This window comes from Labrus mixtus, chromosome 23 (assembly GCF_963584025.1).
Source record: "Labrus mixtus chromosome 23, fLabMix1.1, whole genome shotgun sequence".
NCBI classification, from domain to species: domain Eukaryota; kingdom Metazoa; phylum Chordata; class Actinopteri; order Labriformes; family Labridae; genus Labrus; species Labrus mixtus.
Genome location: NC_083634.1, coordinates 9,976,958 through 10,049,046, shown reverse-complemented (window position 1 = coordinate 10,049,046; position 72,089 = coordinate 9,976,958). Strand labels below are relative to the sequence as shown.

At 46.0% G+C, this 72,089-nt stretch overlaps 1 protein-coding gene across 1 annotated transcript; it reads left to right on the top strand.

The window, feature by feature from the left end:
* Nucleotides 1-33,130: 33,130 nt before the first annotated feature.
* LOC132958919 (GATA zinc finger domain-containing protein 14-like) lies at nucleotides 33,131-50,916 on the top strand. Its single transcript, XM_061032000.1, has 3 exons — nucleotides 33,131-33,189; nucleotides 47,581-50,669; nucleotides 50,852-50,916. The coding sequence occupies exons 1-2, from the start codon at nucleotides 33,131-33,133 to the stop codon at nucleotides 50,570-50,572; spliced, it is 3,051 nt and encodes a 1,016-aa protein (XP_060887983.1). The 3' UTR covers nucleotides 50,573-50,669; nucleotides 50,852-50,916.
* Nucleotides 50,917-72,089: the final 21,173 nt, after the last annotated feature.

The following is a 72,089-nucleotide window of genomic DNA, read 5'->3' as shown; positions in this document are numbered from 1 at the left end:
CTTTCTGATCCATTATTTTCATTGCCTGTTTATATGATGACCTGATAGTTGTAATTGTTGTTTGGTTGGCCTGGCCCCAAACAGTTGCACAGTAAGATACATGAGAAAAAATCATAGCATGCATGAACTGCTGTGTTGCTTTTAGTGGTATATGTTTTCTTAATAAACGAAAACAACTAACTTTTCTTTTTGACATTTTTGTATAACTTTTTGACATGTTTGTCAAACTTCAACTGAGATTGTAAAATGACACCTACAAATTTGAATTCATGGACCTCCTTTATCTATTTCTAATCAATCTCTGTTCTAAAATGAACATTTATTTTTTTATTATTAAGAAACGCATTGAAACGGTTATATCATCACCATACTGACATTGACAGTCCCCCCCAACCCAAAGCAACATCTGGATGTCACCACATTCATAAAGAGACAAAAAATAAAAATTAAATTACACACACACACACACACACACACACACACACACACACACACACACACACACACACACACACACACACACACACACACACACACACACACACACACACACACACACACACACACACACACACACACACACACACACACACACACACACACACACACACACACACACACACACACACACACACACACACACACACACACACACACACACACACACACACACACACACACACACACACACACACACACACACACACACACACACACACACACACCAAAAAAAGACATAACAGTAAAAATGAAATCACGTAATTAAATTAGGGTTCTCCTTCAACCTCTAATATAGGGATATAATCTATAACCTGACCCCAAACTTTTTGAAAATGCAGTTGTCCTTTCACATAATACTTGATTTTCTCAGGTGTACAATACGGTAACAATTCTAACCACCACTGCTTGATTGGGGGAGGGGTTATTTAATATTGCATATAATTTAGATATGAGGCCCTTCTGGGTGCTTGTAGTGCTAAAAAATCCCTACAGCCAGGGATTTTCTTTTTGATCCAGTTACTTATTTTCAAGTATTTATAAAAAATTTAGTGTGGTATGTCAAATGTCAAATGTCCCTGAGGTAGTTCAAATCTGCAAAAATATTTTGATTGCACAGATCTCCGATTTCTTCAATTAACCTTAAGTTTCCAGTCATCGATGATTTTGTCTCTGATGTCTTTAGGGACAAGTGGATTGTTCCACAGGGGTGTGCTCTTTAACAAGGTGTTCTGATAACCTATAACTTTAAATGTTTCTTTCCAGCACTTAAATGTGTGATTTATGACCCAGTTTGTAGGAACAAATTTGAGGTTTTTGACAGTTTCAATAAAAGGTATTAAATATGGTGGAGAAGGATGCGTTATATGATTTTCCAATTTGGTCCATCCAGGGGAGGAAGCTTCCTCACTATTAAGCCAGCACCAGATATTACGAGATTGGCTGGCCAGGTATAGCCTGAAATTGGGTAGGTTCAAACCTCCTTTGTTTGAGGTAGCTTGCAATGTTGATAACTTAATCCTGGCACGTATTTGAGACCACAGAAAGCTAGTAATAATTTTGTTCAATGACAAAAAAAAGTAGGCAAGTAGTTTTTTTTGGTATATTTGATTCATGTTGTGGGTATTTGAATGCCCAAGTATTTAAGGCTGTTTGGTGTCAACTTAAAGTGAGATGCAAGTGGTCCTGGATTACAGGTAGCACCTTGGCCCAGGGGCATTACTTCACTCTTCTCATAGTTAAGCTTGTAGCCTGATATTGTACTGTACTTCTCTAATATTGTGAGCAAATGAGGCACAGACTTTTCTGCATTGTTTTGGATATTAGGAACAGATCTATTCGAGAGTAGCTGTTGTGTTCTGCTAAGAAGAATTAAAATTCTCTCTCTAGTGGATTAAGTGTTCTCCAAGTATCCACCAAACCCAGGTCATGCATACGTTCCCTGACAGCCTAAACTGCAGTGCTTAGTTAGGGGGGATTCTTATTTGTTTTATCCAGTGAGGGGTTAAGTATCAAATTACAATCCCAAGCCATAAGACATTTTACATAAATCTGTGCAGCAGATAAATGTCTTTAAAAAACAAGTCATGGGTCTTTATGTAGTTTAAATAGTTGTCCTTTTTATGGGGTTGTTGATGCCTTTGACATGAAATGTCATAAATGTACATAAATGAAATAAATAAAAGTACTAGTCATTATAAAGCCAGTTTGAATGTTTTAGTACAGCCAGTATGTCCACATATAAAAACATCAGAAAAAATAAATAAATACACAATTAAAAAAGTATAAAGACAAAAAAGGAGGAGAATACAAAAATAGAAAATAAAACAGAAAAAAGTAAAGGGCATTGGCTCTAGATATATCTTGTGCTCATAGCATTTGTGAAATCAAATCTATTAATTTGTATGTAAATCATGTATTTCTGCACTGGGCTCCACCCCTCCCTTCCCAATCCCCGGTACACACCAACTGAGAATAAGATTGGTCTCATTTAGTAATTCCAATACTGTCTTTAAAGGAGAAAAAGAGAGAAAGAAGAAAGCCAAAGAAAAGAAGGAAAATTTAAGAAAGAGAGAAAAACAGTTTTGTAATCCCAGTTGACAACCCCTTAACATTTCCAGGTCCCACACCACTATTTCAATCAGAAGAGACTTAATTGAGAATGAACAATTATTTATTTAACAATAAATGTGCAACAATTTAAATTTGAATGTGCAAAGTCTTTGGGGGATTAGAGTCCATCGTGACGACTTCATGTACTCGGAAGGGTAATGAGGCCGACAGCAGGATAGGATACCCCCCTATGGAGTCTAGACACTGGTGGTGTTGAAGAGGAATGGAGGCTATGATGAACCTGGGGGTGCATTCGAATTGTCCCTCCTATCACTATCTACTTTACCTTAACCCCGCGAAAACGTCATGAGGTCAAGGAAAGATGTTAGGAGAATTCATAAAGGACTTAGGGAAAGGCGATCTCGTTGCTCTGACAATCCGACCGCATTTTCCACTAGGCCACGTCATTAACTGCGACGGTCCGGCGGAGGTTAATGACGTGAGTCCGCCGTGTTGAAACTACAATGTTCCGAAAATGGACTACAAAAAACGCATCTAAAAAAACTTTCCCCTGTGCCTTCTTACCAGTGAAATAATCCTAATCACCACAAGGTTGGGATTGAAATAAAAGCAATATAGAATACCAGGCTACAAGTAAGAAAAGTGAAACCATCAGCTTCCTGTCCACTCAGAAATCAACATAAATATGATTATATGACATGAATTGTTACATTTATGTAAGGTATAACCTACACATAATGTTTTAAACATACAAATGTACAACTGCACAAAACATTCTTAAGTGAATTAAATATGTTGAATAAAACATCATCTGATAAAAATGTCTCTTATCTTTTTATCCCTTGATCTGTGTCAGTTTACGATCATCGTTCATTTCCGTGAACAGTCGGATGCGCGACTTGCTTTAAATGTTGCGGCCGCAAGGAATTGTGGGGCGGCATAGCTCATCTCCTTTGGTAAAGGATGGTCCAGTGTATCCTATGCTAAAGGAGGTTATATAGGAAGCATTGACCCACCTTTCCGCCACTTTGGCCGCCACTTAAATGCTTCCGGGGTTAAGGTAAAGTGGTTAGTGAAAGGAGATAGAAGGGACAATTCGAACGCACCCTAGATCTGGACTCTGCTGAGCTGGAATGGAGGTGACTGGGGCGGTGGTGGGTTGCAGCAGTTTCTCTGAAATGACAGAATGACTGTGGAAGAGAGAGAACTGTTTTAGCATTTTGCCGCAGCAGGATGATTGGTTGAGAGAGGTTGTGCCCGAATCTGGTTGGTTAATTACTTAAAGAATAAACGCCCATTATGAGTTGATCACCAGAGCAGGTAGACAGAGGAAGTAGTTTAGGTTGAAGTGAAAGGATGAATGAATTTGTTAAAGAATATAACCAGTCTTCCTGTCTGAACTTACGCTGAGCTCCATTTGTCACAAATGTGGGAAAACAAAGGAGGTGGACCCAATTTATTTTAACAAAAAAGGCAAACAAAACTTACTACATAGAAATCCAAAAATGTCCAACTGAAAAATTATGCAAAGATCAAAAGACAAAGGGAGCACGGGGAATCACGAGGACAACCGACATGAGGAAACTAACATTCACCATTCACCATTCACCATTCACCATTCACCATTCACCATACAACAACTAACATTTGACAAATAACAATCTGACATGGAAGGGAAGAAACACTGAGACTAAATAGATGGGGTAATCAAACACAGGTGAGACCAACAAGACACAGGTGAGGACAATCAGGGCAATCAAGACTGGAGGGAAACACGCAGAGACAGGGAGAAAATTACTACAAAACTACAAAATAAATACATGAAACACTGAAGACACAGAGAAACTCAAGAATGTAACATCAAGACACACTAGAACATAGAGGGACACAAGGATACAAAATTACAAAATAACACGGGAAACACTGAAGACCAAACTAGGAAACAATCAAACACTAGGATAGATAATTAACTAAGTAACAAAACAATGAATAAACTAACTAGATCAGATCACCTCCTGAGCACTGCCGAGGTGCCCTTGAGCAAGGCACCAAACCCCCTCCCCACCATCAGCTCAGGAGCGCCCGCTGTGGGACGCTCCGTCACTCTGGCTTCTCTCCATCAGTGCATGTCCATAGGATCCTGTTTCTGCATGTGTGTGTATATTTCAGCCTATGTGTGTGTTCATGACTTACAGAGTGTAAAAACTGAAATTTCCCCTTGCGGGAATCAATAAGAGTAAATCTTAATCTTAATCTTAATCTTAAACAAAAATAAAGCATGACACTATTAGTAGCCTAATACTATTAGTAGCCTAATATGTAAAGCTCTACCCCAATATGTAGACTAGCTCCAGTGAGATACAGGAGATTTTAGTATGAAGAACTGGGGACAGTCTAGATATATATAGTATACCCACAAACGCAAGCACACACACTATTAAAATAGTTTTTGAGCATCTAAACTATTATTAATGTTTTTCCAGAGTTAATAAAGAGTCAGAAATCATGTCTAATGATTCAATGCCTTGCTCAAGGGTACCTCAGCAGTACTCGGGAAGTGCTCTTGCACCTCTCCAGCTAAAAGACCAACTTCCATATTTCCAAACCCAAGTCTCTACGGACTCTTTATGCCGTCATGGCATAAAGAGATAAAAATATCAAACAAAAACTCTTAATTCATTAAGAAGGGTGCCTTCCTCCAATGGGGCCCTGGGAATTCAGTCCCACTTTGTGTTCCACTACGACGCTAATGCTCTCTAATTCCTTCCTCTCCTCTCTCGTTTCACTTGCTTTTGCTTAATCTTTCCAAGTCATCACTTTTTGTGGATAGTGTGGGTAAACTTTACTGGCAAAATATGCTGTTATGAAAGTGTCAGACCAACTTCCGCAAACATAGCTTACAGAGGAGTAAGGGGAAAGGAAATCTGAAGCTTCAGCTTTGAAAACGCTGAAAGTTCTTAGTCCAATGTAAACAATTTGTAATCTATGCCTATGGGCCTGTCAGATTCTCAAACCCATGGCACAGTATCCTTTAGCTCACCTGGACAAAAAGAGCTCTAAGTTTTGAGATTCACCAATCCTGACATAAAGTAAGCCCTACATTACTCCAAACACAACGAAGAACCACTCTCTGGATGGGCGCTGTCCATAGACTGTATATAACATGGGCGTAGTCCAGTGATGTCTCACATTGGTTTCGGATTGGTTTGAAGGCCAATGATGGCGGTTGCCATGTTGGAAATGCTGCCTCAAACTAACTTTCAGTCATTGGGACTTAAGACATAGATGTGGAGTTAAAGCGAGTCTTAAGTCTAATGTGGCAAACAGCTACAATTTGCATTGATAATTATTGTTTACTCTTAACATAGCCTATTGTTTAAAATAAAAACATCTTAATAATGTAATGTTTATTTAAGACATGTGTTGCTGCCCTCTTGGCCCGGTCACTTGTAAACGAGATCTCAATGGGTTAATTTCCTGGTTAAATAAATGGAACCAGTCTCATGTTGAACAGCCTGCTGCAACTGTGTTGGGTTTGTTGAGGGGACAGAGATGAGACAGACAGTGAGATAGAAAGAGACAAACAAACACAGGAACAAACATAACATATAAAACTGATTTATGGCACTCCTTGAAAGGTAAAAGCATGGTGTTTGGCATACCTACAAAAGCTAACTACTAACGTTCCCTTAAAAAATTTACTATTATTAAATGTGGTAAAAATCACATGTTTGTTTACACATTTTAGGGTGTGCCAATATACATATCAAATAAATGTGTCATGTATAGATAATGGAGGGATGGATTGATGGACATGCTTTTTTATTTAAGTAGCTTATTTGAAATATATTTAATTATAATTTTAATTTATTTGAACAAAAGCAACAATAACTCATTTATATGTTTCCTGAAAATGTCCTAACTTCAAATTAAATTATAAAATAAGTAATCACAATAGATTCACCAGCAGCAATAGCAATCTTTATCAGTTCACCTGCACAAGGACAGCTAATGTAACAATTTATTGATAATTCCCTGTAGTATGTAACATTTTTCTATTTCCCATGTTTGATTTTATTTTCTGAAGATAAATAAGTATTTTCACCTTACTGATAAATAAAGAAGATGTCATAGAATACAACTGTTGCGATGAAAGAAGTGTTTTTTAATAATTCTTTCTATAGAATAATCCTGTGACTGCTTTAAAAAAGTATTTCAAATCTTTTGCATGCTCCCCTTAACGGCAGAATATGCGATTTTTCACACTTAAATGTAACAGAAATCGAATATATACTCTGAAAATAACTCTGTAAGTCATAACTGTCTACAGTGGGTGTAATACCTGAGTCACGCTGTCTGTGATGCTTTCCGAGCTTTCCGAGCTTTCCGAGCCGTAGCTACACTTTGTTTACATCGTCGGGACAGCTGGCCGACTCATCACCTTGCGTATGAAAGTTGTTTAATTGAGGGACTAGAGAAAAGAAGAATAACATACTGTACTCTCTGCTTATTTGAATGTCACCTAAGCATTTTTAGATCACGGTCATTTTGTGTAGATTTACATGCAGTGTGAAGATACGAGCATAAGAAAGATCACTAGCATTAGCATGCTAACACAACAATGCATCTGCAGTTGTTTTTATGTCTATAGGCTACTACAATTATATGCTGAAATGGTCAACAGCTAAATTTGGGACCATACATATTAAGGAAGTGTGAGGTAATTTTATTTTGGTTTGGCTAAATTGTAATTTAATTGTGTTGTATTTAAAAAGTTACCCAAACGACAAAAAATGTGATGATCCATACAATTATGTGCTGAAATGGTCAACAGCTAAATTTGGGACCAGCTAAATACATATTAAGGAAAGTGAGGTAATTTTATGTTGTATTTAAAAATTTACCTAAACGACTAAATATTTGATGAACCATACCAATACGATAGAACTTGATAACAGTTATTGCTCTTTTTAGCATTTTGTTTTAATAACCCATTCAAAAGATATCTTTCTTAATTTGTTTTTCATAACTTTCTGTCATACCAGTGGAACGTCTTTCTACATTCACATAAGTGGAATGCACCGGCAGCTTTTGTCACAGGACAAAAAAGGGAGTGTGCCACAATACTGTGCCAAGATAATGACAGATGAAACAAAAGAAATTCTGTTTATAATGATTTGCCTTTGTTCACTGGAAAGGCGTCACAACATTTCAGAAATATTCAATACGTAAGAGTCACGTAGTCATCTATTATTCCTTTCCGATATATAAAGCCCTTAAAACAGGATGGTTGTCACCTAGCTGAAAGGTTTACAAATCGCAGCCGAGAACTGGACTAATTGAAGAAAAAAGTTTTCTTTCATCAGTTTAGAGAAAATTTTAATCTGATACAGAGACGGAATAAATAACTCTTCATTGATCTTTTGTTTTGAGGTGAGTAAATGTTTCGTTCTGTATTTAAGCTTTTGTACATTTTTACAAAATTATTGTTTAGAAAATTTTCAAAAGTAATGATTTGTTTTTGTTTTAAAATACAACACTGTTGTAGCTCAAGTTACACCAGAATACTTGTATTAAATTAAATATAACAATTTAACATAACAGTGAGTACTTGACAATTTGAGAACTATAATTATCTTCACTTCCACTCTTTGTTGCTACAAGGACTCTGTCTGTTCACATACAGATCATTAGCTGGGAGTCCCGGGGGAAGAACTTTTTACAGAAAATGAGACCCCCATTATCTTCCTGTGTCACAGCTTAGAGAGGCTCCAAACAAACTTCGTGAATTTGCTCCTCAGTTTATATTAATTTTCAAATAGTGTGTATTTATGTGGAAAATGCATCTTACCTCTTATTGAGAAACTGGTAGTTAAGATTGAAAAAAAAAATGATACAAGACAGATTGAGAGATGCGGAGGAGTTGAAGAAACATGTTTTGGGAAAAAGGTTTACATGATCTTCTAAACTCTTACAACCTGAAAGTGTATTTTGAATCTGAGTTCCCATGGCTTCAATAAACTGAAATTAGGATATGTGAGCAAAACTTTACTTTTGGTCATAAGGGTTATATTGAGTTCAATTAAGCCATTTCATTGTAAATGTTTTCATACATTTTAAGAAGTATGTAACAGTTTAATCAACAAGCAAAGGGAGAAATATATATATATGAAGATTCGTCATGCCTTATAGTGTTTTAATCCTTTAACATATTCAGTCATTAGCAAGCTATCTGACTATCTGTTTGATTTCAAACAAATTTCCAAAAAGTTCAAGAAAAAGAGAGTTCATTCAAGTTAGATTTTATCGAGGTTAGTATATTGTATTACATATCTAACCTTCCTTTGTAATGATTTTGATTATGATTGTTATTTCATTTAAAAAAAAGTAAAATAATGATTCTCCTGAGAGAGAACAGATTATTTCTTTGATAATTCCCTTTTAATTAAGTTTCTGCATTGTTTGCACTGATTTCTTTTTGACAGACTCACAAGGACACAAGATGGCTGTTGGAAAGACCATATTTATTCTGATTCAAACAGGTAGGATGAGTGTGATTTGCTACCTGCAAAGTACATTAAATAAAAATAATAATTTAAGAGTTGGAAGTTATATCCATGATTAATAATCTAGAGGGGAAACAAAAAGTAATACTGTTGCTATAGAGAATTCAAGAGAAAATAATATGATTGCGAATTATGTTATTAGAGCCCTGACATTGAAGTAAAAAAGCAAAAATACAATTTGTCTGTTTTAAAATTAAAACTAATTCAATATTTTCCAAAATCAATAGCTCTATTAATATCTCAAGCAAAGACAACTACAGCTCAAACAACTACAACAGCAGTTCCAACAACAACCACAGCCGCTCCAACTACCACCACTGCAGCTCCAACAACAACCACAGCTGCACCAACAACAACCACAGCTGCACCAACAACAACCACAGCTGCTCCAACAACCACCACTGCAGCTCCAACAACAACCACAGCTGCTCCAACAACAACCACTGCAGCTCCAACAACCACGACTGCAGCTCCAACGACAACTACAGCCGCTCCAACCACAGCTGCACCAACAACAACCACTGCAGCTCCAACAACAACCACTGCAGCTCCAACAACCACCACAGCCGCTCCAACAACCACCACAGCTGCTCCAACAACAACTACAGCCGCTCCGACAACAACCACAGACTCTCCAACAACAACCACAGCTGCACCAACAACAACCACAGCCGCCCCAACAACCACCACTGCAGCTCCGACAACCACCACTGCAGCTCCGACAACCACCACTGCAGCTCCAACAACAACCACAGCCGCTCCAACAACAACAACAGCTGCACCGACAACCACCACAGCCGCCCCAACAACAACCACTGCAGCACCAACAACCACCACAGCTGCTCCAACAACAACCACAGCTGCACCAACAACAACCACAGCTGCACCAACAACCACACCTGCTCCAACAACCACCACTGCAGCTCCAACAACAACCACTGCAGCTCCAACAACAACCACAGCTGCTCCAACAACAACCACAGCCGCTCCAACCACAGCCGCACCAACAACAACCACTGCAGCTCCAACAACCACCACTGCAGCTCCAACAACCACCACTGCAGCTCCAACAACAACTACAGCAGCTCCAACAACAACCAAAGCCGCTCCAACAACCACCACTGCAGCTCCAACAACAACCACAGCCGCTCCTACAACCACCACTGCAGCACCAACAACAACCACAGCAGCTCCAACAACAACCACAGCTGCTCCAACAACAACCTCTACAGCTCCAACAACCACCACTGCAGCTCCAACAACAACCACAGCAGCTCCAACAACCACCACTGCAGAACCAACAACAACCACAGCCGCCCCAACAACCACCACTGCAGCTCCAACAACAACCACAGCTGCTCCAACAACAACCACAGCAGCTCCAACAACAACCACAGCCGCTCCAACAACAACCACAGCTGCACCAACAACCACCACTGCAGCTCCAACAACCACCACTGCAGCTCCAACAACAACTACAGCCGTTACAACAACAACCACAGCCGCTCCGACAACAACCACTGCAGCTCCAACAACAACTACTGCCGCTCCAACAACAACCACAGCTGCACCAACAACAACCACAGCCGCCCCAACAACCACCACTGTAGCTCCAACAACAACCACTGCTGCGCCAACAACAACCACAGCAGCTCCAACAACAACCACAGCCGCTCCAACAACAACCACAGCTGCACCAACAACCACCACTGCAGCTCCAACAACGACCACTGCAGCTCCAACAACCACCACTGCCGCCCCAACAACAACCACAGCCGCTCCAACAACAACCACAGCTGCACCAACAACCACCACTGCAGCTCCAACAACCACCACTGCAGCTCCAACAACAACCACAGCCGCCCCAACAACAACCACTGCAGCTCCAACAACAACCACAGCCGCCCCAACAACAACCACTGCAGCTCCAACAACAACCACAGCAGCTCCAACAACAACCACTGCAGCTCCAACAACAACCACAGCCGCCCCAACAACCACCACTGCAGCTCCAACAACAACCACAGCCGCCCCAACAACAACCACAGCTGCACCAACAACGACCACAGCCGCTCCAACAACAACCACTGCAGCTCCAACAACAACCACAGCTGCTCCAACAACAACTACTGCAGCTCCAACAACCACCACTGCTGCTCCAACAACCACCACTGCAGCTCCAACAACCACCACTGCTGCTCCAACAACAACCACAGCCGCCCCAACAACAACCACAGCTGCACCAACAACAACCACTGCAGCTCCAACAACAACCACAGCCGCACCAACAACAACCACAGCTGCACCAACAACAACCACTGCAGCTCCAACAATAACCACTGCTGCTCCAACAACAACCACAGCCGCTCCAACAACAACCACAGCTGCACCAACAACCACCACTGCAGCTCCAACAACCACCACTGCAGCTCCAACAACAACCACAGCCGCCCCAACAACAACCACTGCAGCTCCAACAACAACCACAGCCGCCCCAACAACAACCACTGCAGCTCCAACAACAACCACAGCAGCTCCAACAACAACCACTGCAGCTCCAACAACAACCACAGCCGCCCCAACAACCACCACTGCAGCTCCAACAACAACCACAGCCGCCCCAACAACAACCACAGCTGCACCAACAACGACCACAGCCGCTCCAACAACAACCACTGCAGCTCCAACAACAACCACAGCTGCTCCAACAACAACTACTGCAGCTCCAACAACCACCACTGCTGCTCCAACAACCACCACTGCAGCTCCAACAACCACCACTGCTGCTCCAACAACAACCACAGCCGCCCCAACAACAACCACAGCTGCACCAACAACAACCACTGCAGCTCCAACAACAACCACAGCCGCACCAACAACAACCACAGCTGCACCAACAACAACCACTGCAGCTCCAACAACAACCACTGCTGCTCCAACAACAACCACAGCCGCTCCAACAACAACCACAGCCGCTCCGACAACAACCACTGCAGCTCCAACAACAACTACAGCCGCTCCAACAACAACCACAGCTGCACCAACAACCACCACTGCAGCTCCAACAACGACCACTGCAGCTCCAACAACCACCACTGCCGTCCCAACAACAACCACAGCCGCTCCAACAACAACCACAGCTGCACCAACAACGACCACAGCTGCACCAACAACGACCACAGCTGCTCCAACAACGACCACTGCAGCTCCAACAACAACCACAGCCGCCCCAACAACAACCACTGCAGCTCCAACAACAACCACCGCCGCCCCAACAACAACCACTGCAGCTCCAACAACAACCACAGCAGCTCCAACAACAACCACTGCAGCTCCAACAACAACCACAGCCGCCCCAACAACCACCACTGCAGCTCCAACAACAACCACAGCCGCCCCAACAACAACCACAGCCGCACCAACAACGACCACAGCCGCTCCAACAACAACCACTGCAGCTCCAACAACAACCACAGCTGCTCCAACAACAACTACTGCAGCTCCAACAACCACCACTGCTGCTCCAACAACAACCGCAGCTGCTCCAACAACCACCACTGCAGCTCCAACAACAACCACAGCTGCTCCAACAACAACCTCAGCAGCTCCAACAACAACCACAGCTGCTCCAACAACAACCACTGCAGCTCCAACAACAACCACAGCTGCTCCAACAACAACCACTGCAGCTCCAACAACCACCACTGCTGCTCCAACAACAACCACAGCCGCCCCAACAACCACCACTGCTGCTCCAACAACAACCACTGCAGCTCCAACAACCACCACTGCTGCTCCAACAACAACCACAGCCGCTCCAACAACAACCACAGCCGCTCCAACAACAACCACAGCCGCTCCGACAACAACCACTGCAGCTCCAACAACAACTACAGCCGCTCCAACAACAACCACAGCTGCACCAATAACCACCACTGCAGCTCCAACAACGACCACTGCAGCTCCAACAACCACCACTGCCGTCCCAACAAAAACCACAGCTGCTCCAACAACAACCACAGCTGCACCAACAACGACCACAGCTGCACCAACAACGACCACAGCTGCTCCAACAACGACCACTGCAGCTCCAACAACAACCACAGCCGCCCCAACAACAACCACTGCAGCTCCAACAACAACCACAGCCGCCCCAACAACAACCACTGCAGCTCCAATAACAACCACAGCAGCTCCAACAACAACCACTGCAGCTCCAACAACAACCACAGCCGCCCCAACAACCACCACTGCAGCTCCAACAACAACCACAGCCGCCCCAACAACAACCACTGCAGCTCCAACAACAACTACAGCCGCTCCAACAACAACCACAGCTGCACCAACAACCACCACTGCAGCTCCAACAACGACCACTGCAGCTCCAACAACCACCACTGCCGTCCCAACAACAACCACAGCTGCTCCAACAACAACCACAGCTGCACCAACAACGACCACAGCTGCACCAACAACGACCACAGCTGCTCCAACAACGACCACTGCAGCTCCAACAACAACCACAGCCGCCCCAACAACAACCACTGCAGCTCCAACAACAACCACAGCCGCCCCAACAACAACCACTGCAGCTCCAACAACAACCACAGCAGCTCCAACAACAACCACTGCAGCTCCAACAACAACCACAGCCGCCCCAACAACCACCACTGCAGCTCCAACAACAACCACAGCCGCCCCAACAACAACCACAGCTGCACCAACAACGACCACAGCCGCTCCAACAACAACCACTGCAGCTCCAACAACAACCACAGCTGCTCCAACAACAACTACTGCAGCTCCAACAACCACCACTGCTGCTCCAACAACAACCACAGCTGCTCCAACAACCACCACTGCAGCTCCAACAACAACCACAGCTGCTCCAACAACAACCACAGCAGCTCCAACAACAACCACAGCTGCTCCAACAACAACCACTGCAGCTCCAACAACAACCACAGCTGCTCCAACAACAACCACTGCAGCTCCAACAACCACCACTGCTGCTCCAACAACAACCACAGCCGCCCCAACAACCACCACTGCTGCTCCAACAACAACCACTGCAGCTCCAACAACCACCACTGCTGCTCCAACAACAACCACAGCCGCTCCAACAACAACCACAGCCGCTCCAACAACAACCACAGCCGCTCCGACAACAACCACTGCAGCTCCAACAACAACTACAGCCGCTCCAACAACAACCACAGCTGCACCAATAACCACCACTGCAGCTCCAACAACGACCACTGCAGCTCCAACAACCACCACTGCCGTCCCAACAACAACCACAGCTGCTCCAACAACAACCACAGCTGCACCAACAACGACCACAGCTGCACCAACAACGACCACAGCTGCTCCAACAACGACCACTGCAGCTCCAACAACAACCACAGCCGCCCCAACAACAACCACTGCAGCTCCAATAACAACCACAGCAGCTCCAACAACAACCACTGCAGCTCCAACAACAACCACAGCCGCCCCAACAACCACCACTGCAGCTCCAACCACAACCACAGCCGCCCCAACAACAACCACAGCTGCACCAACAACGACCACAGCCGCTCCAACAACAACCACTGCAGCTCCAACAACAACCACAGCTGCTCCAACAACAACTACTGCAGCTCCAACAACCACCACTGCTGCTCCAACAACCACCACTGCAGCTCCAACAACCACCACTGCTGCTCCAACAACAACCACAGCCGCCCCAACAACAACCACAGCTGCACCAACAACAACCACTGCATCTCCAACAACAACCACAGCCGCACCAACAACAACCACAGCTGCACCAACAACAACCACAGCCGCTCCAACAACAACCACAGCCGCTCCGACAACAACCACTGCAGCTCCAACAACAACTACAGCCGCACCAACAACAACCACAGCTGCACCAACAACCACCACTGCAGCTCCAACAACGACCACTGCAGCTCCAACAACCACCACTGCCGTCCCAACAACAACCACAGCTGCTCCAACAACAACCACAGCTGCACCAACAACGACCACAGCTGCACCAACAACGACCACAGCTGCTCCAACAACGACCACTGCAGCTCCAACAACAACCACAGCCGCCCCAACAACAACCACTGCAGCTCCAACAACAACCACAGCCGCCCCAACAACAACCACTGCAGCTCCAACAACAACCACAGCAGCTCCAACAACAACCACTGCAGCTCCAACAACAACCACAGCCGCCCCAACAACAACCACTGCAGCTCCAACAACAACCACAGCCGCCCCAACAACAACCACAGCTGCACCAACAACGACCACAGCCGCTCCAACAACAACCACTGCAGCTCCAACAACAACCACAGCTGCTCCAACAACAACTACTGCAGCTCCAACAACCACCACTGCTGCTCCAACAACAACCGCAGCTGCTCCAACAACCACCACTGCAGCTCCAACAACAACCACAGCTGCTCCAACAACAACCACAGCAGCTCCAACAACAACCACAGCTGCTCCAACAACAACCACTGCAGCTCCAACAACAACCACAGCTGCTCCAACAACAACCACTGCAGCTCCAACAACCACCACTGCTGCTCCAACAACAACCACAGCCGCCCCAACAACCACCACTGCTACTCCAACAACAACCACTGCAGCTCCAACAACCACCACTGCTGCTCCAACAACAACCACAGCCGCTCCAACAACAACCACAGCCGCTCCAACAACAACCACAGCCGCTCCGACAACAACCACTGCAGCTCCAACAACAACCTCTGCAGCTCCAACAACCACCACTGCAGCTCCAACAACCACCACAGCAGCTCCAACAACAACCACAGCTGCTCCAACAACAACCTCTGCAGCTCCAACAACCACCACTGCAGCTCCAACAACCACCACAGCCGCCCCAACATCAACCACGGCCGCACCAACAACAACCACTGCAGCTCCAACAACAACCACAGCCGCTCCAACAACAACCACAGCCACTCCAACAACCACCACTGCAGCTCCAACAACAACCACAGCTGCTCCAACAACAACCACAGCAGCTCCAACAACAACCACAGCTGCTCCAACAACAACCTCTGCAGCTCCAACAACCACCACTGCAGCTCCAACAACCACCACTGCAGCTCCAACAACAACCACAGCCGCCCCAACAACAACCACAGCTGCACCAACAACAACCACTGCAGCTCCAACAACAACCACTGCAGCTCCAACAACCACCTCTGCACCTCCAACAACAACTACAGCCGCTCCAACAACAACCACAGCCGCTCCGACAACAACCACTGCAGCTCCAACAACAACTACAGCCGCTCCAACAACAACCACAGCTGCACCTACAACAACCACAGCCGCCCCAACAACCACCACTGTAGCTCCAACAACAACCACTGCTGCGCCAACAACAACCACAGCAGCTCCAACAACAACCACAGCCGCTCCAACAACAACGACAGCTGCACCAACAACCACCACTGCAGATCCAACAACAACCACAGCTGGTCCAACAACAACCACAGCTGCTCCAACAACCACCACTGCAGCCCCAACAACCACCACTGCTGCTCCAACAACAACCACAGCCGCTCCAACAACAACCACAGCAGCTCCAACAACAACCACAGCCGCCCCAACAACAACCACAGTTGCACCACCAACAACCACTGCAGCTCCAACAACAACCACTGCAGCTCCAACAACAACCACAGCTGCTCCAACAACAACCACTGCAGCTCCAACAACCACCACTGCTGCTCCAACAACAACCACAGCCGCTCCAACAACCACCACTGCAGCTCCAACAACCACCACTGCACCTCCAACAACAGCCGCTCCAACAACGACCACAGCCGCTCCAACAACAACCACAGCTGCTCCAACAACAACTACAGCCGCTCCAACAACAACCACAGCTGCACCAACAACAACCACAGCCGCCCCAACAACCACCACTGTAGCTCCAACAAAAACCACTGCTGCGCCAACAACAACCACAGCAGCTCCAACAACAACCACAGCCGCTCCAACAACAACGACAGCTGCACCAACAACCACCACTGCAGCTCCAACAACAACCACAGCTGCTCCAACAACAACCACAGCTGCTCCAACAACCACCACTGCAGCCCCAACAACCACCACTGCTGCTCCAACAACAACCACAGCCGCTCCAACAACAACCACAGCCGCCCCAACAACAACCACTGCCGCCCCAACAACAACCACAGCTGCTCCAACAACAACCACAGCTGCACCAACAACGACCACAGCTGCTCCAACAACAACCACTGCAGCTCCAACAACAACCACAGCCGCCCCAACAACAACCACTGCAGCTCCAACAACAACCACTGCAGCTCCAACAACAACCACTGCAGCTCCAACAACAACCACAGCTGCTCCAACAACAACCATTGCAGCTCCAACAACCACCACAGCTGCTCCAACAACAACCACAGCCGCCCCAACAACCACCACTGCAGCTCCAACAACAACCACAGCCGCCCCAACAACAACCACAGCTGCACCAACAACGACCACAGCCGCCCCAACAACAACCACTGCAGCTCCAACAACAACCACAGCTGCTCCAACAACAACTACTGCAGCTCCAACAACCACCACTGCTGCTCCAACAACAACCACAGCTGCTCCAACAACCACCACAGCTGCTCCAACAACCACCACTGCAGCTCCAACAACAACCACAGCAGCTCCAACAACAACCACAGCAGCTCCAACAACAACCACAGCTACTCCAACAACAACCACTGGAGCTCCAACAACAACCACAGCTGCTCCAACAACAACTACTGCAACTCCAACAACCACCACTACTGCTCCAACAACAACCACTGCAGCCCCAACAACCACCACTGCTGCTCCAACAACAACCACAGCTGCTCCAACAACAACCACAGCCGCCCCAACAACAACCACTGCAGCTCCAACAACCACCACTGCTGCTCAAACAACAACTACTGCAGCTCCAACAACCACCACTGCTGCTCCAACAACAACCACTGCAGCCCCAACAACCACCACTGCTGCTCCAACAACAACCACAGCCGCTCCAACAACAACCACAGCCGCCCCAACAACGACCACAGCTGCACCAACAATAACCACAGCTGCTCCAACAACAACCACTGCAGCTCCAACAACAACCACAGCCGCCCCAACAACAACCACTGCAGCTCCAACAACAACCACAGCCGCCCCAACAACAACCACTGCAGCTCCAACAACAACCACAGCAGCTCCAACAACAACCACTGCAGCTCCAACAACAACCACAGCCGCCCCAACAACCACCACTGCAGCTCCAACAACAACCACAGCCGCCCCAACAACAACCATGGCCGCACCAACAACGACCACGGCCGCTCCAACAACAACCACTGCAGCTCCAACAACAACCACAGCTGCTCCAACAACAACTACTGCAGCTCCAACAACAACCACAGCTGCTCCAACAACCACCACTGCAGCTCCAACAACAACCACAGCCGCTCCAACAACAACCACAGCAGCTCCAACAACAACCACAGCTGCTCCAACAACAACCACTGCAGCTCCAACAACAACCACAGCTGCTCCAACAACAACTACTGCAGCTCCAACAACCACCACTGCTGCTCCAACAACCACCACTGCTGCTCCAACAACAACCACAGCTGCTCCAACAACCACCACTGCAGCTCCAACAACAACCACAGCTGCTCCAACAACAACCATTGCAGCTCCAACAACCACCACTGCTGCTCCAACAACAACCACAGCCGCCCCAACAACCACCACTGCAGCTCCAACAACAACCACAGCCGCCCCAACAACAACCACAGCTGCACCAACAACGACCACAGCCGCTCCAACAACAACCACTGCAGCTCCAACAACAACCACAGCTGCTCCAACAACAACTACTGCTGCTCCAACAACCACCACTGCTGCTCCAACAACAACCACAGCTGCTCCAACAACCACCACTGCAGCTCCAACAACAACCACAGCCGCTCCAACAACAACCACAGCAGCTCCAACAACAACAACAGCTGCTCCAACAACAACCACTGCAGCTCCAACAACAACCACTGCAGCTCCAACAACAACCACAGCCGCTCCAACAACAACCACAGCAGCTCCAACAACAACAACAGCTGCTCCAACAACAACCACTGCAGCTCCAACAACAACCACAGCTGCTCCAACAACAACTACTGCAGCTCCAACAACCACCACTGCTGCTCCAACAACAACCACTGCAGCCCCAACAACCACCACTGCTGCTCCAACAACAACCACAGCCGCTCCAACAACAACCACTGCAGCCCCAACAACCACCACTGCTGCTCCAACAACAACCACAGCTGCTCCAACAACAACCACAGCCGCCCCAACAACGACCACAGCTGCATCAACAACGACCACAGCTGCTCCAACAACAACCACTGCAGCTCCAACAACAACCACAGCCGCCCCAACAATGACCACAGCTGCACCAACAACAACCACAGCTGCTCCAACAACAACCACTGCAGCTCCAACAACAACCAAAGCCGCCCCAACAACAACCACTGCAGCTCCAACAACAACCACAGCCGCCCCAACAACAACCACTGCAGCTCCAACAACAACCACAGCAGCTCCAACAACAACCACTGCAGCTCCAACAACAACCACAGCCGCCCCAACAATGATCACAGCTGCACCAACAACAACCACAGCTGCTCCAACAACAACCACTGCAGCTCCAACAACAACCAAAGCCGCCCCAACAACAACCACTGCAGCTCCAACAACAACCACAGCCGCCCCAACAACAACCACTGCAGCTCCAACAACAACCACAGCAGCTCCAACAACAACCACTGCAGCTCCAACAACAACCACAGCCGCCCCAACAACCACCCCTGCAGCTCCAACAACAACCACAGCCGCCCCAACAACAACCATGGCCGCACCAACAACGACCACGGCCGCTCCAACAACAACCACTGCAGCTCCAACAACAACCACAGCTGCTCCAACAACAACTACTGCAGCTCCAACAACCACCACTGCTGCTCCAACAACAACCACAGCTGCTCCAACAACCACCACTGCAGCTCCAACAACAACCACAGCTGCTCCAACAACAACCATTGCAGCTCCAACAACCACCGCTGCTGCTCCAACAACAACCACAGCCGCCCCAACAACCACCACTGCAGCTCCAACAACAACCACAGCCGCCCCAACAACAACCACAGCTGCACCAACAACGACCACAGCCGCTCCAACAACAACCACTGCAGCTCCAACAACAACCACAGCTGCTCCAACAACAACTACTGCTGCTCCAACAACCACCACTGCTGCTCCAACAACAACCACAGCTGCTCCAACAACCACCACTGCAGCTCCAACAACAACCACAGCCGCTCCAACAACAACCACAGCAGCTCCAACAACAACCACAGCTGCTCCAACAACAACCACTGCAGCTCCAACAACAACCACAGCTGCTCCAACAACAACTACTGCAGCTCCAACAACCACCACTGCTGCTCCAACAACAACCACTGCAGCCCCAACAACCACCACTGCTGCTCCAACAACAACCACAGCCGCTCCAACAACAACCACAGCCGCCCCAACAACGACCACAGCTGCACCAACAACGACCACAGCTGCTCCAACAACAACCACTGCAGCTCCAACAACAACCACAGCCGCCCCAACAACAACCACTGCAGCTCCAACAACAACCACAGCCGCCCCAACAACAACCACTGCAGCTCCAACAACAACCACAGCCGCCCCAACAACCACCACAGCTGCACCAACAACGACCACAGCCGCTCCAACAACAACCACTGCAGCTCCAACAACAACCACTGCAGCTCCAACAACAACCACAGCTGCTCCAACAACAACTACTGCAGCTCCAACAACCACCACTGCTGCTCCAACAACAACCACAGCTGCTCCAACAACCACCACTGCAGCTCCAACAACAACCACAGCTGCTCCAACAACAACCATTGCAGCTCCAACAACCACCACTGCTGCTCCAACAACAACCACAGCCGCCCCAACAACCACCACTGCAGCTCCAACAACAACCACAGCCGCCCCAACAACAACCACAGCTGCACCAACAACCACCACTGCAGCTCCAACAACAACCACAGCCGCTCCAACAACAACCACAGCAGCTCCAACAACAACCACAGCTGCTCCAACAACAACCACTGCAGCTCCAACAACAACCACAGCCGCCCCAACAACCACCCCTGCAGCTCCAACAACAACCACAGCCGCCCCAACAACAACCATGGCCGCACCAACAACGACCACGGCCGCTCCAACAACAACCACTGCAGCTCCAACAACAACCACAGCTGCTCCAACAACAACTACTGCAGCTCCAACAACCACCACTGCTGCTCCAACAACAACCACAGCTGCTCCAACAACCACCACTGCAGCTCCAACAACAACCACAGCCGCTCCAACAACAACCACAGCAGCTCCAACAACAACCACAGCTGCTCCAACAACAACCACTGCAGCTCCAACAACAACCACAGCCGCCCCAACAACCACCCCTGCAGCTCCAACAACAACCACAGCCGCCCCAACAACAACCATGGCCGCACCAACAACGACCACGGCCGCTCCAACAACAACCACTGCAGCTCCAACAACAACCACAGCTGCTCCAACAACAACTACTGCAGCTCCAACAACCACCACTGCTGCTCCAACAACAACCACAGCTGCTCCAACAACCACCACTGCAGCTCCAACAACAACCACAGCTGCTCCAACAACAACCAAAGCTGCTCCAACAACCACCACTGCAGCTCCAACAACAACCACAGCTGCTCCAACAACAACCATTGCAGCTCCAACAACCACCACTGCTGCTCCAACAACAACCACAGCCGCCCCAACAACCACCACTGCAGCTCCAACAACAACCACAGCCGCCCCAACAACAACCACAGCTGCACCAACAACGACCACAGCCGCTCCAACAACAACCACTGCAGCTCCAACAACAACCACAGCTGCTCCAACAACAACTACTGCTGCTCCAACAACCACCACTGCTGCTCCAACAACAACCACAGCTGCTCCAACAACCACCACTGCAGCTCCAACAACAACCACAGCCGCTCCAACAACAACCACAGCAGCTCCAACAACAACCACAGCTGCTCCAACAACAACCACTGCAGCTCCAACAACAACCACAGCTGCTCCAACAACAACTACTGCAGCTCCAACAACCACCACTGCTGCTCCAACAACAACCACTGCAGCCCCAACAACCACCACTGCTGCTCCAACAACAACCACAGCCGCTCCAACAACAACCACAGCCGCCCCAACAACGACCACAGCTGCACCAACAACGACCACAGCTGCTCCAACAACAACCACTGCAGCTCCAACAACAACCACAGCCGCCCCAACAACAACCACTGCAGCTCCAACAACAACCACAGCCGCCCCAACAACAACCACTGCAGCTCCAACAACAACCACAGCCGCCCCAACAACCACCACAGCTGCACCAACAACGACCACAGCCGCTCCAACAACAACCACTGCAGCTCCAACAACAACCACAGCTGCTCCAACAACAACTACTGCTGCTCCAACAACCACCACTGCTGCTCCAACAACAACCACAGCTGCTCCAACAACCACCACTGCAGCTCCAACAACAACCACAGCCGCTCCAACAACAACCACAGCAGCTCCAACAACAACCACAGCTGCTCCAACAACAACCACTGCAGCTCCAACAACAACCACAGCTGCTCCAACAACAACTACTGCAGCTCCAACAACCACCACTGCTGCTCCAACAACAACCACTGCAGCCCCAACAACCACCACTGCTGCTCCAACAACAACCACAGCTGCTCCAACAACAACTACAGCCGCCCCAACAACGACCACAGCTGCACCAACAACGACCACAGCTGCTCCAACAACAACCACTGCAGCTCCAACAAAAACCACAGCCGCCCCAACAACAACCACTGCAGCTCCAACAACAACCACAGCCGCCCCAACAACAACCACTGCAGCTCCAACAACAACCACAGCCGCCCCAACAACCACCACTGCAGCTCCAACAACAACCACAGCCGCCCCAACAACAACCACAGCCGCACCAAGAACGACCACAGCCGCTCCAACAACAACCACTGCAGCTCCAACAACAACCACAGCTGCTCCAACAACAACTACTGCAGCTCCAACAACCACCACTGCTGCTCCAACAACAACCACAGCTGCTCCAACAACCACCACTGCAGCTCCAACAACAACCACTGCAGCTCCAACAACGACAGCTGCTCCAACAACAACCATTGCAGCTCCAACAACCACCACTGCAGCTCCAACAACAACCACAGCTGCTCCAACAACAACTACTGCAGCTCCAACAACCACCACTGCTGCTCCAACAACAACCACAGCTGCTCCAACAACCACCACTGCAGCTCCAACAACAACCACAGCAGCTCCAACAACAACCACAGCTGCTCCAACAACAACCACTGCAGCTCCAACAACAACCACAGCTGCTCCAACAACAACCACAGCCGCTCCAACAACCACCACTGCTGCTCCAACAACAACCACTGCAGCTCCAACAACCACCACTGCTGCTCCAACAACCACAGCCGCTCCAACAACAACCACAGCCGCCCCAACAACAACCACAGCTGCACCAACAACGACCACAGCTGCTCCAACAACGACCACTGCAGCTCCAACAACAACCAGAGCCGCCCCAACAACAACCACAGCTGTACCAACAACAACCACTGCAGCTCCAACAACAACCACTGCAGCTCCAACAACAACCACAGCTGCTCCAACAACAACCACTGCAGCTCCAACAACCACCACTGCTGCTCCAACAACAACCACTGCCGCTCCAACAACCACCACTGCAGCTCCAAAAACAACCACAGCTGCTCCAACAACAACCACAGCAGCTCCAACAACAACCACAGCTCCTCCAACAACAACCTCTGCAGCTCCAACAACCACCACTGCAGCTCCAACAACCACCACTGCAGCTCCAACAACAACCACAGCCGCCCCAACAACAACCACAGCAGCACCAACAACAACCACTGCAGCTCCAACAACAACCACAGCCGCATCAACAACGACCACAGCTGCTCCAACAACGACCACTGCAGCTCCAACAACAACCACTGCAGCTCCAACAACAGCCACAGCTGCTCCAACAACGACTACTGCAGCTCCAACAACCACCACTGCTGCTCCAACAACAACCACTGCAGCTCCAACAACAACCACAGCTGCTCCAACAACAACCACTGCAGCTCCAACAACCACCACTGCTGCTCCAACAACAACCACAGCCGCTCCAGCAACCACCACTGCAGCTCCAACAACAACCACAGCAGCTCCAACAACAACCACAGCCGCTCCAACAACAACCACAGCCGCTCCAACAACAACCACAGCCGCCCCAACAACAACCACAGCCGCATCAACAACGACCACAGCTACTCCAACAACAACCACTGTAGCTCCAACAACCACCACTGCTGCTCCAACAACAACCACTGCAGCTCCAACAACAACCACAGCTGCTCCAACAACCACCACTGCAGCTCCAACAACAACCACAGCTGCTCCAACAACCACCACTGCTGCTCCAACAACAACCACAGCTGCTCCAACAACAACCACTGCAGCTCCAACAACCACCACTGCTGCGCCAACAACCACCACTGCTGCTCCAACAACCACCACTGCTGCTCCAACAACAACCACAGCTGCTCCAACAACAACCACTGCAGCTCCAACAACCACCACAGCAGCTCCAACAACAACCACAGCAGCTCCAACAACAACCACAGCTGCTCCAACAACGACTACTGCAGCTCCAACAACCACCACTGCTGCTCCAACAACAACCACAGCTGCTCCAACAACAACCACAGCTGCTCCAACAACAACCACAGCCGCTCCAACAACCACCACTGCAGCTCCAACAACAACCACAGCTGCTCCAACAACAACCACAGCAGCTCCAACAACAACCACAGCTGCTCCAACAACCACCACTGCAGCTCCGACAACCACCACTGCAGCTCCGACAACCACCACTGCAGCTCCGACAACTACAGCCGCTCCAACAACAACCACAGCCGCTCCAACAACAATCACAGCTGCACCAACAACAACCACAGCCGCTCCAACAACAACCACAGCCGCTCCAACCACAGCTGCTCCAACAACAACCACAGCAGCTCCAACATCAACCACAGCCGCCCCAACAACCACCACTGCAGCTCCAACAACAACCACAGCCGCTCCAACAACCACCACTGCACCTCCAACAACCACCACTGCAGCTCCAACAACTACAGCCGCTCCAACAACAACCACAGCTGCTCCAACAACAACCACAGCTGCACCAACAACAACCACAGCCGCCCCAACAACCACCACTGCAGCTCCAACAACAACCACAGCTGCTCCAACAACAACCACAGCTGCACCAACAACGACCACAGCTGCTCCAACAACGACCACTGCAGCTCCAACAACAACCAGAGCCGCCCCAACAACAACCACAGCTGTACCAACAACAACCACTGCAGCTCCAACAACAACCACTGCAGCTCCAACAACAACCACAGCTGCTCCAACAACAACCACTGCAGCTCCAACAACCACCACTGCTGCTCCAACAACAACCACTGCCGCTCCAACAACCACCACTGCAGCTCCAAAAACAACCACAGCTGCTCCAACAACAACCACAGCAGCTCCAACAACAACCACAGCTCCTCCAACAACAACCTCTGCAGCTCCAACAACCACCACTGCAGCTCCAACAACCACCACTGCAGCTCCAACAACAACCACAGCCGCCCCAACAACAACCACAGCAGCACCAACAACAACCACTGCAGCTCCAACAACAACCACTGCAGCTCCAACAACAACCACAGCTGCTCCAACAACAACCACTGCAGCTCCAACAACCACCACTGCCGCTCCAACAACAACCACAGCCGCTCCAGCAACCACCACTGCAGCTCCAACAACAACCACAGCAGCTCCAACAACAACCACAGCCGCTCCAACAACAACCACAACCGCTCCAACAACAACCACAGCCGCCCCAACAACAACCACAGCCGCATCAACAACGACCACAGCTGCTCCAACAACGACCACTGCAGCTCCAACAACAACCACTGCAGCTCCAACAACAGCCACAGCTGCTCCAACAACGACTACTGCAGCTCCAACAACCACCACTGCTGCTCCAACAACAACCACTGCAGCTCCAACAACAACCACAGCTGCTCCAACAACAACCACTGCAGCTCCAACAACCACCACTGCTGCTCCAACAACAACCACAGCCGCTCCAGCAACCACCACTGCAGCTCCAACAACAACCACAGCAGCTCCAACAACAACCACAGCCGCTCCAACAACAACCACAGCCGCTCCAACAACAACCACAGCCGCCCCAACAACAACCACAGCCGCATCAACAACGACCACAGCTACTCCAACAACAACCACTGTAGCTCCAACAACCACCACTGCTGCTCCAACAACAACCACTGCAGCTCCAACAACAACCACAGCTGCTCCAACAACCACCACTGCAGCTCCAACAACAACCACAGCTGCTCCAACAACCACCACTGCTGCTCCAACAACAACCACAGCTGCTCCAACAACAACCACTGCAGCTCCAACAACCACCACTGCTGCGCCAACAACCACCACTGCTGCTCCAACAACCACCACTGCTGCTCCAACAACAACCACAGCTGCTCCAACAACAACCACTGCAGCTCCAACAACCACCACAGCAGCTCCAACAACAACCACAGCAGCTCCAACAACAACCACAGCTGCTCCAACAACGACTACTGCAGCTCCAACAACCACCACTGCTGCTCCAACAACAACCACAGCTGCTCCAACAACAACCACAGCTGCTCCAACAACAACCACAGCCGCTCCAACAACCACCACTGCAGCTCCAACAACAACCACAGCTGCTCCAACAACAACCACAGCAGCTCCAACAACAACCACAGCTGCTCCAACAACCACCACTGCAGCTCCGACAACCACCACTGCAGCTCCGACAACCACCACTGCAGCTCCGACAACTACAGCCGCTCCAACAACAACCACAGCCGCTCCAACAACAATCACAGCTGCACCAACAACAACCACAGCCGCTCCAACAACAACCACAGCCGCTCCAACCACAGCTGCTCCAACAACAACCACAGCAGCTCCAACATCAACCACAGCCGCCCCAACAACCACCACTGCAGCTCCAACAACAACCACAGCCGCTCCAACAACCACCACTGCACCTCCAACAACCACCACTGCAGCTCCAACAACTACAGCCGCTCCAACAACAACCACAGCTGCTCCAACAACAACCACAGCTGCACCAACAACAACCACAGCCGCCCCAACAACCACCACTGCAGCTCCAACAACAACCACAGCTGCTCCAACAACAACCACAGCAGCTCCAACAACAACCACAGCCGCTCCAACAACAACTACAGCTGCACCAACTACCACCACTGCAGCTCCAACAACCACCACTGCAGCTCCAACAACAACCACAGCCGCTCCAACAACCACCACTGCAGCTCCAACAACAACAACAGCCGCTCCAACAACAACCACAGCTGCACCAACAACCACCACTGCAGCTCCAACAACCACAGCTGCACCAACAACAACCACAGCTGCTCCAACAACCACAACTGCAGCTCCAACAACAACCACAGCCGCTCCAACAACAACCACAGCTGCACCAACAACCACCACTGCTGCGCCAACAACAACCACAGCTGCTCCAACAACCACCACTGCAGCACCAACAACAACCACAGCTGCACCAACACCCACCACTGCTGCGCCAACAACAACCACAGCTGCTCCAACAACCACAACTGCAGCTCCAACATCAACAACAGCCGCTCCAACAACAACCACAGTTGCACCAACAACCACCACTGCAGCTCCAACAACTACCACAGCTGCACCAACAACCACCACTGCAGCTCCAACAACAACCACAGCTGCACCAACAACCACCACAGCTGCTCCAACAACCACCACTGCAGCTCCAACAACAACCACAGGTGCTCCAGCAACGACCACAGCTGCACCACCAACCACCACTGCTGCTCCAACAACAACAACAGCTGCACCAACAACAACCACAGCTGCTCCAACAACAACCACAGCCGCTCCAACAACAACCACTGCAGCTCCAACAACAACCACAGCTGCTCCAACAACAACCACAGCTGCACCAACAACAACCACTGCAGCTCCAACAACAACCACAGCTGCTCCAACAACAACCACAGCTGCTCCAACAACGACCACAGCTGCACCAACAACCACCACTGCAGCTCCAACAACAACCACAGCTGCACCAACAACATCCACAGCTGCTCCAACAACCACCACTGCAGCACCAATAACAACCACAGCTGCTCCAACAACAACCACAGCTGCACCAACAACAACCACAGCTGCTCCACCAACAACCACAGCTGCTCCAACAACCACCACTGCAGCTCCAACAACCACCACTGCAGCTCCAACAACAACCACAGCTGCTCCAACAACAACCACAGCTGCACTAACAACAACCACTGCAACTCCAACAACAACCACAGCTGCACCAACAACCACCACTGCTGCGCCAACAACAACCACAGCCACCCCAACAACCACCACAGCTGCTCCAAGAACAACCACGGCTGCACCAACAACAACCACAGCTTCTCCAACAACCACAACTGCAGCTCCAACAACAACAACAGCTGTTCCAACAACAACCACAGCTGCTCCAACAACCACCACTTTAGCACCAACAACAACCACAGCTGCACCAACAACCACCACTGCTACGCCAGCAACAACCACAGCTGCTCCAACAACAACCACAGCTGCACCAACAACAACCACAGCTGCTCCAACAACCACAACTGCAGCTCCAACAACAACCACAGCCGCACCAACAACCATTACAAATGCTCCAACAACTTCCACTGCAGCTCCAACAACCACCAATGCAGCTTCAACAACCACAGCTGCTACAACAGCCCAAGCATTTCCAACAACAACCACCACAGCAGCTGCACCTGTTTATAGGGTTCAAGTTATGTTGGTAAATGAAACCTTTACAGATGCACTTACGGACCCCAGCAGTGCTCAATACCAAGATCTTGAAAGACGACTTCTACCAAGAGTAAGTATTTTTAAGATGTCTTGAATTTTTATGACTGCATGTTGTACCAAAGAGAGGGATTTATATTATAACATTGTGTAGATCTGAATCCTCTGTCTGTTTATTTGTATTTGTGTAAAGTTTGAATCGAGGAAAATTGTGGCTAAACCAACTGAAGGTCCTAACATCTTATTCTTTCTTTTTTCAGTGTAATGAGATATACCGAAGACAATATGGTGCCCGCTTTGTCAAATGCTCTGTTAATGGTTTCAGGTAAAATATGTTTTTTCTGACGTGGATAAAAAGCCATTTATTTGTATATAGGAGTTTTACTTTTACATTTACATGACATTTTTCACATTCTATGTTTCTCTATCAGTCAGCAACAGAATAACCTAATGTGTTGTTCCATTTGGTATCGTTATACAGTGCTGTTCAGACACGAGTTGATGGAGTTCAAGTGGATCTTGGAATTACTTTTAACCAAACTACTCCAGCTGCAGACCTCCCACAGAATAGTGATGTTGCTCAAACTCTTGTTCAAGCTGCAAATGATAACAATAATGGTGACGTGAGCTTTAATGCCAATGCAGTTTCAGTAGTTGGTAAGTTGTCATTACTAAATGTTTCACTCTGACTAGTATTTGTAGGCTTTTTGAATTTGAAACCAATGTCAGTTTGATATAAACTCCGATAAAGAAATATTCTTGGTCTGGGCACAAATGATCATTAACTTATTGCTTTATAATTACTTTTTCATAGACGGTCCAGTTCCAGTTGCACCTCCAACCACTGTAGCATCAACCACTGTAGCACCAGCCACTGCAGCACCAGCACCAGCCACTGCAGCACCAGCCACTGCAGCACCTGCCACTGCAGCACCTGCCACTGCAGCACCAGCCACTGCAGCTCCTGCCACTGCAGCACCAGCCACTGCAGCACCAGCCACTGCAGCACCTACTTCTGCGTCAGATATAGTTGTAAACGTGACTTTCAGATCTGTTCTCATCCCTTTTACAACTGATTTGCTGGATACATCATCCCAGGCTTTTCAGAACCGAGCTTCAATGATAAAGACACAGGTGCGTCCCAGACATCACAATCAAATCTTCATACTCAAGAAACCTATAATTTATTTGATTTTCTGATCACAATGATCTTATCCAACACATAGTGAGGTGACCTAAGGCAAAATATTGCATTGAATATATTGCATGTTTTTTAATATTTTTGTTTTTGTTTCTGCAGCTTCAACCTCAGTTTCGAAATGCATTTCCATCCTCATTCAGGTCTTTGGACGTCACCGGCTTTAGGTACTTTTTCACAATGACCAAGTTACAATTTTAGATTATTATCTTGAACTTGAATTTGACAAAATATTATTTCCCTTCCCTCTGCAGAAATGGATCAATCGTCAATTTGATGAATCTTGCATTTCTCAGCACATTTGTTCCTAATGGCACTCAGATTGCAGAAGTTTTGGTCAATGTTTCATCAACTGTAGTTGGCTTTGACATTGAAGGAAACTCTATCACCATCAATGGCATATGTAAGAAATATTCAGCTCTGCCTGATCCAAAATGTATCCATTTTCAAAAGTGTTTATTCAACTAATATGTTTTCATTTTCTCCTCATTTACAGCTTCAAGTGGAATAAGTCACAAGATCAGTCTCCTCACTGCATTGTGTCTGGTACCCTTGTCATGGCTACTGTCAAACCAGCAATAGCATCAGCATTGATTACCAATTAAAACAGAACAGGACTGCCATTACTGGTATGAAAACTGATTGCTTTGTGAGTAAATATCCAAGATTGTCGTCAACCTTGCTTTGGATGAACTCACTATAAATTTAACTTTGCACTGACCATTTACTAGTTATGAGAGAGGATTAGATTTGTCTGTTGAAACTGAACGTGTGTATCCGGGAGGGTCCAGGACCCTGGGCCAAACAGAATGACTACATCTGGTCCACTGAATCATCATTAGAATTATCAACAATACAATACAACATCACTTCTATTTAACTCTAGGATATCAGAAAATTATTGCACTATTCATGAACAATTGTGTCTTGATTTACTGTGTACTGTAAATTATCTAGTGAGAGTAACTCATGCTGTCTTGTTGAGTCTTGTCTTGTTTGATTGCCAAACAGGTAAAACCAGCCACACTGAAAAGAAAACTGTAAAATCACTCTCATTTCTGCCTGAACTGTATTTAAGTTTTTACTTTGACACTAGCAGATAGAGAAATTGTTGATGTTTCTGTGAAAAGGTAAAATACAAAGTGGATTTTGGTAGTCTTCATCTAATACTTTGTACAACTTTAACTATAACTTATAATAATTTAAATCTGTCTGTATTCACAAATAAATGTAAAATTCATGTTAAGCTTCAACAGGATTATTATAGATAGAAAAATTTAACTTAACTAATGTTTTCAATTATTTTTAAGGGATATCTATTCAAAAACAATGCACTGTCAACTTTCTTATTTATTCAAAATATATTTATGTAATACTGCATACCTTTATTCTGTGAGACTTTTTGCTGTTTGTATTATACCTGTCAGAAAGTTTACCATGATCAGAATAAAAACTCTTTGAAGAATTTATATTTTCTTGTGTGATTTTTGAAATGTTTGTTTGTTAAAGAGTGTGTCAAGGTATCTATATGGTTCGTAGCTTCCATTTGAGCATAGGTGATAAACAATGCTTGTAGTTTTATATCATCGATTTTCACAATAATATCTTGCAGTCAGTCTGTTGCAGTCATCCTTGTGTCAGTGAAACCCGTCCGCTCAGAAAAAGAGAAATAGGAGTGGTGCAAATTTTACTTTGGATATCCAGTTTTTTTTTTACTCAATACAAAACAAACATGTTGAGAGGTGTGTGCATCAAAACTTCCATTTGGCATTTTTGAGCAAATGTGTATGACCATACACAGAGTACATTTTTAATTGTAAACCTTTTACCTTTCAATAATAGAAGTTAGGAATTTGTTTGTTCGTTTTGGAAGTGAAACAGAGTCAAATTTGATATAAGATATAAAATATTGCAATAAAACTACAGACAAATCATTTTAACTATGTTATTTATTATTATTATTATTATTATTATTATTATTATTATTATTATTATTGTTGTTATACTTATTATAAGTAGGGCTGTACTGTGGTGCAGTGGTTAGCGCTGTTGCCGAAGAGGTTCCTGCTTCGAATTCCGGTCAGACCTGACCTCTCTGTGTGCAGTTTGTATGTTCTCCCTGTGCATGTGTGGGTTCTCTCTGAGTATTCCTCCCACAGTCCAAAGACATGGGCTATTTTCGAAACTGCGTACTACATACTACTATCAAAATCAGTATGCAGTATATATTGCATACTGCATATTTCATACTGCGTACTGCGTTCAACAGCAGTATGTAGTATGAATGCCAGTCGTCAGTTATTTTGCAGTATGCTTTCCCCGGTTGAACTAGTTTCCGGTCCTGGAATGCGGAAGTAAACAACAGCCCATCTGGAGGTAATTGACATAATTAAAATAAAACAGTATACAATCCCTCATGTATTCTGTCATTCATACACAATACCCTGGGTTGAAATATGATTGGCTAGCTATTAAAATTGTAGTATACTTTTCAGGCATTCAGGTTTAATTTTTACTCAGCTGTGAAAAATATGTAATAATGGAGCAAGCCAACGACCCTGTAATTGTAGCTGCTTGTCCAGCTGTGGCACATGCACTGTACAATCTAAAAAGCAGTAAATTCCGGGGTGGTAAGACATGTAAATATATGAACATGTCATATTTGTTATTGGTTCATGCCCATAATGTGGCAAGAAATTCAGTCACCACCACCGATGAGTTCAAACAGCTGCGCTCCAGGATTTCGATCTCTGACCTTAGTGACCTCGCACTTTGCATTGTGGGAAACAGTAAGCGAGGTAGACTGGTCTGATGCATACTGTAAATGTTTCCCGAATCAGTATGACATCCTGGTATTTTTGGCATACTGCGGATCTTGCAGTTGCTCACATACTGCATTTTGGCCAAATCAGTACATACTACTAGTATAGTATGCGGCTTGAAAACAGCCATGCTTATTAGGTTGATTGGTGACTCTAAATTGCCCATAGGTGTGAATGAGTGTGGCTGGTTTTCTGTCTCTATAAGTCAGCCGTGTGATTGACTGGCAAACAGTCCGGGGTGTACCCCGCCTCTCGCCCAATGACAACTAGCATCGGCTCCAGCCCCCCGTAACCCTGAACAGAAAAAGTGGTATAGCATACTGGCTGCTTATTAGTCATTATTAAGCACTTATTAGTACCGTATTCTACATGACCACAGTTGATCGCTAATAAGCCGTTAACTAAGAGTTTGCACTCAATACCCCAGATGACATCATCAACCATCTTCTCATATCATCAGCTAACACCTCCACCATCAGTGTCTTGACTCTATGGGGGGGTAGATCTTGCTGCTGCTCACGGCAGACATCTTCAATCAGCATGTCTTCCTAGAGTTCAAGCGCCAAAGATTCTCTGACAATCATTCAATATCCCATCATCATGTTAAAAAAATATTTATCTTTAAATCATTTACTTGTCTCTCCTGATTGAACAAGTTGAATATTGAAGTGCTTTGACCCTGACAAGTGTTACTACTTGACAATATGGCTCTTCCTTGTTAAAAAATAAACATTTTTTGGGCTGCTAACAAATAGGGTCAAAATATATCACATCAATTTCCAGAAAGTATTTTGTGCCTCACTAGTTAACATGTCAAAGCTGTTGCTGTCTTAACTAGTAAGTAGGATATCAAATAAAGGCTCATACTTTTAGGGAAAAGCAACAAGCCAACAATGTCTTTGAAACTATGCGTAATAAACCTGACAATAGATAGTTAAAAATAGAACAGGCCAGTGGTGCTGATGGAATAGAGGTTAATTTGTGAGCCCCATGTACAGAGGATACAGTCCCCAAAGCAGGCAGCCCAGGTTTGAATGTGGCTTCTATTTCAAATTTCATTCCCCCCTCTCTCTCTCTCTATCTGATTTTCAACACTATCCACTGTCTTGTATATCCCAAAACAAAACTGTAAAGAACTGGCCACACGTTCCAATTCAAGCATGAAGTTTAAAAAGAAACAGTAAAAGACAAATATAAATAAACAGTAAATACAGAATATGTCCAATATGTTTGCTAAAGCACAATTAATTAATTTTGAATTGAAGCTGTGACATAGAAAAATATCACTCACCCCACTTATGAAATAACTTTATGATACTGAGGTGAAGGTCCTTAAAATATCAAATTCATTAACAAATAGAAACCTTGTTAAAAATCTGAAGTTTAATCTTTTAATATTTAATTTCTTCTTTCCTGCCTGTACTACTGAAGTAAGTTATGAAATCAAAAGTTTGATTATATTTGGGTATATACGTTCAAGAAGCTGCTTGACTCTATTTAATGCAGTTTTACTTGACATTAGCAGACATACCAAACACTGTTGCTTTTTGTAGCTTCAGTATCTCAAAAGATCATTGACTGTCAAATAAGCAAACATTTGAGCAAACTTCATTAAAAAACTTACCTCAGAAATTTAATTTTCTTAATTCATCAAATGTTGCTGTTTAACCAGGTCCAGGATACATATATCTGATTCATTAGATTATTAAAATCTAAATATAGCTAGGATGTAGCAAAAAGATGTCATAGAATAAGACTTTATGGCCATGAAAGCAGTGGTCTTTCATCATTCTTTGGACGGAATAATGTTGTGTTTTTTAAGTTTAAAACCTTACTGCATGCTCACCTTTATCATCGTCTCCAGTTGTTGTTTTTATGTCATAGTACAATTATATGCTAAAATGGTCAACAGCTAAATGTTGGACCAGCAAAACACAAGTGAAGCAATTTTATTTTGGTTTGGCTAAATTGTAATTTAATTGTGTTGTAGTAAAAAATGTACCCAAACAACTCCAAATAAGATGAACCATCATCGGCCAATACGGTAGAACTTGATAACAGTTATTGTTCCTTTTTTGCATTATGTTTTAATAACCCATTAAAAAGAACTCTTTCTTAAATTATTTTTCACAACTTTCTGTCATAAGGTGAAACTTCTTTCTACATTCACATAAGTGGAATGCACCGGCAGGTTGTGTCACAGGACACAAAAAGGGAGTGTGCCACAATACTGTGCCAAGATAATGACAGATGAAACAAAAGAAATTCTGTTTATAGTGATTTGCCTTTGTTCACTGCAAAGGCGTCACAACATTTCAGAAATGTTCAACACGTAAGAGACACGTAGTCATCTATTCCTTTCCAATATATAAAGCCCTTAAAACAGGATGGTTGTCACCTAGCTGAAAGGTTTACAAATCGCAGCCGTGAACTGGACTAATTGAAGAAAAAAGTTTTCATTCATCAATTTAGACAAAATCTTAATCTGATACAGAGACTGAATAAATAACTCTAGATTGATCTTTTGTTTTGAGGTGAGTAAATGTTTCCTTCTGTATTTAAGCTTTTGTTCATTTTTACAAAATTATTGTTTAGAAAATTGAAAAAATCAAAAGTGATGATTTGTACTTGTACAAATTGTATAAAACGCTGTTTTAGCTCAAATTTAACCAGAATACTTGTATCAAATTAAATATAACAATTTAATACAACAGTGAGTACTTGACAATTTGACAACCATAATTATCTTCACTTCCACTCTTTGTTGCTACAAGGACTCTGTCTGTTCACATACTGATCATTAGCTGGGAGTCCCTGGGGAAGAAAATGAGACCCCCATTCTCTCCCTATGTCACAGCTTAGAGGGGCTCCAAACAAACTTTGTGAATTAGCTCCTAAGTTTACATTCATTTTCAAATAATGTGTATTTATGTGTAAAATGCATCTTGCCTCTTATTGAGAAACTGATAGTTAAGATTGAAAAGAAATGATGCAAGACAGATTAAGAGATGCAGAGGAGTTGTAGAAATATGTTTCGTTGTGTCAATTAAATGTTGGGAAAAAGGTTTACATAATCTTCTAAACTCTTACAACATAACAGTTTATTTTGAATCTGAGTTCACATGGCTTAAATAAACTGAAATAAGGACATGTGAGGAAAAGTTTGCTTTTGATCATAAATTAATAATGGCCACTCTCCTTAAAAGACTGGATTTAAAATGATTTGTTACTCTCCTAAAGACAACGGTAGAATTCATCAGTTCTTTAGAAGTTTGGACTCTGTGGTGAAGGAAAATAATGATTACAAAGTAAGCATAACTTGCAGTTATTTGAAGTTCAATTAAGCCATTTCATTGTAAATTTTATTATACATTGTAAGAAGTATGTAACAGTTTAATCAACAAGCAAAGGGAGATATATATATATATATTTATAAATATATATACATATATATATATATGTATATATATAAAGTTTCCTCATGCCTTATAGTGTTTTTATCCTTTAACATATTCAGTCATCAGCAGGCTATCTGACTATCTGTTTGATTTCAAACAAATTTCCAAAAAGTTCAAGAATAAGGAAATTAATTCAAGTTAGATTTTATAGAGGTTAGTATATTGTATTACATATCTAACCTTTCTTTGAAATGATTTTGATTCTGATTGTTATTTCATGAAATAAAAAGTAAAATAATGATTCTCCTAAGAGATAAGTGTTGTACAGATTATTTATTTAATAATTCCCTTTTAATTAAATTTCTGCATTGTCTGCACTGATTTCTTTTTGATAGACTCACAAGGACACAAGATGGCTGTTGGAAAGATCATATTTATTCTGATTCAAACAGGTAAGATGAGTTTGATGAGTACATTAAATACAAATTATAATTTAATAGTTGGAAATTATATCCATGATTCATAATCTAGGGGGGAAACAAAAAGTAATCCTGTTGTTATAAAGAATTCAAAAGAAAATAATATAATTGTGAATTATGTTAAAAATGAAAAAAAAAATAAAAAATTAAAACTAATTCAATATTTTCCAATATCAATAGCTCTATTAATATCTCAAGCAAAGACAACTACAGCTCAAACAACTACCACAGCTGCTCCAACAACGACCACAGCAGCTCCGACAACAACCACTGCAGCTCCAACAACAACAACAGCTGCTCCAACAACAACCACAGCTGCTCCAACAACAACCACAGCCGCACCAACAACAACCACAGCTGCACCAACAACAACCACTGCAGCACCAACAACAACAACAACAGCCGCTCCAACAACAACGACAGCCGCACCAACAACTACCACAGCCGCTCCAACAACAACCACAGCCGCTCCAACAACAACCACAGCCGCACCAACAACAACCACAGCCGCTCCAACAACTACCACAGCCGCTCCAACAACAACCACAGCCGCTCCAACAACAACCACAGCAGCTCCAACAACAACCACAGCTGCACCAACAACAACCACTGCAGCTCCAACAACAACAACAGCTGCTCCAACAACAACCACAGCCGCACCAACAACAACCACAGCTGCTCCAACAACCACAACTGCAGCTCCAACAACAACAACAGCCGCTCCAACAACAACCACAGCTGCACCTACCACCACCACTGCAGCGCCAACAACAACAACAGCCGCTCCAACAACAACAACAGCTGCACCAACAACCACCACTGCAGCTCCAACAACAACCACAGCTGCACCAACAACAACAACAGCCGCTCCAACAACAACCACAGCTGCACCAACAACCACCACTGCAGCTCCAACAACAACCACAGCTGCTCCAACAACAACCACAGCTGCACCAACAACCACCACTGCAGCTCCAACAACAACCACTGCAGCTCCAACAACAACCACAGCTGCTCCAACAACAACCACAGCTGCACCAACAACAACCACAGCTGCTCCAACAACAACCACAGCTGCTCCAACAACCACCACTGCAGCTCCAACAACAACCACAGCCGCACCAACAACAACCACAGCTGCTCCAACAACGACCACAGCTGCACCAACAACAACCACAGCTGCTCCAACAACCACCACTGCAGCTCCAACAACAACCACAGCTGCTCCAACAACAACCACAGCTGCACCAACAACCACCACTGCAGCTCCAACAACAACCACAGCCGCACCAACAACAACCACAGCTGCTCCAACAACCACAACTGCAGCTCCAACAACAACAGCCGCTCCAACAACAACCACAGCCGCACCAACAACAACCACAGCTGCACCAACAACAACCACAGCTGCTCCAACAACAACCACAGCTGCTCCAACAACCACCACTGCAGCTCCAACAACAACCACAGCCGCACCAACAACAACCACAGCCGCACCAACAACGACCACAGCTGCACCAACAACAACCACAGCTGCTCCAACAACCACCACTGCAGCTCCAACAACAACCACAGCTGCTCCAACAACAACCACAGCTGCACCAACAACCACCACTGCAGCTCCAACAACAACCACAGCCGCACCAACAACAACCACAGCTGCTCCAACAACCACCACTGCAGCTCCAACAACAACCACAGCTGCACCAACAACCACCACTGCATCTCCAACAACAACCACAGCTGCACCAACAACAACAACAGCCGCTCCAACAACAACCACAGCTGCACCAACAACCACCACAGCTGCTCCAACAACGACCACAGCTGCACCAACAACAACCACAGCTGCTCCAACAACCACCACTGCAGCTCCAACAACAACCACAGCTGCTCCACCAACAACCACAGCTGCACCAACAACAACCACTGCAGCTCCAACAACAACCACAGCCGCACCAACAACAACCACAGCTGCTCCAACAACCACAACTGCAGCTCCAACAACAACAACAGCCGCTCCAACAACAACCACAGCTGCACCTACCACCACCACTGCAGCGCCAACAACAACAACAGCCGCTCCAACAACAACAACAGCTGCACCAACAACCACCACTGCAGCTCCAACAACAACCACAGCTGCACCAACAACAACAACAGCCGCTCCAACAACAACCACAGCTGCACCAACAACCACCACTGCAGCTCCAACAACAACCACAGCTGCTCCAACAACAACCACAGCTGCACCAACAACCACCACTGCAGCTCCAACAACAACCACTGCAGCTCCAACAACAACCACAGCTGCTCCAACAACAACCACAGCTGCACCAACAACAACCACAGCTGCTCCAACAACAACCACAGCTGCTCCAACAACCACCACTGCAGCTCCAACAGCAACCACAGCCGCACCAACAACAACCACAGCTGCTCCAACAACGACCACAGCTGCACCAACAACAACCACAGCTGCTCCAACAACCACCACTGCAGCTCCAACAACAACCACAGCTGCTCCAACAACAACCACAGCTGCACCAACAACCACCACTGCAGCTCCAACAACAACCACAGCCGCACCAACAACAACCACAGCTGCTCCAACAACCACAACTGCAGCTCCAACAACAACAGCCGCTCCAACAACAACCACAGCCGCACCAACAACAACCACAGCTGCACCAACAACAACCACAGCTGCTCCAACAACAACCACAGCTGCTCCAACAACCACAACTGCAGCTCCAACAACAACCACAGCCGCACCAACAACAACCACAGCCGCACCAACAACGACCACAGCTGCACCAACAACAACCACAGCTGCTCCAACAACCACCACTGCAGCTCCAACAACAACCACAGCTGCTCCAACAACAACCACAGCTGCACCAACAACCACCACTGCAGCTCCAACAACAACCACAGCCGCACCAACAACAACCACAGCTGCTCCAACAACCACAACTGCAGCTCCAACAACAACAGCCGCTCCAACAACAACCACAGCCGCACCAACAACAACCACAGCTACTCCAACAACCACAACTGCAGCTCCAACAACAACCACATCCGCAACAACAACAACCACAGCTGCTCCAACAACCACAACTGCAGCTCCAACAACAACAACAGCCGCTCCAACAACAACCACAGCTGCACCTACAACCACCACTGCAGCTCCAACAACAACAACAGCCGCTCCAACAACAACCACAGCTGCACCAACAACCACCACAGCTGCTCCAACAACGACCACAGCTGCACCAACAACAACCACAGCTGCTCCAACAACCACCACTGCAGCTCCAACAACCACCACTGCAGCTCCAACAACAACCACAGCTGCACCAACAACAACCACTGCAGCTCCAACAACAACCACAGCCGCACCAACAACAACCACAGCTGCTCCAACAACCACAACTGCGGCACCAACAACAACCACAGCCGCTCCAACAACAACCACAGCTGCACCAACAACCACCACTGTTGCGCCAACAACAACCACAGCTGCTCCAACAACCACCACTGCAGCACCAACAACAACCACAGCTGCATCAACAACCACCACTGCTGCGCCAACAACAACCACAGCTGCACCAACAACAACCACAGCTGCTCCAACAACCACCACTGCAGCTCCAACAACAACCACAGCTGCTCCAACAACAACCACAGCTGCACCAACAACAACCACTGCAGCTCCAACAACAACCACAGCCGCACCAACAACAACCACAGCTGCTCCAACAACCACAACTGCAGCTCCAACAACAACAACAGCAGCTCCAACAACAACCACAGCTGCACCTACAACCACCACTGCAGCTCCAACAACAACAACAGCCGCTCCAACAACAACCACAGCTGCACCAACAACCACCACAGCTGCTCCAACAACGACCACAGCTGCACCAACAACAACCACAGCTGCTCCAACAACCACCACTGCAGCTCCAACAACAACCACAGCTGCTCCACCAACAACCACAGCTGCACCAACAACAACCACTGCAGCTCCAACAACAACCACAGCCGCACCAACAACAACCACAGCTGCTCCAACAACCACAACTGCAGCTCCAACAACAACAACAGCCGCTCCAACAACAACCACAGCTGCACCTACCACCACCACTGCAGCGCCAACAACAACAACAGCCGCTCCAACAACAACAACAGCTGCACCAACAACCACCACTGCAGCTCCAACAACAACCACAGCTGCACCAACAACAACAACAGCCGCTCCAACAACAACCACAGCTGCACCAACAACCACCACTGCAGCTCCAACAACAACCACAGCTGCTCCAACCACGACCACAGCTGCACCAACAACAACCACAGCTGCTCCAACAACCACCACTGCAGCTCCAACAACAACCACAGCTGCTCCAACAACAACCACAGCTGCACCAACAACCACCACTGCAGCTCCAACAACAACCACAGCCGCACCAACAACAACCACAGCCGCTCCAACAACCACAACTGCAGCTCCAACAACAACAACAGCCGCTCCAACAACAACCACAGCCGCACCAACAACAACCACAGCTACTCCAACAACCACAACTGCAGCTCCAACAACAACCACATCCGCACCAACAACAACCACAGCTGCTCCAACAACCACAACTGCAGCTCCAACAACAACAACAGCCGCTCCAACAACAACCACAGCTGCACCTACAACCACCACTGCAGCTCCAACAACAACAACAGCCGCTCCAACAACAACCACAGCTGCACCAACAACCACCACAGCTGCTCCAACAACAACCACAGCTGCACCAACAACAACCACAGCTGCTCCAACAACCACCACTGCAGCTCCAACAACCACCACTGCTGCTCCAACAACAACCACAGCTGCACCAACAACAACCACTGCAGCTCCAACAACAACCACAGCCGCACCAACAACAACCACAGCTGCTCCAACAACCACAACTGCAGCACCAACAACAACCACAGCCGCTCCAACAACAACCACAGCTGCACCAACAACCACCACTGTTGCGCCAACAACAACCACAGCTGCTCCAACAACCACCACTGCAGCACCAACAACAACCACAGCTGCATCAACAACCACCACTGCTGCGCCAACAACAACCACAGCTGCACCAACAACAACCACAGCTGCTCCAACAACCACCACTGCAGCTCCAACAACAACCACAGCTGCTCCAACAACAACCACAGCTGCACCAACAACAACCACTGCAGCTCCAACAACAACCACAGCTGCACCAACAACAACCACAGCTGCTCCAACAACCACAACTGCAGCTCCAACAACAACAACAACAGCCGCTCCAACAACAACCACAGCTGCACCTACAACCACCACTGCAGCTCCAACAACAACAACAGCCGCTCCAACAACATCCACAGCTGCACCAACAACCACCACAGCTGCTCCAACAACGACCACAGCTGCACCAACAACAACCACAGCTGCTCCAACAACCACCACTGCAGCTCCAACAACAACCACAGCTGCTCCAACAACAACCACAGCTGCACCAACAACAACCACTGCAGCTCCAACAACAACAACAGCCGCTCCAACAACAACCACAGCCGCACCAACAACAACGACAGCGGCTCCAACAACCACAACTGCAGCTCCAACAACAACCACAGCCGCACCAACAACAACCACAGCTGCTCCAACAACCACAACTGCAGCTCCAACAACAACAACAGCCGCTCCAACAACGACCACAGCTGCACCTACAACAACCACTGCATCTCCAACAACAACAACAGCCGCACCAACAACAACCACTGCAGCTCCAACAACAACCACAGCTGCACCAACAACAACCACTGCAGCTCCAACAACAACCACAGCCGCACCAACAACAACCACAGCTGCTCCAACAACCACAACTGCAGCTCCAACAACAATCACAGCCACTCCAACAACAACCACAGCTGCACCTACAACCACCACTGCAGCTCCAACAACAACAACAGCCGCTCCAACAACAACAACAGCCGCTCCAACAACAACCACAGCCGCACCAACAACAACCACAGCTGCTCCAACAACCACAACTGCAGCTCCAACAACAACCACAGCCGCTCCAACAACAACCACAGCCGCACCAACAACAACCACAACTGGAACTCCAACAACAACAACAGCCGCTCCAACAACTACCACAGCCGCACCAACAACAACCACAGCTGCTCCAACAACCACAACTGCAGCTCCAACAACAACCACAGCCGCACCAACAACAACCACAGCTGCTCCAACAACCACAACTGCATCTCCAACAACAACAACAGCCGCTCCAACAACAACCACAGCTGCACCTACAACCACCACTGCAGCTCCAACAACAACAACAGCTGCACCAACAACAACCACTGCAGCTCCAACAACAACCACAGCTGCACCAACAACAACCACTGCAGCTCCAACAACAACCACAGCCGCACCAACAACAACCACAGCTGCTCCAACAACCACAACTGCAGCTCCAACAACAACCACAGAAGCACCAACAACCACCACTGCAGCTCCAACAACAACCACAGCTGCTCCAACAACGACCACAGCTGCACCAACAACAACCACTGCAGCTCCAACAACAACCACAGCCGCACCAACAACAACCACAGCTGCTCCAACAACCACAACTGCAGCACCAACAACAACCACAGCCGCTCCAACAACAACCACAGCTGCACCAACAACCACCACTGTTGCGCCAACAACAACAACAGCTGCTCCAACAACCACCACTGCAGCACCAACAACAACCACAGCTGCACCAACAACAACAACAGCTGCTCCAACAACAACCACAGCCGCACCAACAACAACCACAGCTGCTCCAACAACAACCACAGCTGCACCAACAACAACCACAGCTGCTCCAACAACCACAACTGCAGCACCAACAACAACCACAGCCGCTCCAACAACAACCACAGCTGCACCAACAACCACCACTGTTGCGCCAACAACAACAACAGCTGCTCCAACAACCACCACTGCAGCACCAACAACAACCACAGCTGCGCCAACAACAACAACAGCCGCTCCAACAACAACCACAGCTGCACCAACAACAACCACTGCAGCTCCAACAACAACCACAGCGGCACCAACAACAACCACAGCTGCTCCAACATCCACAACTGCAGCTCCAACAACAACAACAGCCGCTCCAACAACAACCACAGCTGCCCCAACAACCACCACAGCTGCTCCAACAACGACCACAGCTGCACCAACAACAACCACTGCAGCTCCAACAACAACCACAGCCGCTCCAACAACCACCACTGCAGCTCCAACAACAACCACAGCCGCTCCAACAACGACCACAGCTGCACCAACAACAACCACAGCTACTCCAACAACCACCACTGCAGCTCCAACAACAACCACAGCTGCACCAACAACCACCACTGCAGCTCCAACAACAACCACAGCTGCTCCAACAACGACCACAGCTACACCAACAACAACAACAGCTGCTCCAACAACAACCACAGCTGCTTCAACAACCACAACTGCAGCTCCAACAACAACAACAGCCGCTCCAACAACAACCACAGCTGCACCTACAACCACCACTGCAGCTCCAACAACAACAACAGCCGTTCCAACAACAACCACAGCTGCACCAACAACCACCACATCTGCTCCAACAACGACCACAGCTGCACCAACAACAACCACAGCTGCACCAACAACCACCACTGCAGCTCCAACAACAACCACAGCTGCTCCAACAACGACCACAGCTGCACCAACAACAACCACAGCTGCTCCAACAACCACCACTGCAGCTCCAACAACAACCACAGCTGCTCCAACAACAACCACAGCTGCACCAACAACAACCACAGCTGCTCCAACAACGACCACAGCTGCACCAACAACAACCACAGCTGCTCCAACAACCACCACTGCAGCTCCAACAACAACCACAGCTGCTCCAACAACAACCACAGCTGCACCAACAACAACCACTGCAGCTCCAACAACAACCACAGCTGCACCAACAACAACTACAGCTGCTCCAACAACCACAACTGCAGCTCCAACAACAACAACAGCCGCTCCAACAACAACAACAGCCGCTCCAACAACAACCACAGCTGCACCTACAACCACCACTGCAGCTCCAACAACAACAACAGCTGCACCAACAACAACCACAGCTGCACCAACAACCACCACTGCAGCTCCAACAACAACCACAGCTGCTCCAACAACGACCACAGCTGCACCAACAACAACCACAGCTGCTCCAACAACGACCACAGCTGCACCAACAACAACCACAGCTGCTCCAACAACCACCACTGCAGCTCCAACAACAACCACAGCTGCTCCAACAACAACCACAGCTGCACCAACAACAACCACTGCAGCTCCAACAACAACCACAGCTGCACCAACAACAACTACAGCTGCTCCAACAACCACAACTGCAGCTCCAACAACAACAACAGCCGCTGCAACAACAACAACAGCCGCTCCAACAACAACCACAGCTGCACCTACAACCACCACTGCAGCTCCAACAACAACAACAGCTGCACCAACAACAACCACAGCTGCTCCAACAACCACCACTGCAGCTCCAACAACAACCACAGCTGCACCAACAGCAACCACTGCAGCTCCAACAACAACCACAGCTGCACCAACAACAACAACAGCTGCTCCAACAACCACAACTGCAGCTCCAACAACAACCACAGCTGCTTCAACAACGACCACAGCTGCACCAACAACAACCACAGCTGCTCCAACAACCACCACTGCAGCTCCAACAACAACCACAGCTGCTCCAACAACAACCACAGCTGCACCAACAACAACCACTGCAGCTCCAACAACAACCACAGCCGCACCAACAACAACCACAGCTGCTCCAACAACCACAACTGCAGCTCCAACAACAACAACAGCCGCTCCAACAACCACCACAGCTGCACCTACAACCACCACTGCAGCTCCAACAACAACAACAGCCGCTCCAACAACAACCACAGCTGCACCAACAACCACCACTGCAGCTCCAACAACAACCACAGCTGCTCCAACAACCACATCTGCAGCACCAACAACAACCACAGCCGCTCCAACAACAACCACAGCTGCACCAACAACCACCACTGTTGCGCCAACAACAACCACAGCTGCTCCAACAACCACCACTGCAGCACCAACAACAACCACAGCTGCACCAACAACCACCACTGCAGCTCCAACAACCACCACAGCCGCACCAACAACAACCACAGCCGCTCCAACAACAACCACAGCTGCACCAACAACAACCACAGCTGCACCAACAACCACCACTGTTGCGCCAACAACAACCACAGCTGCTCCAACAACCACCACTGCAGCTCCAACAACAACCACAGCTGCTCCAACAACAACCACAGCTGCACCAACAACAACCACTGCAGCTCCAACAACAACCACAGCCGCACCAACAACAACCACTGTAGCTCCAACAACAACCACAGCCGCACCAACAACAACCACAGCCGCTCCAACAACAACCACAGCTGCACCAACAACAACCACAGCTGCACCAACAACCACCACTGTTGCGCCAACAACAACCACAGCTGCACCAACAACCACCACTGTTGCGCCAACAACAACCACAGCTGCTCCAACAACCACCACTGCAGCTCCAACAACAACCACAGCTGCTCCAACAACAACCACAGCTGCACCAACAACAACCACTGCAGCTCCAACAACAACCACAGCCGTACCAACAACAACCACTGTTGCGCCAACAACAACCACAGCTGCTCAAACAACCACCACTGCAGCACCAACAACAACCACAGCTTCACCAACAACCACCACTGCTGCATCAACAACTACCACAGCTGCTCCAACAACCACCACTGCAGCTCCAACAACAACCACAGCTGCTCCAACAACAAACACAGCTGCACCAACAACAACCACTGCAGCTCCAACAACAACCACAGCTGCACCAACAACAACAACAGCCGCTCCAACAACAACCACAGCTGCACCAACAACAACCACTGCAGCTCCAACAACAACCAAAGCCGCACCAACAACAACCACAGCCGCTCCAACAACAACCACAGCTGCACCAACAACCACAGCTGCTCCAACAACCACATCTGCAGCACCAACAACAACCACAGCCGCTCCAACAACAACCACAGCTGCACCAACAACCACCACTGTTGCGCCAACAACAACCACAGCTGCTCCAACAACCACCACTGAAGCACCAACAACAACCACAGCTGCACCAACAACCACCACTGCAGCTCCAACAACAACCACAGCCGCACCAACAACAACCACAGCCGCTCCAACAACAACCACAGCTGCACCAACAACAACCACAGCTGCACCAACAACCACCACTGTTGCGCCAACAACAACCACAGCTGCTCCAACAACAACCACAGCTGCTCCAACAACAACCACAGCTGCACCAACAACAACCACAGCTGCACCAACAACCACCACAGCTGCTCCAAAAACCATCACTGCAGCTCCAACAACAACCACAGCTGCACCAACAACCACCACTGCAGCTCCAACAACCACCACTGCAGCTCCAACAACAACCACAGCTGCTCCAACAACAACCACAGCTGCACCAACAACAACCACTGTAGCTCCAACAACAACCACAGCCGCACCAACAACAACCACAGCCGCTCCAGCAACAACCACAGCTGCACCAACAACAACCACAGCTGCACCAACAACCACCACTGTTGCGCCAACAACAACCACAGCTGCTCAAACAACCACCACTGCAGCACCAACAACAACCACAGCTGCACCAACAACCACCACTGCAGCACCAACAACAACCACAGCTGGTCCAACAACCACAACTGCAGCTCCAACAACAACAACAGCCGCTCCAACAACAACCACAGCTGCACCTATAACCACCACTGCTGCTCCAACAACAACAACAGCCGCTCCAACAACAACCACAGCTGCACCAACAACCACCACAGCTGCTCCAACAACGACCACAGCTGCACCAACAACAACCACAGCTGCTCCAACAACCACCACTGCAGCTCCAACAACAACCACAGCTTCTCCAACAACAACCACAGCTGCACCAACAACAACCACTGCAGCTCCAACAACAACCACAGCTGCACCAACAACCACCACAGCTGCTCCAACAACCACAACTGCAGCTCCAACAACAACAACAGCCGCTCCAACAACAACCACAGCTGCACCAACAACCACCACTGCAGCTCCAACAACCACAGCTGCACCAACAACAACCACAGCTGCTCCAACAACCACAACTGCAGCAACAACAACAACCACAGCCGCTCCAACAACAACCACAGCCGCACCAACAACAACCACAGCTGCTCCAACAACAACAACTGCAGCTCCAACAACAACCACAGCCGCACCAACAACAACCACAGCTGCTCCAACAACCACAACTGCAGCTCCAACAACAACAACAACAGCCGCTCCAACAACAACCACAGCTGCACCTACAACCACCACTGCAGCTCCAACAACAACAACAGCCGCTCCAACAACAACCACAGCTGCACCAACAACCACCACAGCAGCTCCAACAACGACCACAGCTGCACCAACAACCACCACAGCTGCTCCTACAACCACCACTGCAGCTCCAACAACAACCACAGCTGCTCCAACAACAACCACAGCTGCACCAACAACAACCACTGCAGCTCCAACAACGACCACAGCTGCACCAACAACAACCACAGCTGCTCCAACAACCACAACTGCAGCTCCAACAACAACAACAGCCGCTCCAACAACAACCACAGCTGCACCTACAACCACCACTGCAGCTCCAACAACCACAGCTGCACCAACAACAACCACAGCTGCTCCAACAACCACAACTGCAGCACCAACAACAACCACAGCCACTCCAACAACAACAACAGCTGCACCAACAACCACCACTGCTGCGCCAACAACAAACACAGCTGCTCCAACAACCACCACTGCAGCACCAACAACAACCACAGCTGCACCAACAACCACCACTGCTGCGCCAACAACAACCACAGCTGCTCCAACAACCACAACTGCAGCTCCAACATCAACAACAGCCGCTCCAACAACAACCACAGTTGCACCAACAACCACCACTGCAGCTCCAACAACTACCACAGCTGCACCAACAACCACCACTGCAGCTCCAACAACAACCACAGCTGCACCAACAACCACCACAGCTGCTCCAACAGACACCACTGCAGCTCCAACAACAACCACAGGTGCTCCAGCAACGACCACAGCTGCACCACCAACCACCACTGCAGCTCCAACAACAACAACAGCTGCACCAACAACAACCACAGCTGCTCCAACAACAACCACAGCCGCTCCAACAACAACCACTGCAGCTCCAACAGCAACCACAGCTGCTCCAACAACAACCACAGCTGCACCAACAACAACCACTGCAGCTCCAACAACAACCACAGCTGCTCCAACAACAACCACAGCTGCTCCAACAACGACCACAGCTGCACCAACAACCACCACTGCAGCTCCAACAACAACCACAGCTGCACCAACAACATCCACAGCTGCTCCAACAACCACCACTGCAGCACCAATAACAACCACAGCTGCTCCAACAACAACCACAGCTGCACCAACAACAACCACAGCTGCTCGAACAACAACCACAGCTGCTCCAACAACCACCACTGCAGCTCCAACAACCACCACTGCAGCTCCAACAACAACCACAGCTGCTCCAACAACAACCACAGCTGCACTAACAACAACCACTGCAACTCCAACAACAACCACAGCTGCACCAACAACCACCACTGCTGCGCCAACAACAACCACAGCCACCCCAACAACCACCACAGCTGCTCCAAGAACAACCACAGCTTCTCCAACAACCACAACTGCAGCTCCAACAACAACAACAGCCGTTCCAACAACAACCACAGCTGCTCCAACAACCACCACTTTAGCACCAACAACAACCACAGCTGCACCAACAACCACCACTGCTACGCCAACAACAACCACAGCTGCTCCAACAACCACAACTGCAGCTCCAACAACAACCACAGCCGCACCAACAACCATTACAAATGCTCCAACAACTTCCACTGCAGCTCCAACAACCACCAATGCAGCTTCAACAACCACAGCTGCTACAACAGCCCAAGCATTTCCAACAACAACCACCACAGCAGCTGCACCTGTTTATAGGGTTCAAGTTATGTTGGTAAATGAAACCTTTACAGATGCACTTACGGACCCCAGCAGTGCTCAATACCAAGATCTTGAAAGACGACTTCTACCAAGAGTAAGTATTTTTAAGCTGTCTTGAATTTTTATGACTGCATGTTGTACCAAAGAGAGGGATTTATATTATAACATTGTGTAGCTCTGAATCCTCTGTCTGTTTATTTGTATTTGTGTAAAGTTTGAATCGAGGAAAATTGTGGCTAAACCAACTGAAGGTCCTAACATTCTTTCTTTTTTCAGTGTAATGAGATATACCGAAGACAATATGGTGCCCGCTTTGTCAAATGCTCTGTTAATGGTTTCAGGTAAAATATGTTTTTTCTGACGTGGATAAAAAGCCATTTATTTGTATATAGGAGTTTTACTTTTACATTTACATGACATTTTTCACATTCTATGTTTCTCTATCAGTCAGCAACAGAATAACCTAATGTGTTGTCCCATTTGGTATCGTTATACAGTGCTGTTCAGACACGAGTTGATGGAGTTCAAGTGGATCTTGGAATTACTTTTAACCAAACTACTCCAGCTGCAGACCTCCCACAGAATAGTGATGTTGCTCAAACTCTTGTTCAAGCTGCAAATGATAACAATAATGGTGACGTGAGCTTTAATGCCAATGCAGTTTCAGTAGTTGGTGAGTTGTCATTACTAAATGTTTCACTCTGACTAGTATTTGTAGGCTTTTTGAATTTGAAACCAATGTCAGTTTGATATAAACTTCGATAAAGAAATATTCTTGGTCTGGGCACAAATGATCATTAACTTATTGCTTTATAATTACTTTTTCATAGACGGTCCAGTTCCAGTTGCACCTCCAACCACTGTAGCATCAACCACTGTAGCACCAGCCACTGCAGCACCAGCACCAGCCACTGCAGCACCAGCCACTGCAGCACCTGCCACTGCAGCACCAGCCACTGCAGCTCCTGCCACTGCAGCACCAGCCACTGCAGCACCAGCCACTGCAGCACCTACTTCTGCGTCAGATATAGTTGTAAACGTGACTTTCAGATCTGTTCTCATCCCTTTTACAACTGATTTGCTGGATACATCATCCCAGGCTTTTCAGAACCGAGCTTCAATGATAAAGACACAGGTGCGTCCCAGACATCACAATCAAATCTTCATACTCAAGAAACCTATAATTTATTTGATTTTCTGATCACAATGATCTTATCCAACACATAGTGAGGTGACCTAAGGCAAAATATTGCATTGAATATATTGCATGTTTTTTAATATTTTTGTTTTTGTTTCTGCAGCTTCAACCTCAGTTTCGAAATGCATTTCCATCCTCATTCAGGTCTTTGGACGTCACCGGCTTTAGGTACTTTTTCACAATGACCAAGTTACAATTTTAGATTATTATCTTGAACTTGAATTTGACAAAATATTATTTCCCTTCCCTCTGCAGAAATGGATCAATCGTCAATTTGATGAATCTTGCATTTCTCAGCACATTTGTTCCTAATGGCACTCAGATTGCAGAAGTTTTGGTCAATGTTTCATCAACTGTAGTTGGCTTTGACATTGAAGGAACCTCTATCACCATCAATGGCATATGTAAGAAATATTCAGCTCTGCCTGATCCAAAATGTATCCATTTTCAAAAGTGTTTATTCAACTAATATGTTTTCATTTTCTCCTCATTTACAGCTTCAAGTGGAATAAGTCACAAGATCAGTCTCCTCACTGCATTGTGTCTGGTACCCTTGTCATGGCTACTGTCAAACCAGCAATAGCATCAGCATTGATTACCAATTAAAACAGAACAGGACTGCCATTACTGGTATGAAAACTGATTGCTTTGTGAGTAAATATCCAAGATTGTCGTCAACCTTGCTTTGGATGAACTCACTATAAATTTAACTTTGCACTGACCATTTACTAGTTATGAGAGTGGATTAGATTTGTCTGTTGAAACTGAACGTGTGTATCCGGGAGGGTCCAGGACCCTGGGCCAAACAGAATGACTACATCTGGTCCACTGAATCATCATTAGAATTATCAACAATACAATACAACATCACTTCTATTTAACTCTAGGATATCAGAAAATTATTGCACTATTCATGAACAATTGTGTCTTGATTTACTGTGTACTGTAAATTATCTAGTGAGAGTAACTCATGCTGTCTTGTTGAGTCTTGTCTTGTTTGATTGCCAAACAGGTAAAACCAGCCACACTGAAAAGAAAACTGTAAAATCACTCTCATTTCTGCCTGAACTGTATTTAAGTTTTTACTTTGACACTAGCAGATAGAGAAATTGTTGATGTTTCTGTGAAAAGGTAAAATACAAAGTGGATTTTGGTAGTCTTCATCTAATACTTTGTACAACTTTAACTATAACTTATAATAATTTAAATCTGTCTGTATTCACAAATAAATGTAAAATTCATGTTAAGCTTCAACAGGATTATTATAGATAGAAAAATTTAACTTAACTAATGTTTTCAATTATTTTTAAGGGATATCTATTCAAAAACAATGCACTGTCAACTTTCTTATTTATTCAAAATATATTTATGTAATACTGCATACCTTTATTCTGTGAGACTTTTTGCTGTTTGTATTATACCTGTCAGAAAGTTTACCATGATCAGAATAAAAACTCTTTGAAGAATTTATATTTTCTTGTGTGATTTTTGAAATGTTTGTTTGTTAAAGAGTGTGTCAAGGTATCTATATGGTTCGTAGCTTCCATTTGAGCATAGGTGATAAACAATGCTTGTAGTTTTATATCATCGATTTTCACAATAATATCTTGCAGTCAGTCTGTTGCAGTCATCCTTGTGTCAGTGAAACCCGTCCGCTCAGAAAAAGAGAAATAGGAGTGGTGCAAATTTTACTTTGGATATCCAGTTTTTTTTTTACTCAATACAAAACAAACATGTTGAGAGGTGTGTGCATCAAAACTTCCATTTGGCATTTTTGAGCAAATGTGTATGACCATACACAGAGTACATTTTTAATTGTAAACCTTTTACCTTTCAATAATAGAAGTTAGGAATTTGTTTGTTCGTTTTGGAAGTGAAACAGAGTCAAATTTGATATAAGATATAAAATATTGCAATAAAACTACAGACAAATCATTTTAACTATGTTATTTATTATTATTATTATTATTATTATTATTATTATTATTGTTGTTGTTATACTTATTATAAGTAGGGCTGTACTGTGGTGCAGTGGTTAGCGCTGTTGCCGAAGAGGTTCCTGCTTCGAATTCCGGTCAGACCTGACCTCTCTGTGTGCAGTTTGTATGTTCTCCCTGTGCATGTGTGGGTTCTCTCTGAGTATTCCTCCCACAGTCCAAAGACATGGGCTATTTTCGAAACTGCGTACTACATACTACTATCAAAATCAGTATGCAGTATATATTGCATACTGCATATTTCATACTGCGTACTGCGTTCAACAGCAGTATGTAGTATGAATGCCAGTCGTCAGTTATTTTGCAGTATGCTTTCCCCGGTTGAACTAGTTTCCGGTCCTGGAATGCGGAAGTAAACAACAGCCCATCTGGAGGTAATTGACATAATTAAAATAAAACAGTATACAATCCCTCATGTATTCTGTCATTCATACACAATACCCTGGGTTGAAATATGATTGGCTAGCTATTAAAATTGTAGTATACTTTTCAGGCATTCAGGTTTAATTTTTACTCAGCTGTGAAAAATATGTAATAATGGAGCAAGCCAACGACCCTGTAATTGTAGCTGCTTGTCCAGCTGTGGCACATGCACTGTACAATCTAAAAAGCAGTAAATTCCGGGGTGGTAAGACATGTAAATATATGAACATGTCATATTTGTTATTGGTTCATGCCCATAATGTGGCAAGAAATTCAGTCACCACCACCGATGAGTTCAAACAGCTGCGCTCCAGGATTTCGATCTCTGACCTTAGTGACCTCGCACTTTGCATTGTGGGAAACAGTAAGCGAGGTAGACTGGTCTGATGCATACTGTAAATGTTTCCCGAATCAGTATGACATCCTGGTATTTTTGGCATACTGCGGATCTTGCAGTTGCTCACATACTGCATTTTGGCCAAATCAGTACATACTACTAGTATAGTATGCGGCTTGAAAACAGCCATGCTTATTAGGTTGATTGGTGACTCTAAATTGCCCATAGGTGTGAATGAGTGTGGCTGGTTTTCTGTCTCTATAAGTCAGCCGTGTGATTGACTGGCAAACAGTCCGGGGTGTACCCCGCCTCTCGCCCAATGACAACTAGCATCGGCTCCAGCCCCCCGTAACCCTGAACAGAAAAAGTGGTATAGATAATGGATGGATGGATTATTATAAGAAGTAATAGTAGGCCTAGTAGTGGTAGTATTACTATTATTATTGTGGTAACACTCCAAATTATGTTCACATATTCACAAACTAGTTGCTTATAACCATGCTAATTAGTAGCATACTGGCTGCTTATTAGTCATTATTAAGCACTTATTAGTACCGTATTCTACATGACCACAGTTGATCGCTAATAAGCCGTTAACTAAGAGTTTGCACTCAATACCCCAGATGACATCATCAACCATCTTCTCATATCATCAGCTAACACCTCCACCATCAGTGTCTTGACTCTATGGGGGGGTAGATCTTGCTGCTGCTCACGGCAGACATCTTCAATCAGCATGTCTTCCTAGAGTTTAAGCGCCAAAGATTCTCTGACAATCATTCAATATCCCACCATTATGTTAAAAAAATATTTATCTTTAAATCATTTACTTGTCTCTCCTGATTGAACAAGTTGAATATTGAAGTGCTTTGACCCTGACAAGTGTTACTACTTGACAATATGGCTCTTCCTTGTTAAAAAATAAACATTTTTTGGGCTGCTAACAAATAGGGTCAAAATATATCACATCAATTTCCAGAAAGTATTTTGTGCCTCACTAGTTAACATGTCAAAGCTGTTGCTGTCTTAACTAGTAAGTAGGATATCAAATAAAGGCTCATACTTTTAGGGAAAAGCAACAAGCCAACAATGTCTTTGAAACTATGCGTAATAAACCTGACAATAGATAGTTAAAAATAGAACAGGCCAGTGGTGCTGATGGAATAGAGGTTAATTTGTGAGCCCCATGTACAGAGGATACAGTCCCCAAAGCAGGCAGCCCAGGTTTGAATGTGGCTTCTATTTCAAATTTCATTCCCCCCTCTCTCTCTCTCTATCTGATTTTCAACACTATCCACTGTCTTGTATATCCCAAAACAAAACTGTAAAGAACTGGCCACACGTTCCAATTCAAGCATGAAGTTTAAAAAGAAACAGTAAAAGACAAATATAAATAAACAGTAAATACAGAATATGTCCAATATGTTTGCTAAAGCACAATTAATTAATTTTGAATTGAAGCTGTGACATAGAAAAATATCACTCACCCCACTTATGAAATAACTTTATGATACTGAGGTGAAGGTCCTTAAAATATCAAATTCATTAACAAATAGAAACCTTGTTAAAAATCTGAAGTTTAATCTTTTAATATTTAATTTCTTCTTTCCTGCCTGTACTACTGAAGTAAGTTATGAAATCAAAAGTTTGATTATATTTGGGTATATACGTTCAAGAAGCTGCTTGACTCTATTTAATGCAGTTTTACTTGACATTAGCAGACATACCAAACACTGTTGCTTTTTGTAGCTTCAGTATCTCAAAAGATCATTGACTGTCAAATAAGCAAACATTTGAGCAAACTTCATTAAAAAACTTACCTCAGAAATTTAATTTTCTTAATTCATCAAATGTTGCTGTTTAACCAGGTCCAGGATACATATATCTGATTCATTAGATTATTAAAATCTAAATATAGCTAGGATGTAGCAAAAAGATGTCATAGAATAAGACTTTATGGCCATGAAAGCAGTGGTCTTTCATCATTCTTTGGACGGAATAATGTTGTGTTTTTTAAGTTTAAAACCTTACTGCATGCTCACCTTTATCATCGTCTCCAGTTGTTGTTTTTATGTCATAGTACAATTATATGCTAAAATGGTCAACAGCTAAATGTTGGACCAGCAAAACACAAGTGAAGCAATTTTATTTTGGTTTGGCTAAATTGTAATTTAATTGTGTTGTAGTAAAAAATGTACCCAAACAACTCCAAATAAGATGAACCATCATCGGCCAATACGGTAGAACTTGATAACAGTTATTGTTCCTTTTTTGCATTATGTTTTAATAACCCATTAAAAAGAACTCTTTCTTAAATTATTTTTCACAACTTTCTGTCATAAGGTGAAACTTCTTTCTACATTCACATAAGTGGAATGCACCGGCAGGTTGTGTCACAGGACACAAAAAGGGAGTGTGCCACAATACTGTGCCAAGATAATGACAGATGAAACAAAAGAAATTCTGTTTATAGTGATTTGCCTTTGTTCACTGCAAAGGCGTCACAACATTTCAGAAATGTTCAACACGTAAGAGACACGTAGTCATCTATTCCTTTCCAATATATAAAGCCCTTAAAACAGGATGGTTGTCACCTAGCTGAAAGGTTTACAAATCGCAGCCGTGAACTGGACTAATTGAAGAAAAAAGTTTTCATTCATCAATTTAGACAAAATCTTAATCTGATACAGAGACTGAATAAATAACTCTAGATTGATCTTTTGTTTTGAGGTGAGTAAATGTTTCCTTCTGTATTTAAGCTTTTGTTCATTTTTACAAAATTATTGTTTAGAAAATTGAAAAAATCAAAAGTGATGATTTGTACTTGTACAAATTGTATAAAACGCTGTTTTAGCTCAAATTTAACCAGAATACTTGTATCAAATTAAATATAACAATTTAATACAACAGTGAGTACTTGACAATTTGACAACCATAATTATCTTCACTTCCACTCTTTGTTGCTACAAGGACTCTGTCTGTTCACATACTGATCATTAGCTGGGAGTCCCTGGGGAAGAAAATGAGACCCCCATTCTCTCCCTATGTCACAGCTTAGAGGGGCTCCAAACAAACTTTGTGAATTAGCTCCTAAGTTTACATTCATTTTCAAATAATGTGTATTTATGTGTAAAATGCATCTTGCCTCTTATTGAGAAACTGATAGTTAAGATTGAAAAGAAATGATGCAAGACAGATTAAGAGATGCAGAGGAGTTGTAGAAATATGTTTCGTTGTGTCAATTAAATGTTGGGAAAAAGGTTTACATAATCTTCTAAACTCTTACAACATAACAGTTTATTTTGAATCTGAGTTCACATGGCTTAAATAAACTGAAATAAGGACATGTGAGGAAAAGTTTGCTTTTGATCATAAATTAATAATGGCCACTCTCCTTAAAAGACTGGATTTAAAATGATTTGTTACTCTCCTAAAGACAACGGTAGAATTCATCAGTTCTTTAGAAGTTTGGACTCTGTGGTGAAGGAAAATAATGATTACAAAGTAAGCATAACTTGCAGTTATTTGAAGTTCAATTAAGCCATTTCATTGTAAATTTTATTATACATTGTAAGAAGTATGTAACAGTTTAATCAACAAGCAAAGGGAGATATATATATATATATTTATAAATATATATACATATATATATATATGTATATATATAAAGTTTCCTCATGCCTTATAGTGTTTTTATCCTTTAACATATTCAGTCATCAGCAGGCTATCTGACTATCTGTTTGATTTCAAACAAATTTCCAAAAAGTTCAAGAATAAGGAAATTAATTCAAGTTAGATTTTATAGAGGTTAGTATATTGTATTACATATCTAACCTTTCTTTGAAATGATTTTGATTCTGATTGTTATTTCATGAAATAAAAAGTAAAATAATGATTCTCCTAAGAGATAAGTGTTGTACAGATTATTTATTTAATAATTCCCTTTTAATTAAATTTCTGCATTGTCTGCACTGATTTCTTTTTGATAGACTCACAAGGACACAAGATGGCTGTTGGAAAGATCATATTTATTCTGATTCAAACAGGTAAGATGAGTTTGATGAGTACATTAAATACAAATTATAATTTAATAGTTGGAAATTATATCCATGATTCATAATCTAGGGGGGAAACAAAAAGTAATCCTGTTGTTATAAAGAATTCAAAAGAAAATAATATAATTGTGAATTATGTTATTAGAGCCCTGACATTAAAGTAACAAAACAAAAGTACAATTTGTCTGTTGAAAAATTAAAACTAATTCAATATTTTCCAATATCAATAGCTCTATTAATATCTCAAGCAAAGACAACTACAGATCAAACAACTACCACAGCTGCTCCAACAACGACCACAGCAGCTCCGACAACAACCACTGCAGCTCCAACAACAACAACAGCTGCTCCAACAACAACCACAGCTGCACCAACAACAACCACTGCAGCACCAACAACAACCACAACAGCCGCTCCAACAACAACGACAGCCGCACCAACAACTACCACAGCCGCTCCAACAACAACCACAGCCGCACCAACAACAACCACAGCCGCTCCAACAACTACCACAGCCGCTCCAACAACAACCACAGCCGCTCCAACAACAACCACAGCAGCTCCAACAACAACCACAGCTGCACCAACAACAACCACTGCAGCTCCAACAACAACAACAGCTGCTCCAACAACAACCACAGCTGCTCCAACAACAACCACAGCTGCACCAACAACAACAACAGCTGCTCCAACAACAACCACAGCTGCACCAACAACAACCACAGCTGCACCAACAACCACCACTGCATCTCCAACAACAACCACAGCTGCACCAACAACAACAACAGCCGCTCCAACAACAACCACAGCTGCACCAACAACCACCACAGCTGCTCCAACAACGACCACAGCTGCACCAACAACAACCACAGCTGCTCCAACAACCACCACTGCAGCTCCAACAACAACCACAGCTGCTCCACCAACAACCACAGCTGCACCAACAACAACCACTGCAGCTCCAACAACAACCACAGCCGCACCAACAACAACCACAGCTGCTCCAACAACCACAACTGCAGCTCCAACAACAACAACAGCCGCTCCAACAACAACCACAGCTGCACCTACCACCACCACTGCAGCGCCAACAACAACAACAGCCGCTCCAACAACAACAACAGCTGCACCAACAACCACCACTGCAGCTCCAACAACAACCACAGCTGCACCAACAACAACAACAGCCGCTCCAACAACAACCACAGCTGCACCAACAACCACCACTGCAGCTCCAACAACAACCACAGCTGCTCCAACCACGACCACAGCTGCACCAACAACAACCACAGCTGCTCCAACAACCACCACTGCAGCTCCAACAACAACCACAGCTGCTCCAACAACAACCACAGCTGCACCAACAACCACCACTGCAGCTCCAACAACAACCACAGCCGCACCAACAACAACCACAGCTGCTCCAACAACCACAACTGCAGCTCCAACAACAACAACAGCCGCTCCAACAACAACCACAGCCGCACCAACAACAACCACAGCTACTCCAACAACCACAACTGCAGCTCCAACAACAACCACATCCGCACCAACAACAACCACAGCTGCTCCAACAACCACAACTGCAGCTCCAACAACAACAACAGCCGCTCCAACAACAACCACAGCTGCACCTACAACCACCACTGCAGCTCCAACAACAACAACAGCCGCTCCAACAACAACCACAGCTGCACCAACAACCACCACAGCTGCTCCAACAACGACCACAGCTGCACCAACAACAACCACAGCTGCTCCAACAACCACCACTGCAGCTCCAACAACCACCACTGCTGCTCCAACAACAACCACAGCTGCACCAACAACAACCACTGCAGCTCCAACAACAACCACAGCCGCACCAACAACCACCACAGCTGCTCCAACAACCACAACTGCAGCACCAACAACAACCACAGCCGCTCCAACAACAACCACAGCTGCACCAACAACCACCACTGTTGCGCCAACAACAACCACAGCTGCTCCAACAACCACCACTGCAGCACCAACAACAACCACAGCTGCATCAACAACCACCACTGCTGCGCCAACAACAACCACAGCTGCACCAACAACAACCACAGCTGCTCCAACAACCACCACTGCAGCTCCAACAACAACCACAGCTGCTCCAACAACAACCACAGCTGCACCAACAACAACCACTGCAGCTCCAACAACAACCACAGCCGCACCAACAACAACCACAGCTGCTCCAACAACCACAACTGCAGCTCCAACAACAACAACAGCCGCTCCAACAACAACCACAGCTGCACCTACAACCACCACTGCAGCTCCAACAACAACAACAGCCGCTCCAACAACAACCACAGCTGCACCAACAACCACCACAGCTGCTCCAACAACGACCACAGCTGCACCAACAACAACCACAGCTGCTCCAACAACCACCACTGCAGCTCCAACAACAACCACAGCTGCTCCACCAACAACCACAGCTGCACCAACAACAACCACTGCAGCTCCAACAACAACCACAGCTGCACCAACAACAACCACAGCTGCTCCAACAACCACAACTGTAGCTCCAACAACAACAACAGCCGCTCCAACAACAACCACAGCTGCACCTACCACCACCACTGCAGCGCCAACAACAACAACAGCCGCTCCAACAACAACAACAGCTGCACCAACAACCACCACTGCAGCTCCAACAACAACCACAGCTGCACCAACAACAACAACAGCCGCTCCAACAACAACCACAGCTGCACCAACAACCACCACTGCAGCTCCAACAACAACCACAGCTGCTCCAACCACGACCACAGCTGCACCAACAACAACCACAGCTGCTCCAACAACCACCACTGCAGCTCCAACAACAACCACAGCTGCTCCAACAACAACCACAGCTGCACCAACAACCACCACTGCAGCTCCAACAACAACCACAGCCGCACCAACAACAACCACAGCTGCTCCAACAACCACAACTGCAGCTCCAACAACAACAACAGCCGCTCCAACAACAACCACAGCCGCACCAACAACAACCACAGCTACTCCAACAACCACAACTGCAGCTCCAACAACAACCACATCCGCACCAACAACAACCACAGCTGCTCCAACAACCACAACTGCAGCTCCAACAACAACAACAGCCGCTCCAACAACAACCACAGCTGCACCTACAACCACCACTGCAGCTCCAACAACAACAACAGCCGCTCCAACAACAACCACAGCTGCACCAACAACCACCACAGCTGCTCCAACAACGACCACAGCTGCACCAACAACAACCACAGCTGCTCCAACAACCACCACTGCAGCTCCAACAACCACCACTGCTGCTCCAACAACAACCACAGCTGCACCAACAACAACCACTGCAGCTCCAACAACAACCACAGCCGCACCAACAACAACCACAGCTGCTCCAACAACCACAACTGCAGCACCAACAACAACCACAGCCGCTCCAACAACAACCACAGCTGCACCAACAACCACCACTGTTGCGCCAACAACAACCACAGCTGCTCCAACAACCACCACTGCAGCACCAACAACAACCACAGCTGCATCAACAACCACCACTGCTGCGCCAACAACAACCACAGCTGCACCAACAACAACCACAGCTGCTCCAACAACCACCACTGCAGCTCCAACAACAACCACAGCTGCTCCAACAACAACCACAGCTGCACCAACAACAACCACTGCAGCTCCAACAACAACCACAGCTGCACCAACAACAACCACAGCTGCTCCAACAACCACAACTGCAGCTCCAACAACAACAACAACAGCCGCTCCAACAACAACCACAGCTGCACCTACAACCACCACTGCAGCTCCAACAACAACAACAGCCGCTCCAACAACATCCACAGCTGCACCAACAACCACCACAGCTGCTCCAACAACGACCACAGCTGCACCAACAACAACCACAGCTGCTCCAACAACCACCACTGCAGCTCCAACAACAACCACAGCTGCTCCAACAACAACCACAGCTGCACCAACAACAACCACTGCAGCTCCAACAACAACAACAGCCGCTCCAACAACAACCACAGCCGCACCAACAACAACGACAGCGGCTCCAACAACCACAACTGCAGCTCCAACAACAACCACAGCCGCACCAACAACAACCACAGCTGCTCCAACAACCACAACTGCAGCTCCAACAACAACAACAGCCGCTCCAACAACGACCACAGCTGCACCTACAACAACCACTGCATCTCCAACAACAACAACAACCGCACCAACAACAACCACTGCAGCTCCAACAACAACCACAGCTGCACCAACAACAACCACTGCAGCTCCAACAACAACCACAGCCGCACCAACAACAACCACAGCTGCTCCAACAACCACAACTGCAGCTCCAACAACAATCACAGCCGCTCCAACAACAACCACAGCTGCACCTACAACCACCACTGCAGCTCCAACAACAACAACAGCCGCTCCAACAACAACAACAGCCGCTCCAACAACAACCACAGCCGCACCAACAACAACCACAGCTGCTCCAACAACCACAACTGCAGCTCCAACAACAACCACAGCCGCTCCAACAACAACCACAGCCGCACCAACAACAACCACAACTGCAGCTCCAACAACAACAACAGCCGCTCCAACAACTACCACAGCCGCACCAACAACAACCACAGCTGCTCCAACAACCACAACTGCAGCTCCAACAACAACCACAGCCGCACCAACAACAACCACAGCTGCTCCAACAACCACAACTGCATCTCCAACAACAACAACAGCCGCTCCAACAACAACCACAGCTGCACCTACAACCACCACTGCAGCTCCAACAACAACAACAGCTGCACCAACAACAACCACTGCAGCTCCAACAACAACCACAGCTGCACCAACAACAACCACTGCAGCTCCAACAACAACCACAGCCGCACCAACAACAACCACAGCTGCTCCAACAACCACAACTGCAGCTCCAACAACAACCACAGAAGCACCAACAACCACCACTGCAGCTCCAACAACAACCACAGCTGCACCAACAACAACCACTGCAGCTCCAACAACAACCACAGCCGCACCAACAACAACCACAGCTGCTCCAACAACCACAACTGCAGCACCAACAACAACCACAGCCGCTCCAACAACAACCACAGCTGCACCAACAACCACCACTGTTGCGCCAACAACAACAACAGCTGCTCCAACAACCACCACTGCAGCACCAACAACAACCACAGCTGCACCAACAACAACAACAGCTGCTCCAACAACAACCACAGCCGCACCAACAACAACCACAGCTGCTCCAACAACAACCACAGCTGCACCAACAACAACCACAGCTGCTCCAACAACCACAACTGCAGCACCAACAACAACCACAGCCGCTCCAACAACAACCACAGCTGCACCAACATCAACCACAGCTGCACCAACAACAACTACAGCAGCTCCAACAACCACCACTGCAGCTCCAACAACAACCACAGCTGCACCAACAACAACCACAGCTGCTCCAACAACCACAACTGCAGCTCCAACAACAACAACAGCCGCTCCAACAACAACCACAGCTGCACCTACAACCACCACTGCAGCTCCAACAACAACAACAGCCGCTCTAACAACAACCACAGCTGCACCAACAACCACCACAGCTGCTCCAACAACGACCACAGCTGCACCAACAACAACCACAGCTGCTCCAACAACCACCACTGCAGCTCCAACAACAACCACAGCTGCTCCAACAACAACCACAGCTGCACCAACAACAACCACTGCAGCTCCAACAACAACCACAGCTGCACCAACAACAACCACAGCTGCTCCAACAACAACCACTGCTGCACCAACAACAACCACTGCAGCTCCAACAACAACCACAGCCGCACCAACAACAACCACAGCTGCTCCAACAACAACCACAGCTGCACCAACAACAACCACAGCTGCACCAACAACCACCACAGCTGCTCCAACAACCACCACTGCAGCTCCAACAACAACCACAGCTGCACCAACAACCACCACTGCAGCTCCAACAACAACCACAGCTGCACCAACAACAACCACAGCTGCTCCAACAACCACAACTGCAGCACCAACAACAACCACAGCCGCTCCAACAACAACCACAGCTGCACCAACAACAACCACAGCCGCACCAACAACCACCACAGCTGCTCCAACAACCACCACTGCAGCTCCAACAACAACCACAGCTGCACCAACAACCACCACTGCAGCTCCAACAACAACCACAGCTGCACCAACAACAACCACAGCTGCTCCAACAACCACAATTGCAGCACCAACAACAACCACAGCCGCTCCAACAACAACCACAGCTGCACCAACAACAACCACAGCTGCTCCAACAACCACCACTGCAGCTCCAACAACAACCACAGCTGCTCCAACAACAACCACAGCTGCACCAACAACAACCACTGCAGCTCCAACAACAACCACAGCTGCACCAACAACAACCACAGCTGCTCCAACAACCACAACTGCAGCTCCAACAACAACAACAGCCGCTCCAACAACAACCACAGCTGCACCTACAACCACCACTGCAGCTCCAACAACAACAACAGCCGCTCCAACAACAACCACAGCTGCACCAACAACCACCACAGCTGCTCCAACAACGACCACAGCTGCACCAACAACAACCACAGTTGCTCCAACAACCACCACTGCAGCTCCAACAACAACCACAGCTGCTCCAACAACAACCACAGCTGCACCAACAACAACCACTGCAGCTCCAACAACAACCACAGCTGCACCAACAACAACCACAGCTGCTCCAACAACAACCACAGCTGCACCAACAACAACCACTGCAGCTCCAACAACAACCACAGCTGCACCAACAACCACCACTGCAGCTCCAACAACAACCACAGCTGCACCAACAACAACCACAGCTGCTCCAACAACCACAACTGCAGCACCAACAACAACCACAGCCGCTCCAACAACAACCACAGCTGCACCAACAACCACCACTGTTGCGCCAACAACAACCACAGCTGCTCCAACAACCACCACTGCAGCACCAACAACAACCACAGCTGCACCAACAACCACCACTGCTGCACCAACAACAACCACAGCTGCACCAACAACAACCACAGCTGCTCCAACAACCACAACTGCAGCTCCAACAACAACAGCCGTTCCAACAACAACCACAACTGCACTGACAACAACCACTGCAACTCCAACAACAACCACAGCTGCAGCAACAACAACCACAGCTGGTCCAACAACCACCACTTTAGCACCAACAACAACCACAGCTGCACCAACAACCACCACTGCTACGCCAACAACAACCACAGCCACCCCAACAACCACCACAGCTGCTCCAAGAACAACCACAGCTGCACCAACAACAACCACAGCTGCTCCAACAACCACAACTGCAGCTCCAACAACAACCACAGCCGCACCAACAACCACTACAAATGCTCCAACAACAACCACTGCAGCTCCAACAACCACCAATGCAGCTTCAACAACCACAGCTGCTACAACAGCCCAAGCATTTCCAATAACAACCACAGCTGCACCAACAACAACCACAGCTGCTTTAACAACCACCACTGCTGCACCAACAACAACCACAGCTGCACCAACAACAACCACAGCCGCCCCAACAACCATCACTGCTGCTCCAACAACCAGCACTGCAGCTCCAACAACAACCACAGCCGCACCAACAACCATCATAAGTGCTCCAACAACAACCACAGCAGCTCCAACAACCACCACCAATCCTCTAACAACTCCCACTGCAGCTCCAACAACCACAGCTGCTACAACAGCCCAAGCATTTCCAATAACAACCACCACAGCAGCTGCACCTGTTTATAGGGTTCAAGTTATGTTGGTAAATGAAACATTTACAGATGCACTTACGGACCCCAGCAGTGCTCAATACCAAGATCTTGAAAGACGACTTGTACCAAGAGTAAGTATTTTTAAGATGTCTTGAATTTTTATGACTGCATGTTGTACCAAAGAGAGGGATTTATATTATAACATTGTGTAGATCTGAATCCTCTGTCTGTTTATTTGTATTTGTGTAAAGTTTGAATCGAGGAAAATTGTGGCTAAACCAACTGAAGGTCCTAACATCTTATTCTTTCTTTTTTCAGTGTAATGAGATATACCGAAGACAATATGGTGCCCGCTTTGTCAAATGCTCTGTTAATGGTTTCAGGTAAAATATGTTTTTTCTGACGTGGATAAAAAGCCATTTATTTGTATATAGGAGTTTTACTTTTACATTTACATGACATTTTTCACATTCTATGTTTCTCTATCAGTCAGCAACAGAATAACCTAATGTGTTGTCCCATTTGGTATCGTTATACAGTGCTGTTCAGACACGAGTTGATGGAGTTCAAGTGGATCTTGGAATTACTTTTAACCAAACTACTCCGGCTGCAGACCTCCCACAGAATAGTGATGTTGCTCAAACTCTTGTTCAAGCTGCAAATGATAACAATAATGGTGACGTGAGCTTTAATGCCAATGCAGTTTCAGTAGTTGGTAAGTTGTCATTACTAAATGTTTCACTCTGACTAGTATTTGTAGGCTTTTTGAATTTGAAACCAATGTCAGTTTGATATAAACTTCGATAAAGAAATATTCTTGGTCTGGGCACAAATGATCATTAACTTATTGCTTTATAATTACTTTTTCATAGACGGTCCAGTTCCAGTTGCACCTCCAACCACTGTAGCATCAACCACTGTAGCACCAGCCACTGCAGCACCAGCACCAGCCACTGCAGCACCAGCCACTGCAGCACCTGCCACTGCAGCTCCTGCCACTGCAGCACCAGCCACTGCAGCTCCTGCCACTGCAGCACCAGCCACTGCAGCACCAGCCACTGCAGCACCTACTTCTGCGTCAGATATAGTTGTAAACGTGACTTTCAGATCTGTTCTCATCCCTTTTACAACTGATTTGCTGGATACATCATCCCAGGCTTTTCAGAACCGAGCTTCAATGATAAAGACACAGGTGCGTCCCAGACATCACAATCAAATCTTCATACTCAAGAAACCTATAATTTATTTGATTTTCTGATCACAATGATCTTATCCAACACATAGTGAGGTGACCTAAGGCAAAATATTGCATTGAATATATTGCATGTTTTTTAATATTTTTGTTTTTGTTTCTGCAGCTTCAACCTCAGTTTCGAAATGCATTTCCATCCTCATTCAGGTCTTTGGACGTCACCGGCTTTAGGTACTTTTTCACAATGACCAAGTTACAATTTTAGATTATTATCTTGAACTTGAATTTGACAAAATATTATTTCCCTTCCCTCTGCAGAAATGGATCAATCGTCAATTTGATGAATCTTGCATTTCTCAGCACATTTGTTCCTAATGGCACTCAGATTGCAGAAGTTTTGGTCAATGTTTCATCAACTGTAGTTGGCTTTGACATTGAAGGAACCTCTATCACCATCAATGGCATATGTAAGAAATATTCAGCTCTGCCTGATCCAAAATGTATCCATTTTCAAAAGTGTTTATTCAACTAATATGTTTTCATTTTCTCCTCATTTACAGCTTCAAGTGGAATAAGTCACAAGATCAGTCTCCTCACTGCATTGTGTCTGGTACCCTTGTCATGGCTACTGTCAAACCAGCAATAGCATCAGCATTGATTACCAATTAAAACAGAACAGGACTGCCATTACTGGTATGAAAACTGATTGCTTTGTGAGTAAATATCCAAGATTGTCGTCAACCTTGCTTTGGATGAACTCACTATAAATTGAACTTTGCACTGACCACTTGCTAGTTATGACAGTGGACTAGATTTGTCTGTTGAAACTGAACGTGTATATCCGGGAGGGTCCAGGACCCTGGGCCAAACAGAATGACTACATCTGGTCCACTGAATCATCATTAGAATTATCAACAATACAATACAACATCACTTCTATTTAGCTCTAGGATATCAGAAAATTATTGCACTATTCATGAACAATTGTGTCTTGATTTACTGTGTACTGTAAATTATCTAGTGAGAGTAACTCATGCTGTCTTGTTGAGTCTTGTCTTTTTTGATTGCCAAACAGGTAAAACCAGCCACACTGAAAAGAAAACTGTAAAATCACTCTTTAGTTTGACATGAGCAGATAGAGAAATTGTTGATGTTTCTGTGAAAAGGTAGAATACAAAGTGGATTTTGGTAGTCTTCATCTAATACTTTGTACAAGTTTAACTATAACTTATAATAATTTAAATCTGTCTGTATTCACAAATAAATGTAAAATTCATGTTAAGCTTCAACCGGTTTATTAAAATAAACCGGTTGAAGCTTAATTTCTTTAAACTTTTTAAAGGAACACATCTCAAGCTGCACACCCCTTAACTAATGTATTCAATTATTTTTAAGGGATATCTATTCAAAAACAATGCACTGTCAACTTTCTTATTTATTCAAAATATATTTATGTAATACTGCATAGCTGTATTCTGTGAGACTTTTTGCTGTTTGTATTATACCTGTCAGAAAGTTTACCATGATCAGAATAAAAACTCTTTGAAGAATTCATATTTTCTCTTGTGTGATTTTTGAAATGTTGATTTCTTAAAGAGTGTGTCAAGGTATCTATATGGTCAGTAGCTTTCATTTGAGCATAGGTGATAAACAATGCTTGTAGTTTTATACAATCGATTTTAACAATAATATCTTGCAGTCAGTCTGTTGCAGTCATCCTTGTGTCAGTGAAACCTGTCCACTCAGAAAGAGAGAATTAGGAGTGGTGCACATTTTACTTTTTATATAAAAAAATGTTTTACTCAATACAAAACAGACATCTTGAGAGATGTTCAAAATTTCCATTTGGTATTTTTGAGCAAATGTGTATGACTATACACAGAGTACATTTTTAATTGTAAACTTTTTACCTTTCACTAATAGAAATGAGGAATTTGTTTGTTTTACAGCAAGAAGGAAGAGGAAATCTGTACAACAATCGAGAGCTGCTGCTTTAAGCTGGAAGTGAAATAGAGTCAAGTTTATAGTGATATCTCTGATTATTACTATGTTGTCCAACTAACTGCAGGACAAAAATAGATCAAAAACGTAATATTTAAATTTGCGACCACTTAAAAAAAAGGAAAGAAAAAAATAAGGCCTCTCCCAAAAATAAATGGAAAACCAGTCAAAGAGTCATAGATTAATATAACAGCACAAACATACCGAAAAGCTGAATCCTGAAGAGTTATTTTAAAGCATAAAATATTGCAATAAAACTACAGACAAGTCATTTAAACTATGTTATTTATTTATTATTATTATTATTATTATTATTATTATTATTATAAGTAGGACTGTACTGTGGTGCAGTAGTTAGCGCTGTTGCCTCATAGCGAAGAGGTTCCTGCTTCGAATTCCCTTCGGACCTGATCTCTCTGTTTGCAGTTTGCATGTTCTCTTCTTTGCATGTGTGGGTTCTCTCCGGGTACTACTGCTTCCGCCCACAGTCCAAAGACAGGGGCCCTTGCCACAGTTCAGTAGGCAGTGCATACTTTTCAGTAGGGAGTTTCAGTGTACTGAACTTTCGTGGTCATTCAATAGTCATTTTTTGGGTCCGCCTCAGTAGACTGAACATTTCAGCATGGATACTAACTTCCCAGTTTTATGCAGTATGGATCGGATGCATCCTTTCAGGAACTGAATTGTAATTTACCACCCACAATGCTGTGCGAAATTAAACGAAAACGTCACTTCACGAGCGCCTCCAAATCAAAACAAACGAGCATGAATTAATTGAATACATTTTTAATCTAGAGATAAAGTCCCTACTGAAATCACTACTTTTAATTAACAACAAAAAATGTAACAAATGTATGCATATTTTAAAACCTTTCCCCCTCTATTTAAATAATGAATTCCATATTTATGTATGTGTCTTAATTGGTTTATTTTACTTTGTAGCCTAATACTGTCTTTCATTTGTACTTTCCTGTATGTACTGTATGTTATTTTATTATTTAATCTGTCTATTACTTGATTAACATTGTGATACTGTTTTTTGTTTACCTTACTGTATATGTGCATTACTCTTCTTGAATAAAGCTATAGTAGGTACTAACTGTCTACTGCATACTGACAGATTGAGTAGGTACTAACAGTAAAAGACAAATATAAATAAACAGTAAATACAGAAGAATATGTCCAATATGTTTGCTAAAGCACAATTAATTAATTTTGAATTGAAGCTGTGACATGAAAAAATATCACTCACCCCACTTATGAAATAGCTTTATGATACTGAGGTGAAGGTCCTTAAAATATCAAATTCATTAACAAATAGAAACCTTGTTAAAAATCTGAAGTTTTAATCTTTTAATATTTAATTTCTTCTTTCCTGCCTGTACTACTGAAGTAAGTTATGAAATCCAAAGTCTGAATCAAAAGTTTGATTATAATTGGGTATATACGGTCAAGAAGCTGCTTGACTCTATTTAATTCAGTTTAACTTCATTATTCATAACTACATTAGCAGTCATTTGAATCAGGTGTGTTGATAGAGGGAAACAGCTAAAACATGCAGGGCAGTAGTAGGTCCCCAGGACCAGGGTTGAGAAACAAGAAACATTAAACATTAAAATCTATATATAGCTAGGATGTAGCAAAAAGATGTCATAGAATAAGACTTTATGGCGATGAAAGCAGTGGTCTTTCATCATTCTTTGGACAGAATAATGTTGTGTTTTTTAAGTTTAAAACCTTACTGCATGCTCACCTTTATCATCGTCTCCAGTTGTTGTTTTTATGTCATAGTACAATTATATGCTAAAATGGGCAACAGCTAAATGTTGGACCAGCAAAACACAAGTGAAGCAATTTTATTTTGGTTTGGCTAAATTGTAATTTAATTGTGTTGTAGTAAAAAATGTACCCAAATGACTCCATATAAAATTAACCATACTCGGCCAAAACGGTAGAACTTGATAACAGTTATTGTTCTTTTTTGCATTATGTTTTAATAACCCATTAAAAAGAACTCTTTCTTAAATTATTTTTCACAACTTTCTGTCATAAGGTGAAACTTCTTTCTACATTCACATAAGTGGAATGCACCGGCAGGTTGTGTCACAGGCCAAAAAAAGGGAGTGTGCCACAATACTTTGCAAAGATAATGACAGACTGACAAATTAAAACGTGTAAGCAGTGATTTGCCTTTGTTCACTGCAAATACGTCACAACATTTCAGAAATGTTCAACACGTAAGAGGCACGTAGTCATCTATTATTCCTTTCCGATATATAAAGCCCTTAAAACAGGATGGTTGTCACCTAGCTGAAAGGTTTACAAATCGCAGCTGTGAACTAGACTAATTGAAGAAAAAAGTTTTCATTCTTCAGTTTAGACAAAATCTTAATCTGATACAGAGACGGAATAAATAACTCTACATTGATCTTTTGTTTTGAGGTGA

Bases quoted from the DNA above. Each gene is read 5' to 3' on its own strand.
- LOC132958919 (XM_061032000.1), top strand. From the start codon at position 33,131: ATGGAGCAAGCCAACGACCCTGTAATTGTAGCTGCTTGTCCAGCTGTG. The intron at 33,190-47,580 runs GTACAATCTAAA...CCACCACTGAAG, and splicing joins CCAGCTGTGGCACATGCACT to CACCAACAACAACCACAGCT.